Source organism: Symphalangus syndactylus, chromosome X (assembly GCF_028878055.3).
Source record: "Symphalangus syndactylus isolate Jambi chromosome X, NHGRI_mSymSyn1-v2.1_pri, whole genome shotgun sequence".
Lineage (NCBI taxonomy): Eukaryota > Metazoa > Chordata > Mammalia > Primates > Hylobatidae > Symphalangus > Symphalangus syndactylus.
The window spans coordinates 108,164,885-108,228,656 of record NC_072447.2 but is presented as its reverse complement, the minus strand read 5'-3'; the positions used below and the strand labels follow the sequence as shown (position 1 = coordinate 108,228,656).

Sequence of the window (63,772 nt, the reverse complement as noted above, 5' to 3'; positions counted from 1 at the left end):
GAACCTCTTCATTCTGTGACAATAAAAATACATTTCAATCATTACAATTTTTAGTGGCTTCATAGAATTCTAGTATATGGGTTGCCATAATTTATTAAACCAATACTTTATTGTTGGACATTTCACTCACCCCTAGCTATCTACATCATAATTAACACTGTGATTAACATCTTTGCATCAGATTAAACCATATATAATTGTCATTGTTGAAGGTGAAAAATGGTCAAATATCAGCAATTTCATATTATTCAACTTAATACATACATCTCTATGCCAAACTCTGATTACTGCATTAGAATAAATTTCTAGAAGTAGAATTGGCCAGGTATGGTGGCTCATGTCTGTAATCTTAGCACTTTGGGAGGCTGAGACAGAAGGATCATTTGAGCCCAGGAGTCCAAGACCTAACTGGGCAACATAGTGAGACCTGTCTCTACAAAAAATTTTAAAAAATAGAAGTAGAACTACTGGATAGGAAGGTATGCACATTTCAAAAGCTTGAAACATTTTACAAAATTCAGAATTGATCTCTATTACTTTTTATTTTATTTATTTATTTATTTATTTATTTATTTATTTATTTATTTATTTTTGAGACAGAGTCTTGCTCTATTGCCCAGGCTGGAGTGCAGTGGTGCAACCTCAGCTCACTGCAAACTCTGTCTCCCAGGATCAAGTGATCCTCCAGCCTCAGCCTCTCGAGTAGCTGGGACTACAAGCATGTGCCACCATGCCAGGCTAATTTTTATATTTTTAGTAGAGATGAGGTTTCACCATATCGGCCAGGCTAGTCTGGAACTTCTGATCTCAGGTGATCCACCCACCTTGGCCTCCCAAAGTGCTGGGATTACAGGCATAAGCCACCATACCTGGCCTATTAACTTTTATTTTTAAAGCACTTCTTCTGTATCACTGAGGTTCCTCACGATATTGTAGAGAGAAATATAGATTAGCAAGTATCAGAAGTATTCATCTAATGTTTGGGCAATTATGTTTACCTGTTTAAAAAAGCAATGTGGGAATACACCATAAAATCTGTATGTGTACCACCTAATCCTCTGTGAGTACTACAAGCTAGAAATAAGTTATTACTTTTTCCTACATGCTATCTTCACTGTGTTGTCCAGGCTGGTCTCAAACTCCTGGGCTCAAATGATCCTCCCGCCTCAGCCTCCCAAAGTGCTGGGATTACAGACATGAGCCATCACGCCTGGCCAATTCCACTTCTAGGAATTTATCCCAGTGCGATCTAATTAAACTAAAGAGGTTCTGCACAGCAAAATAAACTACCATCAGAGTGAACAGGCAACCTACAGAATGGGAGAAAATTTTTGCAACCTACTCATCTGACAAAGGGCTAATATCCAGAATCTACAATGAATGCAAACAAATTTAAAAGAAAAAAACAACCCCATCAAAAAGTGGGCAAAGGATATAAACAGACACTTCTCAAAAGAAGACATTTATGCAGCCAAAAGACACATGAAAAAATGCTCATCATCACTGGCCATCAGAGAAATGCAAATCAAAACCACAGTGAGATACCAACTCACACCAGTTAGAATGGTGATCATTAAAAAGTCAGGAAACAACAGGTGCTGGAGAGGATGTGGAGAAATAGGAACACTTTTACACTGTTGGTGGGACTGTAAACTAGTTCAACCATTGTGGAAGTCAGTGTGGCGATTCCTCAGGGATCTAGAACTAGGAATACCATTTGACCCAGCCATCCCATTACTGGGTATATATCCAAAGGATTATAAATCATGCTGCTATAAAGACACATGCACACGTATGTTTCTTGTGGCACTATTCACATTAGCAAAGACTTGGAACCAACCTAAATGTCCAACAACAATAGACTGGATTAAGAAAATGTGGCACATATACACAGTGGAATACTATGCAGCCATAAAAAATGATGAGTTCATGTCCTTTGTAGGGACATGGATGAATCTGGAAACCATCATTCGCAGCAAACTATCGCAAGGACAAAAAACCAAACACCGCATGTTCTCACTCATAGGTGGGAACTGAACAAGGAGAACACATGGACACAGGAAGGGGAACATCACACACCGGGGACTGTTGTGGGGTGGGGGGAGGGGGGAGGGATAGCATTAGGAGATATACCTAATGCTAAATGACGAGTTAATGGGTGCAGCACACCAACCTGGCACATGTATACATATGTAACAAACTCACACGTTGTGCACATGTACCCTAAAGTTTAAAGTATAATAATAATAAATATATATATATTAAAAAAAGAAATTTATCCCAGTGCAATAATCACAGTTTGGCATAGAGATGTATGTATTAAGTTGAATAATACGAATAATAAAATTTTTTTATGTTTTATATAGAAAAATAAATGCCCACAAAGAGTTTAAGTCTCATATACTTATTGAAATAAAAATAAAATCTCACTGCAATCAAAGAGTTTGGGTTTCCCTGGGATCTACTCTTACTGTCCAGCAAGGGTATTTACTTTTTTTTTATTTGAAGTGTCAGATGAAAGTCCCAGTTGAACTACTACAATGAACAGCACTGGAGTTAACCAAGTTGTTTTAAATATTTTGTAGCAGGGCTGGGCATGGTGACTCATGTCTGTAATCCCAGCTCTTTGGGAGGCTGAGGCAGGTGGATCACTTGAACCCAGGAGTTCAGGGCTGCAGTGAGCTATGATCATGTCACTGCACTCCAGCATGTGTAACAGAGAAAGACCTTCACTCACTCACTCACTTGCTCTATCTATCTATCAATATAGATTTTATATATATGAATTACCTCCTACACTCTATGTGTATATATATATATATATATAGAGAGAGAGAGAGTAGCAGGTAATTAGGTAACTATTTTATATATATATATATATATATATATATGTATATGTGTGTGTGTGTGTATATATATATAGAGAGAGAGAGTGTCTCTATGTATCTATATATATATACAGAGAGAGAGTGTGTCTCTGTGTCTATATATATATATATATATATATAGAGAGAGAGAGAGACAGACAGAAGCAGGTAATTAGGTAATTTCCACTTGTTTTTATTTCACGAAAGCTTGTATGGCCCTGGAGGATGTATCTTAAGAACATAATCCTAGCTGGGCACAGGGTACATAATCCTAGCTGGGCACAGGGTGCACCTGTAATCCCAGCACTTTGGGAGGCCAAGGTGAGTGGATGGCTTGAGCTCAGGAGTTTGAGATCATCCTGGACAACATGGTGAAACCCCGTCTTTGTCAAAAATACAAAAAATTAGTCGGGCATGGTGGCACGCACCTATAGTCCCAGCTACTCAGGAGGCTGAGGTGGGAGGACTGCAAGAGCCCAGGAGGTGGAGGTTGCAGTGAGCCGAGATCACTCCACTGCACTCTAGCCTGGGTGACAGAGACCCCATCTCAAAAAAAAAAAAAAAAAGAAAAGAACATGACCCTTTGTGAATATGAAAATTTTAGCCCATTTTAACCAGATGTTGCAGAGAAAATCCAAGTATGGGGAAAAAATTGTCCAAATAAAAAATTTTAAAGAAGCACAATTCTTGATGCAATCTTTATAAGGAAAGAAAAATAACTGTAGTTATTTAAGTGTTGTTTTTAGGTATCCATATTAAATATTTCAATACAGTAGCAGTAATGGCCAGCTGTTGTGTGGTCTTTGAATGAGGCCTAGAACATGAATAGGAAGAAAAAGGGAAAATATTAGTGTGGTGTGGTAGATTAAATTATTGACATCAATTCTTTGCCTCACCTTGTGTCCGTGTATTTTGCCATGTAACTTTGCTGTTCCTCTTAGTAAAGGCCAAATGCACTTCCCCACTTCTTGACTTTGGGCTCTGTCATGTGACTTACTTTGTTCATTGGAATACAAGTAGAAGTGACAGTGTGCTAATTTCAAGACCAGACTTTAAGAGGCAGTGCGTGTTTCTCTATGTACATATGTATGTATGTATATATATTTTATTGAGATATTCACATAACATATAATTCACCCATGCAAAGTATATAATTCAGTGGTTTTTAGTAGAGTCATATAATGATCACCACAATCAATTTTATTTTCAACATCCCAAAGAGAACCCCCTCATGCTTATTAGAAGCCACTTCCCACTCTCTCCAACTCCCCTCTCTGGCCTCTGGTAACCAGGAGTTTACTTTCTGTCTCTATGGATTTGCCTATTCTGGACATTTCATATAAAAAGAATCATACAATACATGATCCTTATGACTGGCCTCTTAATACCTGGCACAGTGTATTCAAGTTTCATCCATGTTGTAGCATGAATCAGTACTTAATTCCTTTTGTGGCTAAATAATATTCCATTATAATATGGATACTTCCCATTTTATTTATCCATTTGTCAGTTGATGAACATTTGGGTTGTTTCTATATCTCCATGGCTATCATGAATAATGCTACTTAAACATTTGTGTACAAGTTGTTGCGTGGATATATATTTTCAGATCTCTTGAGTATATATCTAGGAGTGGAGTTCTTGGGTTATATGGTAACTCTATGTTTAACCATTTGAAGAACTTGTCAAACAGTTTTCTAAAGTGGTTGTATTATTTTACATTCCTGCAGCAGTATATGATTTCTTCACATGCTCACCAACAATTGGTACTATCTAACTTCTTTATTATAGCCATCCTAGTGTGTGTGCAGTGGTATCTCATTGTGGTTTGGATTTGCATTTCTGTAATAACTAGTGATGTTGAACAATTTTTCATGTCCTTATTGATGATTTGTATATCGTCTTTTGACAAATGTCTAAAGAGATCCTTTGTTCACTTACCTCTGTGTCTCTGCCATGGCCAGAAGGGCTTTCCGTGGGTAGCCAGAGCACCTTCATCCTGAGCCCCAGAATGAACACACCTGGAGCAGATCAGAACTAACCAGCAGTGGTGAACCAACCCCACTCAGATCCATAGCTTGAAGCATGGCTGCCCAGCCAAGCTGCCTTGATCAGCCAACCCTTAATTAATATATAATAAATTAGGCCTGGCACGGTGGCTCACTTTTGTAATCCCAGCACTTTGCGTGGCTGAGGCGTAGGATGGCTTGGACCTAAGAGTTTAAGACAAGCCTGGGAAACATAGTGAGATCCTCATCTATAAAAACAATTATAAAAAATAGCCAGGGATGGTGGTGTACTCCCAGTTACTCAGGAGGCTGAGGTGGGAGGATCGTTTGAGCCCTGGGAGGTCAAGGCTGTAGTAAGCTGTGATTGCACCACTGTACTCCAGCCTGGGTGACAGAGTGAGACCCTGTCTTCCCCCTCCCTCCCCCCAAAAAAAGAGAAAGAAATAAGCATATCGCTGTGTCTCACTGAGATTTTTGTGCTTGGTTGTTACTCAGTAATATTTGACTGATAGTGAAGAAAAGAAAAATAGGTGACATACTAATTACACATGACAACATCTGTCTAGAAATCCTGATAGCAATTCTTTGCCTCTTAACTCCCCTCCAACTCTCTCCACCAAAATAAAACAAGTTCACATCCTCCACCTTTAGGACATCGCTGACAGTTCCTTGGGTACCTTTTGAATCATCTCATCCACATTATTAGTACCTTGCTAGCATTTCCTTTTAAGAATTTCCTGAAGAATAAAATTAACTCTATAACAGAGAATTTTAAGTCACCTGAATATACAATACCAGTGTTCTTTTTATTATCCTTTCACTATTAATACTTTATTATATTTTCTTTCTGCCCATCTACCCCACCAAAAAGAAAAGAAAAGTCTTAAATGGAAAAATGGAACTTCCTTCTTCCCTCTTTACTACTAAGTGTTCTGGGATGTTTCTACCAACCAAGAAAGATGCAAACAATTAAATAATTTGAAAGTGATTTTTTATAGTCAGATAATTCTGGGTATTTATAGCAATTCCTTGTCAAATATGCATTGAGTAAACAGGAGACCCAAGAAAAGAGATGGAAAAGAATACGTCAAGCAAGCCAGGAAATTAAAATATAAGTTCACGAACAGATTCTCTTTCAGCAGGAAGAGCTACTCTAAAATCCTCTCCACTGCTAGCTTTACTAATTAGCCTAAAATTAAGGCCCAAACAACCATGAAAAAAAAGAGACATTAAATAGAGTGAGTGAACAGACATCAACTACTGTACAGCAGGGCACTTCCTACATAATCAAAATAAACTTTCCAAGAGCATCTAGTTTGGTGTGTCTATCACTTAATCCCCTCTTTGGCTAAATAGATGGATGTCACCCACGAACCCAGGTTAACGTAAGAAATAAATTGCAATGTTATCTCCATAGATACTCAGATAGTAAATGGAAATGGTACTTAGAATTAAGTAAGGGAGTTAAAAGTAATTTACTGAAAAATAATAAAACTAACAGAAAATGGGGCATGATTTGTTAACTCTTTAGAGTTAACGAAATGGAAATACAATACACACTTATTATAAGATACAAGTATATAGTGAACAATTGCTTAAAGCTTTCATGTTTTTATATTGCCCCCAAAACATATTAGCTTTTCAGTCTCTATTAATACAAGGAATGTTACCTTTTAAAAAGAAATCAACAACAAAACGAGCAAAAAAAATCTAACTTTTGAGATGATCTCGACAAATAACGTAGAATCAAAGCTAGGCCATTATCTCTGGCTGAAAATAACTGGTGCAAACTTTTGGAATCTTCCATGAGTTGCTAAAGCACAAAGTTTAAGCACTCAGAAATCAATGTAATTACCAAATTAACAGAATGAAAAAGAAAAAACACTTAATCATCTGAAGAGACGCAGAAAAATATTTGACAAAATCCAACCTCCATTCCTGATTAAAATAAAAAAAACTCTTAGCAACTGATTAATTGGTGGGACTTTCCTTAATCTATTAAAGGATAACTCTGAAAAATCTGCAGTTAACATCATGATGGTAACAGGCTGAACATTCTTCCTGTAAGAACAGCCTCAGGCAAGGAGGAAGTTGAGGTAGTTGAAGCTACAGTCTCAATTTTCTCTTTGAAGGCAGTAACATTCTCTGCCTATGCCCAGTCTTCAGTCTATCACTCTGATATTGTTCATAGATATTGCAGATCTAAGAAGGAAAAGAAAGCTAAGCACTTCACTTTGAGCAAGTAATGTACAAACCAATCATTTATTAGAATTGCTTGAATTCACTAGGCAACACTGTGCCAAGCACTACAAATGACATGATGTACACCTCAAAGTCTTATATTGTGAAGCAGTAGTTCTCAAACTTTGATATGCGTTCAATCACCTGAGAGCTTATTAAAATGCATGTGCCTAGGCCCCACTCCCAAAGAATCTAATTCAATGTATCTGAAGCGGAACATGGGAATCAGAGAATCAATGTTTAAAAAAAGCTTCATTCAATCCCTGATACTGATGCAGGTGGTTCCTAGACCCTGTTTGGAGAAACACTGGAGTAAGGGCTCCATCACAACTATGACAATCACAACTATGGCAACCTAATTTATGACAAGCTGTTTCCTAGTGCTCAAGCTGCCAAATTATCTGTTGAAATCGTTACAGGCCACAGAGACACACTCTTCTTCACACTTTCTCTACCCTGCCTCCATGATACAATTTGATTCAAGGCTTCTACCCTTTTCTCTAACTGCCCATTGGGCAATTTTGACAAGGACTGGTTCTATATTGAGATATGTGCAATTGCCAGAGGAAGGGGCATTTTGTGGTCCACTCTGCTGAAATCATATTTGTTTAATCTTCTCCACCTTCTTAGCCTGTTCTTTCTCTGCTCAGCCTCTGAGGGAGTCTGACAGAGCTGTGCCTACTGTGGGGATCATTTCCCTTTTTCAGCAGAGCTGTATATGTAGTAAACCATGTGTCATGTGAACCTGAAAAACCCAATTCTTCAACATGGATCCCAAGTGGCTAATTAGGCCTAAATTTAAAATAGAGCCAAATGGCCATTTGCTGACTAGAAGTCACACATTTACTCTGAGTTCCTCCAAAAACTCACCTCTGTTTAACTTTGGGACTTACAGAGTTTACATGAACCAACCAATGAGAGCTCACCTGAACCAACCAATCAGAGCTCACCTGCCTCGACTAATCAGGGATCAGCTAATTGGAACTAAGAGAGTTTGAATCCTTTATTTGCATAAACGGGCGTGATTAGGAACCTGAGTGGGAGCTTATGCTATAAAACTTGAACCCTCCTTTTGTTCTCTGGCATGCATCTTCATTTTATACCAAAGGCTGCATCTCCCTGGCTTGCAAACTGTTCACTGCAAGAAAGTCTCTTTCCTCCAAATTCCTTTTCTTAGAACTTTTGTTCACACACAAATATATGTGTATTTAGAACCGTTTACATCAAAGCTGATTGTATGCAGTGAAAAGATACACTTGTAAACTGGCCAAAATTACAACGGCTTCTATCCATATTGATTTGCTTTGTACACTCAAAGTGCAGTTGAAAGAGCACCATGATGTCTGACAGGCTCTGAAAAGCAGCACTTGCTGTAAGTGATTTAAATGGAGCTCTATTATGGTTTATGGATTTTTTCTGTTTAGAATGAGTAAGAAGCAAAGGCCTGAAAGTTTTAAGCTGATGCTTATCACTTTTGGTTCCATAACTCCTTGTGGCTATGTATTTTTTTTCCTTTGTATCGTAGTCATTGAAGTTTCTTGGGCGGCAAAGTATCTTTAGTGATCTTTAAATATTTTACATGTTCTCCCAACCCACTCTCACTTCACCAAATTTTCACCTATAAATTTGTTGCAATAGAAAATTTTCTTTGGAGACTATTGATCACAGGCACAAGAAGGGAAATGTAGCTAATAAAGACACATCTTGAGAACAAAATAGGGTTGGTATGTAATTTCAGATGGTAAGTTTATTATGCCTTACCGACATCTACTCCTATCAACACAGGTTTTAGAATAGTGGCCTCATGGTGGGGTTGGGGAGACACTTATGGATCATCTACTGCTATCTCCCCTTTTCAAGACGGGCAAATTTAGGCCAGAGAGGGAAGTAATGTCCCCAGCTCCCAGAGAGTCAAGCTTTGCCTTCCTTCTTTCCTCCCTTCCTCCCTCCCTCTATCCTTCACATGCCTTGGGGCCAGCCTGGAGTCTAAGGTCAACCATGTTATGTCTAGAACCCAGGAGACTGGGCTGGGCGCAGTGGCTCATGCCTGTAATCCTAGCACTTTGGGAGGCTGAGGCGTGTGGATCACCTGAGGTCAGGAGTTCGAGACTAGCCTGCCCAACACGGTGAAACCCCCGTCTCGACTAAAAATACAAAAAATTAGCCGGACATGGTGCCGGACGTCTGTAATCCCAACTACTTGGGAGCCTGAGGCAGGAGAATCATTCGAACCCAGGAGGCGGAGGTTACAGTGAGCCAGGATTGTGCCACTGCCCTCCAGCCTGGGCAACAAGAGCAAAACTCCGTCCCCCACCCCCCCAAAAAAAAGAACTCAGGAGACCCTGACCCTTTTGACCTGCTTTGTCAGTCTCCAAATCTGTGGAAACACCACTGTTTGCATTTACTGAATCGTACCTGAGTTCCTCTCTGGGGCCTGCCCCAATCTACTGCCAAATCTAGTGATTCTCCTTTGGCAGAACTTTCCAAATCACTCCATGCCTTCCTAATTTCTACAGCCAACAATCAAATCCAGGCACTCATTTCCTCTCCTCTGACTTATTGGTACAGCTTTCTAACTGTTCCCTACCACCAGTTTCTTTGTCTCCAGTCCCATCTCCACTACCACCCACCATAGAGCTGGAAGACTAACATCCCTAAAGCCAAGTCATCTTATGACTCCCTTGCTTGAAACCTGTCAATGGCTCCCTATAATGGAAAACAAAAGGCCAAACTCCTTGATCTGGTATTCAAGGCCTGCTAGGAATTGGTCCTCACTTATTTATACAGCCTCATCTTCTACTGTTCTTGATGTATCATATGCCCCAAACTAGACTTCTAGCATATTTCCAAATGTACCCCATATATCCCCTTATCCTTACCTTCACGATTAATCTGATAATTCGCTTAAAGATTCCCCTGCCACATAACACACTAGAAATTCTCTCTTCTTCCTCCTTCCTAGCACTTAATTATAATATAATTTTGGAGATAAATATTTGATTCTTACATTCTTCCTACTCAAACCGTAAGCTTCTTGCCAGCATGAATAATCTGCTTAATCTCTGATTCAAGCAAAAGTCATGGTTACCATGCTGCCACTGGAGCAGTTGTGCAATGGAAAAATAATGTGAGTCAGATATGTAATTTTAAGTTTTCTAATAGCCTCATTTTAAAAATAAGAAGATTCATGGAAAATTAAATATAGTCCTATATTTTGACTTAAACTATCGTCTCAACATGTAATAATATTAAAATATTATTGAGATATTTTATATCCTTTTTTATATTCAATATTCTTTTTATATAGACTATTTTATGTTCTATTTTATATTCTCTGAAACCAGGTGTATTTTTTAAGTTGACAGCACATATTAACTTGGACTAGCCAAATTTGAAGTGCTCAATAACCCCATGTGGCTGGTGGCTACCACATTAGACAGTGAAGTTCGGGAGTCTTTCTGCCAGGGCTCAAATCCTAGCTCTGTAACTTACAGCTGTGTGATCTGGACTAATTGCTTAACCCCTCTGTGCCTTAGAGTGAATATCTTTAAAACGGCAACAATAGTACCCACTCATAGGGTTACAGTAAAGATTAAATGAGAAAATGTGGCCATGTGCAGTGGCTCACACCTGTAATCCCAACATTTTGGGAGGCCCGGACAAGATCGCTTGAGCCCAGGAGTTTGAGACCAGCCTGGGCAACATAGGGACAACCTGTCTCTACAAAAATTTTAAAAATTAGCTGGGTGTGATGGCACACACCTGTTGTCCCAGCTATTCGGGTAGCTGAGGTGGGAGGATCGCTTGAGCCTGGAGTTCAAGGCTGCAGTGAGCCATGATGCAGTCCATCACGACAGAGGGATGATACCTGCCCCCCCCAAAAAAAGGATGGAGGGGGAGAGGGGAGAGAGAGAAAATGGGAGCAGAGAGCTTTGCATGTGGTTAGCACACAAGAAATTGTAGCCACTATTTTTAATATCATTATTTTTGAAGATACCAAAAGGTCTAGAGAACACCTATGGTTGGCAACTACTGCATGTTTATTGCATTGAAATGAATTCTGCTGAGTTCCTCAAATTGCAGAGGGATTAAAGTGCTATTTATGAAAAATTAGCCTAAAAGTGTGAGGCTTATTACAGTACAAAATCACAATGAAATATACTTGTCTTTTCAATGTACTGAATTTCCTTTGCAGCCTCCCAGGTTCTCGTCATGTCTCTGTGGTCCCAGGGGAAAGGATTTGCTACCACTCAGATCACTGGTTCTCAACCTTGACTGCATATTGGAATCATCTGGGAAGTTTTTAAAGCTACTGCTGCCCAGATCTACTCCCTCACCATTTTGATTTAATTGGTGTTGATGAGGCTGGGACATTGTTAGCTGTTTTGTTTTGTTTTGTTTTCTGAGAGAGTCTCACTCTGTCGCCCAGGCTAGGGTGCAGTGGCACAATCTTGGCTGACTGCCTCCACCTCCTGGGTTTAAGCGATTCTCCTGCTTCAGTCTCCTGAGTAGCTGGGACTACAGGCATGCACCACCACACCCGGCTAATTTTTGTATTTTTTGGTAGAGACGGGGTTTCACAGTGTTGGCCAGGGTGGTCTCAAACTCCTGACCTCAAGTATCCACCCACCTCGGCCTCCCAAAGTGCTAGGATTACAGGTGTGAGCCACCACACCCAGCAGGACATTGTTAGTTTTAAAAGCTCCCCAGAGAATTTCTCTCTCTCTCTCTCTCTCTCTCTCTCTCTCTCTGTCTCTCTCTGTCTGTCTCTCCTGTGTCTCTCTGTATTTCTGTCTCTCTCTCTCTCTCTCTTTCTCCTCCCCCATTGGTATTTTTAGTTGACGTATAATACTTGTACATATTTATAGGGTGCAGTATATTTTCATACATGTATATAATGTATAATGATCAAATCAGACTAATTAGTATATCCATCACCTCAAACATTTATTATTTCTTTGTGTTGGGAGCATTCAAAGTCCACTCTGTAGCTATTTGAAAATATATGAAAATATATAAAATAAAATATGAGTTGTTTTAAATTATAGTTGAGCTACAGTGCTACAGGACACTAGAATATATTCCTCTTATCTAGCTGTAATTTTGTATCTGCCAACCAACCTCTCATCCCCCTTTCCCCACTATCCTTCCCATCATTCAGTGACCACTATTCTACTCTCTGCTTCTATGATATCAACTTCTTAAACTTCCATATATGAGTGATGACATGTGGTATTTATTTTTCAGTGCTTAGCTTATTTCACTTAACATAATGGCCTCCAGTTCCATCTATGTTGCTGCAAATGACATGATTTTATTCTATTTTATGGATGATTAGTATTCTATTGTGTATTTATACCATATTTTCTTCATCCATTCATCTTTTGATGGACATTTAGTCAAGATTACATTTCTTGGCTATTGTGAATAATGCTGCAATAAACATAGGGATGCAGATATCTCTTCGACATACTGATTTCTTCTCCTTTGGACACATACCCAGTAGTGGGATTGCTGGATCATACAGTATTTCTATTTTTAGTTTTCTGAGGAATATTCATACTGTTTTCTACAATGGTTGCACTAATTTCCATTCCCACCAACAGTGTATAAGAATTTCCCTTTCTCAGGCTGGGCATGGTGGCTCACACCTATAATCCTGGCACTTTGGGAGGCCGACATGGGGGGATCACTTGAGGCCAGGAGTTTGAGACCGCCCTGGCCAACATGACGAAACCCCGTCTCTACTGAAAATACAAAAATTTGCCAGGCGTGGTGGTGCGCACCTGTAGTCCCAGCTACTCGGGAGGCTGAGGCAGGAGAATCACTTGAACCAGGAGGTGGAGATTGCAGTGAGCTGAGATCTCACCATTGCACTCCAGCCTGGGCAACAGAGTGAGACTCCATCTCAAAAAACAAAAAAAAGGAATTTCCCTTTCTCTGTGTACATGCCAGCATTTGTTATTTTTGTCTTTTTAAAAATAATTTTATTTTAGATTCGGGGGTACATGTGCAGATTTGGTACCTGGGTATGTTACGTGATGCTGAGATTTGGGGTGTGAATAATCCCGAAACCCAGGTGGTGAACATAGTACCCAACAGTTAGTTTTTCAACCCTTGTATCCCTCTCTTCCCCTTCTAGTAGTCCCCAGTGTCTATTGTTGCCATCTTTTTGTCCGTGAGTACCCAATGTTTAGCTCCCACTTATACATGAGGACATTCAGTATTTGGTTTTCTATTCTTGCGTTAATTCACTTAGGTCATTCTAACTGGAATGAAATATCTCATTATGGTTTTGATTTACATTTCCCTGATGAATACGGATGTCGAGCATTTTTTCATGTATCTGTTGGCCATTTGTACGTCTTCTTTTGAGAGATGTCTGTTCAGCTCACTTGCCCATTTTAATTGAATTATTTGGTTTTTGCTACTGAGTTCATTGTATATTCTGAATATCAATCCCCTGTTGGCCACATAGCTTGCAAATATTTCCTCCTATTCTGCAGTTTGTCGCTGTTGCTTCACTCTGTTGATTGTTTCCTTTGCTGTGCAGAGCTTTTTAGTTTGGTATAGCTCCATTTGTCTCTGCTTTTGTTGCCTGTGCTTTTATTTATGTATTTATTTTTAGATGGAGTTTTGCTCTTGTTGCCCAGGCTGGAGTGCAATGGTGCGATCTCGGCTCACTGCAACCTCTGCCTCCCGGGCTCAAGCGATTCTCCTGCCTCAGCCTCCCGAGTAACTGAAATTACAGGCACACGCCACCACGCCTAGCTAATTTTTGTATTTTTAGTAGAGACGGGGTTTCACCATGTTGGCCAGGCTGGTCTCGAACTCCAGATCTCAAGTGATCTGCCCGCCTCAGCCTCCCAAAGTGCTGGGATTACAGGTGTGAGCTACCGTGCCTGGCCTAGGACCATCTTGTTTCTGGGAAGTGGGTGCCCCTGTAAAGTGCTCTGTGGATATGACTGTGCTTCCATGAATCCAGCTGGACCTTGGCAAGGCCACAAGGTTTAGTTAGCCAATCCAATGGAAGTGGCTGGTGGCTGGCCAGATCTATTTGGTGGCCTTAGAGGTTCTCCCTTCTCTTGTCTCTGTGGATATTAAGTAAATTTAGTGTGATCAATGACAGTGTTTGGATGAGAAATATATATATTTTCAAATCATGAATGGTTTTGCCTACAGGAAGAATAATTACATTGTAACCTGAAAAGCAAGGTAATAGGCAGCCATCCTTATGCGTTCAACAAGAATCTGCAAAGTGCCTGTTTTGTATGCAGTGCTGTGCTCTGTGCTATCTCTTTGCCCTAGCAGGTCCCTTTGCCAGGAATGGATGGCTGCTCCTAATCTTTCAAGTCAAAGCTTAAATTTCCCCTCTTCAGTATTCCCCAGTCTTAACTGACACATTCTCCATCACATTATCTGATTTTATCTTCTTCATAGTGCTTTTTAGTATCTGAAATTGTTGTATTTGTTTTCTTTTTGTCTCACTCTTTTCCTCCCTCCCTCGCCCTCTCTTCCCCACTCCCTAGAATGGAAGCTCCAGGAAAGAAAGCTGGTCTTTTCTGCCTTGCTCATTTCTATATCCCCAATGAGTAGCGACTCAATAAATATTCATTGAATAAATTAATGAGACACTTGGAAGATAGGAATCTCCAGCCAGGTCTTAAACGACATAGCCATAGGTTAGAAGAGAAATCAGCTTTCCAGATAAGGAGAGTAGGGTAGAAGACTTAATGACCTCAGTTTTCTGAGGGCCTGAGGGGAGCAGCCAGTGCATAGCCCAGGGGCTAGGTTAGGGAGCAATAAGTGCTGTCATCTGAGGCACAGGGAACTGTGCCCCTCCGTGGAGGGGACTGTAAAGCATGGAAAGCCACAGATGCTAAGATGAGGATGTACATGATCCAAAAAGCAGTTAAAAACAATAGGGCCTGGTGCGGTGGCTCACGCCTGTAATCCCAGTACTTTGGGAGGCCGAGGTGGTTGGGTCACTTGACATCAGGAGTTCAAGACCAGCCTGGCCAACATGATGAATCCCCATCTCTACTAAAAATACAAAAAAATAAGTGGTGTGGTGGTGGGTGCCTGTGGTCCCAGCTATTAGGGAGGCTGAGGCAGGAGAATCGCTTGAACCTGGGAGGCGGAGGTTGCAGTGAGTCGAGATTGTACCACTGCACTCCAGCCTGGGAGACAGAGCCAGACTTTGTCTCAAAAACAAAAACAAACAAACGAAAAAAAAAAAAACAGAGAGAGAAACAATGGGTTATTGAGTAGGAAAATAATAAGAAAAACTGTATTCAGAGTTTATCCTAAAAGAACAAGAAGAGTAAAATCCATTCATGTTCCTGAAGCACACTTGTTCCTCAAGTAAAACCTTGGAGAACACAACATAAAACAGCTAAGTGCCTTACCCCTCTCATTCTTCTCTTTCCCCTTCTCTAAAGCAGGAACAGAAGCATCATTAACAATAATGATATGCTAACAGTTCTATTGTGAAGCACTAATTCATACAACATCGTTATGAGGTAGGTGGTGTTATTAGCTCTATTTTGCAGATCAAGCAACAGAGCCTCAGGGAGGAGGTTACATAAATCAAACCCAAATCTAGTCCAGAGTTTTATTAACCACCATCTATAACATGGAAGTTTCAAAGATAAAATCCCACTTGTAAATTTATTGGGAGAAGACGCCACCTTAAAAGAGGCAAAGTACATAATGTTAGAATAGGAGATTTCTGGACACTAAAACCTGAGATGAAAACACTGTAGTTGCACTCTGCTCTGACAGAAGGCAATCTAAGTATATATGCAGCCCTGTGATGTGGTGTTAAGAGCAAAGGCTTTGAAAATGAGATCAACCTGAATTTGAATCACGGCTCAACTAGTTTCTCGGGGTGTGATCTCGAACCTCTCTGAGCCTCAGCTGCCTCATCTATAAAATAGAGATGATACTAATACTGAGGTCATGAAGATATAGTGAAGATTAAATAAGCTAACATATGTAATCTGCCACTGTAGAGAACAGAATCAACAGCTTTAGAATCAGACAAATCTAGATAAAATCCTAGCTCAACAGTTCAGTAGCTGCGTGACCTTGGGCAGGATACTTTACCTTTCTGAGTACTGATTTCTTTATATGTAAAATGAGAAAAATAATACTTACAACTCATTCTTCCAACAAACATATATATATATAAAATATATGTAAAAAGTATATAATGTACATGTAAAATATATTTATATATGTATATAAATATATATATATATAAAATTTAGAGACAGGGTCTCTCTCTGTCACTCAGGCTGGGATGCAGCTTGATCATAGGTTACTGCAGCCTTGAACTCTTGGACTCAAGCGATCCTGCCACCTCAGCCACCCAAAGTGCTGGGATTATAGGCATCAGCCACTGCACCTGGCCCAACAAATATTTTTTAAATGCCTGTGATCCTAGGCACAAATACCTTCTGAATGCCTCTGTTGCTTTTCTAGGTTTTTGTTCACAACATTTTGTATTTCTCTTGTACATGGTTAATTTTGAGTGAGCGATGAACACTACATATGAACAATGCAAAAGATCATTTGAGACCTAGAATGAAGTTGCCCTGCTCAGAGTCCCTAGCAATCTGGAATTATCTTGATCCATTTCAATGACTGAGATTATCATAAACTGGTCTTTAAATCCTGCAAGGGTCAATCTATTTCTGGTTTCCCATTATTCCTAGAGTTACAGCATTTTGAAGTCCCAACCAAGAGTTGGTGGGGGGCGGAGGGGTGGAGTTGCCAGGCCCTACTGTCCTTGCTGAGCTCTGGACTGCAGATTTTGTACCCCCTTTCCACTTGAAGCTATCATAGCACTGCTTGGATTCTCAGTCATTTAGATGTTTCTTCTGGAATCAAGAGAGGCCTTAGAGGAAAAGTTGTCCAAATGCCAGACTCTCTTCTGCGAGTTTCTGCCTTTTCTTAGACTTTTGAATCTCGATCCCCACAATTCTTCATTGCTTTGATACACGTACACACACACACACACACACACACACACACACACATACTTTTCATAATTGTCTTCAATGAGAGGGTTGCCCAAATCCCTAGTCCACCAATACGAGTGGAAATGTTGCTAGAAACGTTTTTAAAACATTACCTCCCGTAATACTCACAAATGTGCTCAGCATCACACAGGAGAAAAGTGGAAGAGACAGCTATGGTAGCCCATTCTCTCTGATTCCAAAGTCTAAGTAACAAAACAAACAAGGGCAATGTAGCAGCCTGCATGGTGTGCGGCTAGAGCTGGCGAATTAGTTTTCATTAGTTTCATTCCATCTCTAACATTTAATGCTAATTTAAGTGTTAGAGGAAAAGGAAAAAAACTCTATAAGTGAGTTATGTGTTTGAGAAAGAAACACCTCAGAGAAGGGTGACTAACATATATAAATCTCAGCAAAAATAAGTTGTGGTAACTGGCTTCTATACAGTGAAGAATGCATCTGTTCCCCCCTTGCCATCCTCATTGCCATTGCCATAGTTGAGACCCTAATTCCCTCTCTTCTGGATCTGTCTCTGTAAGTTCTTCTCTGCAAAAGAAGGTATGGATGCTCAGTCTTCTTCAAATGATAATGGGGTCACCACTCTACTTAAAAGCCTTCGAAAAGACTCTAGGATTCCCCTTGACTTCACAGCCTCCTCCAGCTACCACCTTATTTCTTTGCTCCCTGTCACAGTAAAGTTTCTCAACAGAGTTGTCTCTATACTGGCTGTCTTCACTTCCTTGCTTCTCATTCTCTCTTAAATCCACCACATTCTGGCCTTTGTCCATCAGCATTCCACAAAAACTTCTTTTTTTTTTAATTTTGAGGTCACCACAATCTTCATATTGTCAAATGCAGTGGACCCTTTTCTTCCTCATGTTACTCTCAGCAGCATTCCACACTCCCTCTCTCTAGAAACACTAGCCTGGACTTTTTCTGACTTCTCCTCCTCTCTCCAACATCTGAAATTTGGTGTCACAAGTCTTGGTTGTGAGAAACACTGCAGAATCCATCTGCATTCTCTCCTTATATGATCACATCCAGTCCTACCTTGAAATACTACCTATGTGCTGTTTCCCAAATTTACATCTTCAACCAGATCATTTCTCAGCTTCAGTCTCCTATATCTAATGATCTATTTGATATTTCCACTTGCATATCTCAAATTCAACATGTTAAAAATGAATCTTTGATTCCCATAATACCCAATTTCTCTTACAGTTTTCCTCATAAGATGTCATCTTTCCATTTCTACCATCATCCTAGTCCAAACTATCATCATTTCTTGCTTAGACTATACCAATGGCTTCCTAGCGGGTATCCCTGCTTTTATCTTTGCCTTCCTATGATACTTTCTCCATAGAGCAGTCACAATAAACCTGAAAGCCTAAATCGGAACATAGAACTACCCTTCTTAAATACTTCCTTCTATACACACAGAGGGCTTACATGTAGTAGAAGGAATAAAAATTGTAAGATAGCGCTAGCATTGTTAAGGATTTGTGCATATGTCTTACTCTTTCTAACAAATGTATAGCTTCATAGATTCAATAGTGCCTTACACATTAGGAATCTGCAACCTTTTTCTGTAAAGGGTTATATTTTAGGCTTGGGGGCCATATGGTCTCTGTCACAACTACTTAACTTTGTCATTGTAGCACAAAAACAGCCATGGACAATAAATGAAGAGGCATGGATGTGTTCCCACAAAACTTTATTTACAAAAAACATGCAGCAGGCTGGATTTGGCTCACAGGTCATAACTTGTCAAGCCCTGTTCTAAGTGTCCCAAGTCTTGTGTGATTATATCAAAGAAAAATGGCTACTATGGCAGACATGAAGATGCACCATTCAGATCTCCCTTCAAGAGAGAAACTAGTCAAGGAGTGCAATTATCTGACAGCCTCCAGTTGCAGGTTGCTTTAGGGTCTGTTCAGTTTTAGAGCCAAGGCCATGTGCTTCCCAGGTAGTTCTCAGCCTATGACTGAGCATAGTGGTGGTACAATGGCTCACCATTTATGGCCAGCACAGGACAATCTTTACACATGGGTGAGCTTTGCACCAGAGCTCCCTACTTGCCTGGCTGAGATTTTTTTCAGAGCTATGCTGCAATGTGAGGCTGTTCCTCCCCAATTCTCCTTTCTTCCCACTTTCCTTTGTCACAGGTCAAACCTGCATCACAGTCTAAAGGCAAGTAATGTGTTGGTGGCCTGGACTTCAGTGGTAACAAGAGTAGTGGTAAGAAATAGTCAGATTCTGGAAAACTCTATAGGTAGAGCCAACAGGATTTGCTGACAGAATGGGTTTTGGGTGTGAGTTAAAGAAAGGAGTTAGGGGCCAGGCGTGGTGGCACGCGCCTGTATTCCCAGCTGAGGCGGGAGGATGACTTGAGCCTTGGAGGCAGAGGTTGCAGTGAGCTGATGAGCTGAGATCGCACCACTGCCCTCTAGCCTGGGCAACAGAACAAGACTCTCTCTCTCTCTCTCTCTCAAAAAAAAAAAAAAAAAAAAAAAAATGGGAGTTGCCAAAAATGACTCTATTTAGTGTTTTCTGGTTCACTCATTTCTGCTCCTATTTTTCTTGTTACCTGCCTTATATTTTCTTTAGTTTTATTCTGTTGTTCTGTCTCTGAATTCTTCATTTATACAGTTAATGAATCAATTTTGAAGCCTTTTCTCGTTTTATAAGCATTTAAGACTATACATTTCCCATGAGATAATTTAGCTGCATACCACTTTGTTGGATAGTACTTTCATTTTTATTCAGCTGTATTTTTAAATTCGTTACTTCTTCATTGACCCATGAGTTATTTAGAAGTACATTTTCAAACTTTCAAAGATGTGTTTTTCTCTAATTATTATTTTCTATTGGTTCCAGTTTATCTGCACTGTGGTCAGAAAATGTGCTCTGATGATATTTAAAAAAAAATGTTCAGACATGTTTTAAGGCCTGGTCTGCAGTCAAATTTTGTAAAAATGCTGTGTGGGCTTTTTGAGACTTCTGTAATAATTGGGATTGTGTTCTATATATTCCATTAAATTAGGCTTAGTAATTGTGTTGTTTAAATCTATATCCTTATCGAATTTTTATCTGTTCAATCTAAAAATAGAGAAAAGTGCTTAAAACTCCCACCATAATGTAGATTTGTCAGTTTCTCCTGGTAGTTCTGTAAGTTTTGCTCTCTATATTTTTGAAACTATGTTGTTAGGCAAATTCAAGTTTAGAACTGCTATATTCTTCTAGTGACTCGAACCTTTTATCATTACACAGTGACAACCTTCTTTATTTTTAGTAATGCTTTTTGCCTTCAGGTCTATTTTGCTTGTCGTGAATGCAGTTTCACCACCTTTCTTTTGGTTATTATTTGCCTGATATACCTTTCCCCGTTCTTTTTCACCTTTTATGGGTCCTCATGTTTTAGATGTGTCTATTACAAAGAGATTATAAAGAGCATTTGCTTTTCTTCTCCCTTAACTTAATCATATAATCTTTTAACATTAGTTGTTTCACATTTATTATTTTAAAAAATATATTTGATTTTCTTTCAGCCATTTTGTGCATTCTATTCATCCCACTTTGTGGGTTTTTTTTTTTCTTTTCTTGCCTTTTTTAGATTTTAAAGATTCTTTTTTCTTGCTCCATTTTTTCCCTTTACAGATTTGGAAGTTAATTACTCTTTTATTTTCAGTAAACAATCATTGAAATTCAAATTTAAAATAAAAATTTTAAATATTCATTGAAATAAAATTAAAATTTAATGTAATTAAGGACCTTGTATAAGCCCTTAGAATATTTTGACTGCAATCGTTGCCTTCTGGCTTAAATGCTCATTTTGAAGCATTTTATTGAAATATACATACAGAATATTGCACATTAGTGTACAGCTCAATGACTTTCTACAAGTAGACTACATTATTTAACTAACCAACAGCCATCTCAAGAAGTAGAAAATTACCAGTTTCCCAGAAGGACCCCTCAAATACCCTTGTCGTCATTACAGGCGCCCCAGATCCATAAAGGTAACCACTATCCTAGTCCTAGCAACATAGTTTTAATTTTCTTTTAATACCATGTACTATGTACTCCTTTGTATTTGGTTTATTTTGCTCAACATCATGTTGGTGAGACAGATTTATATTTTTGGGTATAGTTGTAGATAATTTATGATCAAGATCGTATAGTATTCCATTGTGTGAATATACCCTGATTAATCTATCCATGCTCCTGTTGGTCATTTGATTAGTTTTCAGTTTGGGGATATTATAGTATTGCTATAAATATTCTAGCATATGTCTTTTGGCAAACATACACCTTTCTCAGGTAGGAGACTGTCAGCCCTTATTTTCCGGTCCTGACAGGATGAAATGAAAAAACCATTAGAAACCAGCAGATGGTAACTAAAGTGATCCTGAGCTGCCCTCATTGCTCATTAGCACCATGACAGTTTACAAACACCATGGCAACAACCCAGAAGTTACCATCTCTTTTTAGAAAGTTCTTAATAAGACACCCCTCAATTTGCATTAACCCACCCCTTAATTTGCATGTAATTGAAAGTGGGAATAAGTGAGGATAAATACAGTCGCCAAGAGCCCATACATTGCTGACTGTGGGTGCACTGTCTACAATTTAGCCCTGCTCTATGAGGAGCTGTGCTGTTTAATAAAAGACTGTTGTCTAATAAACTGGGTTATCTTAAGGTATTAATTTGCTGAGTTATGGGAAATTTTGCTTTTAATGGTATAACAAGTGTCTTTTGGAGCTTCTTGGATTCATGTCTCAGAGAGTCAACTGTTGTCTCACTATTCTCTGCTCTCTTCCTTTAAAAATGCTGGAGATGATGGCTCTCTGTTTTAGCTTTTTTGTCAACTTCTGTGACTTTTTCTCCTCTTGTTCTGACTTTTGTTGTGGCCTGATACTAAAGTGTTTTGTCTTAAAGGTCTGTGAGAGCAGTGGTTTCCCTCAGTATTGCTTGATTCTATGCTTTTAATTTTTCCTAATATATAATCTTATTTTTGACTTTTAAGTATTGACTCTTATATTGCTTAAAAGTGGTTTAAGGGCTAATAAGTGTCTGCCCACCTTCATTCCCGTTCGGCCCAAAACATACATTTATTTATTTATTTATTTATGAGACAGAGTCTCACTCTGTCACCCAGGTTGGAATGCAGTGGCACCATCTCGGCTCACTGCGACCTCCGCCTCCTGGGTTCAAGTGATTCTCCTGCCTCAGCCTCCCAAGTAGCTGGGATTACAGGTGCACACCACCATGCCTGGCTAATTTTTGTATTTTTAGTAGAGGTGGGGTTTTGCCATGTTGGCCAGACTGGTCTCGAACTCCTGACCTCAGGTGATCTGCCCTCCTCAGCCTCCCAAAGTGCTGGGATTACAGGTATGAGCCACCGCACCCAGCCCTCAGGACGTTTTAAAATGGCCATACTCCCAGTGGAAATAAATCTTTATTTATTTTTATTTTGATTGATTTATTTATTTTTTGAGATGGAGTCTCGCTCTGTCACCCAGGCTGGAGTGCAATGGCGTGATCTCAGCTCACTGCAACTTCTGCCTCCCAGGTTCAAGCAATTCTCCTGCCTCAGGCTCCCAAGTGGCGGTGCCCGCCACCACACCCGGCTAATTTTTTTTTGTATTTTCAGTACAGACGGGGTTTCGCCATGTTGGCCAGGTTGTTCTTGAACTCCTGACCTCAAGTGATCCTCCCGCCTCATCCTCCTAAAGTGCTGGGATTACAGGCATGAGCCACCATGCCCAGCCGGAAATAAATCTTTTAATAACTATCTTATTTAGACATATTCATACTATACTGATGACAAGGCAGTTTTCTAAATGCGCACGAGGTAAATGGAGTTAACACTGCTAAGTGAATGTGACATTTTTGTTGTACTGTGATCATAGATGAATCAACTAAGTAAAACGATTAATCACAAATCAGTGTTACCAGGCTCACTGAGAGACTATTTCTCCCTTGCAAGGCAGTTAAAAGCTCTAAATTTATAAGCTAATCAGTTTATTCTAGCTATAAGCAGACATAAGTATCCGAGTATGCAGAAAATTTGTGGGCAATTAAGCTCAAATGATGATCCCCTTATATATATTTTGGCACATTTTTATCATACGGGTGTTGTGCAGATATATAAAATGGCATACATTACAGATAAAATTTGGATAATATAATACTAAGTTAACTAGTCCAGAATTTTAATACATGTCAATAAGATACTTAAGAATCACAAATTATCTTCATTTCATCAGCCTTTAAATAGCTTTGCTTTGTTTTGCAATGACTGGAACTTGTAACCTTAATAAGTATCATTATCATGACCAAAATCATTTGGAAAGGAACAGGGATTTACAAAGCTTTCAGTAAGTACTCCCCGATGGTGTTAGGGTTTTTAAAGTAACCTACTTGAATTGAAATCTCCATTAATCTCAGATTGACAAAGCTATTAATAATATCAAATTAACAAAGTTCTTTACACAGGCACAAGGAACCACAAGGATGTAAAAATGAAAACGTGGACTAGTGGGAAGACAAATAAACCTTTTTAATTGTAAGGCAGAATGACATACAAGCTGAATAAAGGTACATAAACATTTGAATAGTGCCTAGAAGCAGCAGCCTACATGTGGCCTGTGCCGGTCTATAGTGAACTTTTCACTGGTCTGCAGCAAAATCATCAATATAACAATGTAGAAAAGTTTCCATACAGCTTCTTTAGATTATGTCCTTCCTACTTTCTTGGCATTAAAATTAGCTTTCTTTCAATGAAATGCATATTGGTTCCCTCTTCTGGGAAACTGAAAACCTATGCAAAATAACGTAAGCTGTGTAGACTGGGTGTGGTGGCTCACACCGGTAATCCCAGCACTTTGGGAGGCCAAGCCGGGTGGATCACCTGAGGTCAGGAGTTTGAGACCAGCCTGGCCAACATGGCAAAACCCTGTCTCTACTAAAAATACAAAAAGTAGCCAGGCCTGGTGGCAAGTGCCTGTAATCCCAGCTACTTGGGAGGCTGAAGCAGGAGAATCGCTTGAACCTGGGAGGTGGAGGTTGCAGTGAGCCGAGATTGTGCCATTGCACTCCAGCCTGGGCGACAAGAGCGAAACTCTGTCTCCAAAAAGAAAAAAAAAAAAAAGAGAGAAAAGAAAAGAAAAGAATGTAAGTTGTGTGAAGGCAGAAACTGTGTCCGTTTTTGTTTACCACTCATCTCATGGTGCTTAACATAGTGCCTAGTAGACATTCAACAAATATTGCTGAATAAATGAACGAGGAAGCAGCATATGAGTTTTCCTTTGCACGATGAAAAGGATGCAAGAGGAAGTCATTTCATTGTATAGTTTTAGTAAATGATGTACTAGTTACCTAGCACTGCATAACACATTACCCCAAAATTTAGCAGTTTAAAATAACACACATTATCTTGCAGTTTCTGTGGGTCAGGAATCGGACATTAGATTGGATGTTTAGCTCAGGTCTCACAAGGCTGCACTCTTCTCAAGAATCCACTGGGAAGGATCCACTTCCTAGCTCACTCACATGACTGTTGGCAGGATTCAATTCCTCACAAGCTGTTGGCCAGGGGCCTCCTCTGTGATTCTTTGCCATGTGGCCCTCTCCACAGAGCATCTCATAGCATGGCAGCCTGCTTTATCAGAGCCAGCGACCGAGAGGACAGAAGAGAATGCCAGCAAATGATTGCATGAGCAAGACAACGATTTTCCACACTGCCTCACTTGTGCTGTATTTTATTGATCAGAAGCAAGTCACTGGGTCCAGCCCACACCCAAGGGAAGGGAATTATACAGGGCATGAATTGCCACAATCATTAGAAGCCACATGAGAAGCTGCAGACCACAAACGCTGAGTAGACTGGTTGGTTTGAGTGTAGAGTAAATGAACAAATGCACTAAGTAAACTGAGGCCAGGCAAACAGCAGAGGCTCTTGAAATGTCCTAAGTTGTCTGAACTTTGTTCTGACCCTTGCTGCCACTCAAAGTGTGGGTCATGGATCACCAGCATTCATATCACCTGGATACTTGCTGGAAACACAGAATCTTGGGGTCCTACCACAGACTTACTGAATCAGAATTTGCATTTTAACAAGTACCTATGTGTATTAAGGTTTAAGGAGTATTGCTCTAGATCCTGAGGAGAAAACAGCTCTGGTGGTAAGATTGAACGTGAAGGTAAAGGAGGGGGAGGAATGAATCAAAGATGACTAAATTTTTTGAGGATACAAGATAAGAATTTGGTCTGATCAGGGCATTAGGAGGTCTACGGAAGAATATGACTCACCCTCAATCAGTGGCTCCCACACTTATTCTGCATTAAAAATCTCCTAAAGTCTTTTTAAAAATGGTGCTCAGGGCCAAGCATGGTGGCTCATGTCTGTAATCCCAGCATTTTGGGAAGCCGAGGCAGGAGGATCATTTGAGCCCAGGCATTTGAGGCTAGGCTGGCCAATACAGCGAGGCACTGTCTCTAAATAAGATGGAAAAATTAGCCAGGTGTGGTGGCTTGCGCCTATAGTCCCAGCTACTCAGGGAGGCTGAAGTGGGAGAATTGCTTGCCCAGCAGATTGAGGCTGCAATGAGACATGATCACACCACTGCACTCCTGTCTGGGTGACAGAGTATGACCCTATGTCAAAATAAAAGAATCAAATGGTGCTCAGCTCCTTAGAGAAATGGCTAACTCTAGGACTGGGGCATCGTGTAGTGCCAGAAAGTAAAGAACTGCTCAAAACACAAAAGGATGAGTGCAGGTCAAAGGGACACTGGAGCCAAGCTTTAAGAATTTCTAACGTCCAAAGTTGGAAAAATTTGAGTAACAAAATAACAGTACTTGGTTACAACCCAAAGTATAAAATAAACATCCATTAATCTGTCCTGACATGAATGATTGAATAAATAAATAAAGGCCGGGCGCGGTGGCTCATGCCTGCAATCCCTGCACTTTAGGAGGCCGACGTGGGCGGGTCACCTCAGGTCGGGAGTTCGAGGCCAGCTTGGCCAACATGGTGAAACCCCCTCTCTACTAAAAATACAAAAATTAGCCTGGCATAGTGGTGCATGCCTGTAATCCCAGCTACTTCGGAGGCTGAGGCAGGAGAATCACTTGAACCTGGGAGGCAGAGGTTGCAGTGAGCCGAGAGCACGCCACTGCATTCCATCTCGGGAGGGCAACAGAGCAAGACTCCATCTCAAAAATAAAATAAAAATAAAAATAAATAAATAAGTAGGCAGAAGAAACAAATCTTTCATATGGAAGAATTCCAAATAATATATGTAGATATTCCATTCTTCAGGAGGTGGAGCCTCCTCTCCCCTTTGAGTGTGGGCTGCACTGAATGACTTGCTTCTGGAGAACAGAGTACAGAAAGGGAAAAATAGTACATTACAATGAAGAAGTGTGGCAAACACTATCTTAGCCAGGTGATAAAAGTTAGCATAACTAGTGTTAAGCCATATTGATAGTATATATCTTTGAGGTGAAGAGAATGGCACTTCATTTTTATAGTAATCTTCCTTAAGTCCCCAAATCCCAGTCTAACCACGAGAAGAACATCAGACAAACCCAAAATGAGGGGTGATATTCCACAAAATACCTGATCAATTCTCCTATTGGTCAAGATCATGAAAAGCAAGGAAAGGGCCAGGCATGGTGGCTCACACTTGTAATCCTAGCACTTTGGCAGGCTGAGGCAAGCGGATCACTTGAGGTCAGGAGTTTGAAACCAGCTTGGCCAACATGGTGAAACCCTGTCTCTACTGAAAATACAAAAAAGTTAGCCGGGCGTGGTGGTGGGCGCCTGTAATCCCAGCTACTTGGGAGGCTGAAGCAAGAGAATCACTTGAACCCGGGAAGTGGAGGTTGCAGTGAGCCGAGATCCTGCCATTGCACTCCAGCCTGGGCGACAGAGCAAGACTCCATCTCAAAAAAAAAAAAAAAACAAAAAACAAAAAAAACAAAGCAAAGCAAGGGAAGACTAAGAAACATCAGACACCAGAGGAGGATAAAGAGACATAACAATTAAATGCAAAGGGGATCCTGAATTGGATTCTGGGATATAAAGAGGAGATTAGTGGAAAAACTAGTGAAATCTTAAGTCTCTAGTTAACGGTAATGTACTAACATTAGTTTCAAAGTTTTGGCAAATGTATTATAATTACATTATTAACATTAAAGAAAACTGGGTGAGAGGTATGCAGGACATCTCAGTACTATCTGTAACAACTTTTGTGTAAATCTAAAATTATTCCAAAATAGAATGTTTATTATAAAACAATAAATACCCAGGCCTCACCTTTGAGATTCTAATTTAGTTTGCCTGGGTGAGGGACAGGGAACATCAGGCACCAGTATTTTCTCTTTTTGTTTTTTTGGGACAGGGTCTTGCTCTTGTAGCCCAGGCTGGAGTGCAATGGCATGATCTTGGCCCACTGCAACCTCTGCCCCCCCGGGTTCAAGCGATTCTGCTGCCTCACCCTCCCAAGTAGCTGGGAATACAGGTGCCCACCACCACGTCCGGCTAATTTTTTGTATTTTTAGTAAAGACGGGGTTTCACCATGTTGGCCAGGCTGGTCTCGAACTCCTGACCTCAGGTGATCTGCCCGCCTCGGCCTCCCAAAGTGCTGGGATTACAGGCATGAGCCACCATGCCTGGCCTGGCACCAGTATTTTCTAAAAGTTCCTGGATGATTCTGATGTTCAGCCAAAGATACACTATATCAGTGTTTCTCAAATCTGAATGTCCATCAGAATACTCTTGGCAGGCTTGTTGAAAACATGAATTGCTGGCCAGGTGCGGTGGCTCATGCCTGTAGTCCCAGGACTTTGGGAGGATGAGGAGGGCAGATTGCTTGAGCTCAGGAGTTCCAGACAAGCCTGGGCAGCATGGGGAAACCCTGTCTCTATGAAAATACAAAAATCAGCTGGGCATGGTGGCACATGCCTGTAGTCCTAGCTAGTTGGGAGGCTGAGCGGGGAGGACTGTTCGAGCCCAGGAGGTTGAGGCTGCAGTAAGTGGTGGCCGCCCCACTGCACTCCAGCCTGGGTGACAAAGTGAGACCCTGTCTCAAAAAACAAAAAAACACAGATTGCTGAGCCCCTCCCCCAGAACGTCTTACTCAGTAGGTCTAGGGTGGGGCCTGAGTGTTTGTACCTCCTACAAATTGCCAGGTGATGCTGATTTTGATGGTCCACACACTGGGACCACTGTTCTATACCAAAATCTTAAGGTGGTTTCTCCCAGTTTCTTGGTATGAGTTGTACAAGTGTGCAAACCACTGTGAAAAGTAACAGCATGACATATGCAGTGTGATACACCTCCAGAGACTTGGATTTTAGCCCTTAATCGGTCATCAACCAGCCATGTGATCTGGATGAAGCACTTTACCTCTCTGGGCCTCAAGTTTCTCATCTGCAAAATAAAGAGACTGATTTAATGACCATTAAATCAAAAAGCCTATATCTCATTCAAGTTTTCAGATTATCAACTAGCTCTGTTATCTCAGATTTGATAAGTGATTATGGGAAATCTAACCCAATATTTCTAAAACATTAGTGAAAGATTTCTCTAGAGTACATTTTATGATTATAAAGCTATAAAAACTTTTAGATCAATAAGCCAGAGCTAATACATCCAAATTAGTATCACCCCATTCTATGTTACCCTGATACACCTAGTCCAATAATACTGTCTTGCCCAAGATATTTCTGGAACTCTAGTATGTATCAACACCAGTTTTAAGGCCACACACACACACACACAAGAAAAAACAGCATAATTACTTTAAAAATTATACCTCACTGGCCAAATCCAGAAATTTCCAGATTTCTCACTCACATCGACCACCAGACAGCTTCCAAATGACCCTTGGCTATTTTCAAAAACCAAAACTGCCCTAAAAACACGGTGTTAGTCATTAGGGGGAAGGAAATTCACTTGAGAACTTGATAAAAGATACAAAACCCTCCCTAGAAAAACATATCAGCAAACAAATTTTGCCAATAAGTTTGATCGCCAGACTCCAGGGTAGTAACTTCTGCCCTAGAAAGACAAAAGATGTACTACTACCAGGAAAATCCACATATGCAGAGGAGACTCGAAAGAAAGCTTCTGGAGCCAACTACTCTGAAGGGAAAAAACATAGAATAGTAAAAGCACTGGATTTGGGGTAAGTCGCCTCAAGATTTAGATTTAGATTTGGCTGTGTCACTAACCAGTTTTGGGCAAAGAAGTAACTTTCCTCCTCGTGTAAATTTTCTCATTTGCAGGCAGGGAAAAAAAGGGACTGAACTGCATCAATAGTTCTGTGTGTTCACTAGATGAGCAGCATCACATAGGACCTGTTTTAAAAATGCAATTTCCCAAGCCCCACTCCAGACCTACTCAATCAGAATCTCTGGGGGTGGAGTTGACTATCAGTGTTTTAACAAGCCCTCCTGGGGATTGTGATCCACTGCTCAAGTTTGAAAACCAAGACAGATGATCTCCAAAGTCCTTTCAAGTTCTCAAATTTTATAATTTATTTGAAAAATATACTCTGGTAAGTTAAAATGCAAAACAAAAACCAATAGTCTCTGTTATATCTGTTAAAAATATTTAATTTCTAACAAATAAAAGGTTAGAAATGTCTGTTTTTCCTTGTATTCCCCATGGCATCCTTACTTTTTTTTTTTTTTTTTAATAAATACTAGGTATTTGAATCTGTGACATGTGGGCCGATTTCAGCTAAAAAAAGAAAATTCTTAAGCCCAGAGGTAAGGTGGGACAGAAAATACCTGGCTCAGCTTATCTTGAACAGTTACTTTCCTGCCTGCTACTCAAATTATCCTGTGGCTTTAACAACAAAGTAGTGAGGAAAACAACTGGAATTTGTTTTTATCTAAGAATAATAGACATCTCACTTTCAATTAAAATGTGCTCAAGACAACATCAGGACCTATCAAGTAATAGTAAAAATAACTATTCTACCTTGGTGCTAGCAAAATGCAGAATGATTTTGAAATTAACACAAATGGTTATAATTTTGATGATTTTGCAATGAACACAATGGTTATGATTTTGATTTCAAATAAGTAGACCAGATATTTGATATTACAGAACTATTTTTATTTATAAATAAACAAGGTATATTTAAATAAACAATAAATAAGGAGGTATGATGATGGTATCATAATTATATATAAAACGGGAGGGCCGGGTGTGATGGTTCATGCTTGTAATCCCGGCACTTTGGGAGGCCAAGGTAAGAGGATCACTTGAGCCCAGGAGTTCAAGATCAGCCTGGGCAACATAGGGACTCCATCTCTAAAAAAAAATAAAACAATTAGCCAGGCATGGTTGTGCACACCAGTGGTCCCAATACTTTGGGTGACTGAGGAAGGATTGCTTGGGCCTGGGCCGAGGCTGCAGTGAACTGTGATTGTGCCACTGTACTCCAGCCTGGGTGACAGAGTGAGACTCTGTCTCCAAGAAAATAAAAGTGTCCTTACCTTTTAAAAATCATATACTGACATGTTAAAAAATGAAATATGTCACCTGGGGTTTGCTTTAGTATCACTGGGAGTTGAGGTAAGGTGAGTGGGTAGGTGGGAGTAAAAGACACAAGATTGTCTGTAAGAAGAATTGAAGTAGATACGGGTATGTGTGGATTCATCTTACTGTTCTCTCTACTTGAAATTCTTTGTGTGTTTGTTTTTGGAGACAGGGTCTCACCCTGTCGCCCAGGTTGGAGTGCAGTGGCTTTAATTTCTCCATTAAACCACCAATTTCTCAAATTTGGTAGTGGCTTTAGTGAAGCAGAAAATGAAATACAGGCTGGGTACAGTGGCTCACACCTATAATCCCAGAACTTTGGGGGGCCAAAGCAGGAGGACTGCTTGAGCCCAGGAGTTCGAGACCAGCCTAGGCAAAAAACATTTTTTGTAGAGACCTCATCTCTACAAAAAATAAAAAAAATTAGCTGAGTGTGGTGACATGTGCCCGTGGTCCTAGCTACTCGGGAGGCTGAGGTGGGAGGATCGCTTGAGCCTGGGAGGTTAAAGCTGTTGTGGGTTATGATCGCACCACTGCATACCAGCCTGAGTGACAGAGCGAGGCCCTGTCTCAAAAAAAAAAAAAAGAAAACAGTTTAATCTCCCTTTCACACCAATCACCTACAACAGTTAACTGTGGGCAGCAGTTTTTTAGCCACTAATTACTGTTCACTGATAAAATGATAATGGTCACTACATAAACCAGCAAATCTCTAGAGCAGCACTGTCCAACAGAACTTTCTGTGATGACGGAAATGTTCTACATCTCATGCTTTTCAATATAGTAAATAGCCTGTAGCCACATGGTAGCTACTGGATACTTGAAGAATTGCTAAGGAGACTGAAGAACTACATTTTAAATTTTACTTAACTTTAATTCATTTAAATAGACATATGTGGCTAGTGACTACCATAATGGATAGCACGTTATGTACTGCCCATTATGGTAGTCACTAGCCACATATGGAGCTCTAGAGTACCTAAGAAAAGAAACACACACACGCACATTTCACTTAATATCTAACTCACATTTATTAAAAATTGAAGATTACAGAAAAGCATAAGATTGGCTTCGTTAAACAAGCTTAATTAACTTACCTTTGACTAATAAATGAAAGTATTTAATAACACTAAAGGAATTTTGAGAATAAGTTCTATTCCAACCTTAGAAATTAAAAACAAAAGCAAAGCAGCTATTCTCCAAAGGAGAAAGCAAACCACAGATCTCCCTCTAGTGGCAAAAGATAAAGTTGCTGCTGAAAAGCTGAATTGCTCCTCCATACATAGAACTGCTCAGACATTTCTTCTATAAAATTCTAACTTAAGATTCTAAATCAATATATAAGGAAAATAGATCTATTTTTTGTCAAAAAATTAGACCTACTGCCCAGTAATAGCATGGATTAAAAAAATTAGACAATTTTCACTTACTATGAATGCTAATCTCTCTAGAAATCTGATCTCTCTAGAAATCTGATCTCTCCAGAAAAAAATAAGTTTTGCCAATGACATTTGGGTATCGGGCTTTCACCAAATAAAAGTGTATAAAGCCATAACCAAACTGTGAGCAACAGAAAAGGGAGCAGTTCTCCTCTGTTGGTAAATATTCTGGGATAGAGCATGAAAGGAGCTGACTCAGAAGTATAAAGTAGTAAGCAGCAGTGTGTGGGTTTTGTAACAACTCAGGGTGCATCAAAAGAAATAATATAAGAGTTCTTAACCAAAACAACACTTTTCATTCTGGTATTCAGTTTCAAAAGACAGCTCTGCCACATTGCCAGTTTTAATTACAACCATACACACTGATTTAGATTTCACTATTGAACTACTTTCAAGTAAAAGAAGGAACTCAAAATAGAAATGACTTATGATACAACTATTGTTATTCCCTCACAGCTTCAGGGAAAACAGGCTTTATATACACTGTAGTAAGTACAGAATGTACAGAAGACAGTTATATATACAAAAGTGCACTAATATAGTAATACATTTAGCAGTAATACAGGAAAAAAAATCCTGGTTAACAATCTGATACATTACAGTATTTAAAACTACTTGAAGATTCTCCAAACCAGTCAACTTCCTACTTGCTTTGGTTATGATATTGCTGCTACATAACTAATCTTTGAAACTAAAAAGCAAAAACAAAAACCCACAATTTGAAATTTTTACCCATATGTGAATTGTTTTGCATATACTTGTTTCTCATTAATAGCCTTTGACAATAGTCCTTAAATTCCCAACACAAAGATTCAGAATAGATAATACCTCTTAAGTGAGAGTACTCAAATAGGAAATTAAATGGATCCACTACAGGAACAGACATTATCTGCTCCATTGCTAAAAGCCTCAGCTAGATAACCTAACCACAAATCTCAATTTCAGTCTCAGTTTACATCCAATAAGTCAGCTACTGTTAAAAGAGCCAGCAGCTCCACACAACAAGTCATGGCTTCAGGCCACTGTTCCTTAGAACAATTCAGAATATTAAGTGTTAACTTGTTATTTATACATATAGTCTACAACTACCTTTACAGAGTCAAATGTATATGCATAATTAGAGCAAGTCTCCCCTTTCTCACCCCCATCCCTCACCACAAAAATGAACACAGATTTCCACAGGTTTTGTTGGACACAAAGATGTAACAAAGAAATGTGACAATTAAAAAAAGTACTACATATAGAATTTAGAGAAGATCAAACAAGTTTTTCTGAGTTCGGTATGAGTGTCAAATTAAAATTTAATTTGCCGTTATATGCTCTAGGTTAAAACAGTAATTACCTTAATTTAAAAAATAACTAGAGGGAGAGCCAAAAAGAAATAATTTTAATGTTAAAAAGATAAGAAAATAAAATTTCAGTGAGTCAACTCAGATCTTCAGCAGTATCATGCAACTTCCTTACTCTTAATGGCCAGTTAGAAGAATTTTCAGAATTCCTTCTAAGGCTTTTGGAATAAGTAACTTATTTTCCAAAGAAATAAGACCTAAGCATTATAAGTAGTTATGTTCTGGATACTATGCTAACAAAGATGCCTAGCTTAAAATATCTCAGATAGTTTTTATTCACTTAGCATAATTTTATTTTTAAGACAAAGTTTATCTTACTTTATCAGACTTAAAATGAATCCAAAGTTACCACAGTACATATGTATACAAATACTTATTTCCTAACTAATAGTCCTTTCAGAATTAAATTTACTTCTAGTTCAGACATGTTGAATGAGTCAGTGCCCTCAACATCAACACTTATTTGAATGCAACTGGGGATTTTCCTATTAATTGTCCCAAACTATAAATGGACTGCGAGTACCCTCCACCAATTCCAAACAAATGTTTTTCTTGAAGACAGAAGTGTAAAAGTTCATTTGTTAAAGGAAAGGAATGTGTTCCAGCTATTACACAAATGAATTCAAAGAATTCCTAGAGAATCAACTTGCTACATAATCTCTGTCCTTGAAGTGCTTTTGCCTGTACCTTGAAAATTATCTTTCTAGATATTAAAAGTGATCTGGTTTGAAGAAGTATCCTGGCATATGATCTTTTTCAGAGGAAAAAAAATACATTAAGCCATACTTTAGATAACTTTCAAGGCTCTTCAATGATCTAGCTAGGCCGAAAATAAAGTTACGCAAATGAAACTTAAGATTTGAAGGTTTTTGTTTTTATACTCTATTAGCATTGATTGGTTCAATTTAATGGCTTTGCTTACTGATATCCAATTCCATGGGCATTATGCAAAACAAATTACAACATTTGGGTTGTTTCTGAGTTTTGAAAAGCCTGATACTGACAAAAACTACAGAGTTCACCACCTTTAAGGCACATGAGGCTATACAGACTAAGCCGCAAACAAAAAGTCTCTGCTGGAGAACCCAGAAACAAACAAGACTTCTATATTGGCTGTGTACTAACATTTCTGGCTAAAATATGAAGACATTTGCTATATTTTATAATTTTTAAAGCTCATCAGAATCTGGATACCGCTATAGTTTCCTGTAATTTTTCCTTTATGAGAGGATTTAGCACTTTTAAAAGCTAAATAAAATGAGAAGTTCACCCAATCTATAATGAGTCATTATTTTATAAGTCAGTTTCTGAGATTAATTCAGCAATATCTAATTCACTCAAGGGACAGAGGAACTGGACAAAACTGCCATAGCCTAACAAAAATGAGGTTAAGTCTCATGAAAAAAAGCGTTATTTTATTCTAAGTTCTTGTTGGGAGAGAATGAACTAGCCCTTTATACCTCACTACACATTATAATACATCACCTTCAATTCAGTTGCAAAACTATAGAAAAATATTATATATGTCATTTTGTTAAATGCAAGTCTCATCCTTTAGAAAGCTGTGGTAGGAACTGAGATACTACTATAAGATCTCTAATAAAATGTTTCTGGATAAATCTGTGGGAAATTTATTACGCCCTCAGTTAACAAGGCTTATTTTCAAAGAGGAGACTTAAAATGTGCTCCAATGTCAGTTCTCTACAGATGAGAACCAATACTACAGCAAGTAAGTCTTGCCTTTTTATTAATTAATTGGTTAGTTAGGATTTGTATCTAAAAATAAATACTACTGAGTTGGATTGTTTTAAATTGAACTCAGAGATATACTATATTGAATAAATTATTACTTATTCCAAGAAAGAAATAGTCCAAACTTTGAATTATCTACACAAGACATTAAAACGGAAAAAACGTACAGCACATGAACAGAGACCAAAGAGCTTTTTATGTCTTTTTCTGCTAGTTTCTTTTTTGGGGGGACAGAGGACTATTTAATCTCCCTCTTCAATCACAAGCAAGCCCAAGTTAGTTAATTATTTTCTTTTAATCAAAGGAAATATTTTCAATCTCCTTCAACCCAACTTTATGGACTATCTCTAATTTATAGTACTATAATGACAGTTCATCTGGATTTACACAAAATTTCATGATGCACTTCTATAAACATTTAAACCCTTACAAACTTTAAAAATCAACTTTGTGGCACTTTGGTAAACTTAATAGTGACTCAAGTTAAATTGAAAGTAATAAGACTATATGATTATTGGGAGAGTAGGGGAATTGGTCTTAAATTACATCATGACCCTGTTTAGGGTTTTCTTTTACTGATGACCGTTAAGTAAATAGTTTCCAAGTATTTGACAGATAAATGGTGCTCTATGGTCTCCAAAAGTGGCCTGTTTTCCTTGAAGAATAGGTAAAGACGGCAGGTAATCATTCTTGGGATTTTGCTTTTGCTAAGAGCAGGTAGAGAATTTAGATACAGTTACTATGCTCTATTTGCTCTCCCTATACTTGGAAGGGAAAACAGTGAGGTTAAGTTGTTCCACCTCCACAGAGTATTCTGGTGTCTATCCCCAAGCTCTCTTTGGGTCCTCTAAGCTGGTTAGGAGAACCAAAGAGGGGGAGGGGGAAAGTAAGAAAGACTACTCCAACTGAAAACCATAGACACATATGTTTTATTTTAGTAAAAATTTCAAATTATGACTTTAGTAGTCTTTAAAAGGTTACAACCATATCACAGACCTTGGCAAAGCTGCAATGTATTAATTTTTATCCCCAGTTTCCATTCTTTAACCTTCAAGGAACGAAAATGAAATCAAAATTTTAAAACACATGATTATAAGCCTTTGTATCAACTGAGAATTAAGAATTTAAGTCATGAATCTTTTTCTTAATAAGCTACTTGATATAACAAAAAGTAAAAAAAAAAAAAAGGTAGAAATCTTACTAACCTCTGTACACTTAGAGTTTGAAAAATATTGATTACAGCTCTTCCTACAGAATCACGGTCACCTTCAAAATGCTATCCACAATATAAAGAAAATTATGAAAGTCAGAAAGCAGCTTGATTGTCAGTAGTATCAGTTTCCATCTTCTTTAACCCATGTGAATGTTCAAGACGTGGTAGAAGAAAAGGAATAACGCTATTTCTAATGTTCATGATAACACTCTAGGAAAACATTTAAAGAAACTCCATGATTTCACAGTTAAAATTAGAGCTCTATTAATAACCAACAAGCTAAGGTTTTTCTATATCTCATTGCTCTGTATATTTCTAGCAATTTATAGAGAAATTTAGCAGATCTATAAGGGTTTTCATCAGTTAATTTTCAACAGTAACTAGGTCACATGCCAGAAGCTGTTACACCAAATATTTAAAAATTAGAGCTGTGCTGAAAAAAAAATGACCTACAATAAGAACTTGAGAGAGATATAGACTGACTTCCTGCCTGAGACAATTTTACAGCCTAAAAATTCTGAAAGCAACAGAAAAGCAGAATTGCTTATTTTGCCTAATTACTTTCACCATTTAAATATTAATCAACATAGCATCAAGTCTAAAATTCAGCTACTAGTAACATTATTTCATCAGTAGTCATCACTTAAAAAAGGATTCTGAACTTACATAAAGTAAAAAACAAAAATAAATCTAATAGGAAAAAGATGAGGGCCTGTTCTAATACCTTTGAGTCAATAATGAATGAAAACAGAACTAAAACTAATGAAGGCACTATCGTAAACAGCGATCCACACCTTGCCCACCCCCACACCTCAGAAAAGATTTCCACCAGGAATCAAGAATTATGCTATGGCCCTTTAGGAAAAGTAAACTAAGAAATTGTAACATTAAGAAGGGAACTAAATTACGATCTCTACACATGTATGTATACTGACATAATAAACTACTGTCAGCAGTACCTTGAAATCTTCTAAACTGTGTAAGTACTAGTCTTTGAAGAAGCCCATACACTTTTTCACCACCATAAACTTTAAACAGTCAAAATGTTTACCCAAAGTAGTGGTTCTTAAACTAGACTGTGCATCAGAATAACCCAGCACTTGTTAAAAAAACAATGCTAGGCACTTCCCTGTTGGTTTCTGATTCACTACGTCTGGGGGCAGGCCCCAGTAGTATGCATTCCTAACAACTTCTCAAGCGATGCTGAAACTGCAGGTCTTGGGACCAACTGCCAAGAACCACTGGCTTAAATTATTAATGGTACATCAGCACAGCCCTAACCAAAATTTTGGTCAAGATGCATGTAAACCAATAAGGATGGAGTATTTTAATGCTCACAAAGAATGTTGATAAATTCACCCTTATTACATCAAAACATCAACATCTGCTTCATGGTCTTCCTCAGTCACTTTCAAGGACAGCACCTCTTCATTAAGGAAGAGCCCACTGAGCCTCTCCTTCCGGGCCTGCCTCTGCTCCTTCAGCTGCCTCTTGCGGAAGGCCTTCTGCTGTAACTTCCGCTGCTTGGATCGCTTCTGTCAAAATAAAAATTTCTAAATCAGTTTGGTTTAGTTTTTGGCATATCCACCCCAAAATGTTTTGTGGATCAAATTCTCTATTTTCTAACTTTAAGAGCTGTTCAAATCCTTCTGTAGTATGATCCTTGTTCCAATAAGTGAGCCACTGGCTTAGGCTTAAAAATGATTAAGATTCCAATTTTGTGGTATTTGACCAGTGACTCTTCAGATTAGCAAGGGTTGAGACAATCATTTTGGCTAGTGATAGATAATAAGTCACTTCAAAGACTTCTTTTTTAAATTCCATTAAGGTACATTGGTACAAATGCATAGTGAACACACAGTTAATACTAGGGGACAATACTGAATACAAATGTGGAGAACATTGCCCAAATCTCTAATACTTATGATTCTCAGGTGCCTTTCATCCAAAAACACTAGCAATCTTACAATGGCAGGTAAAAAAAATCATGCCTTTTTTGTAGTAGGCGAATACCATCTTAAAAATCCATCAGAAACTCAATGGGTACTCCCATCCTTGTCACTGGTGAACTGATACTAAAAAGGAATGACCACACATCTAGAGAAATTCCTTAGCAACTAACAAAGCTGGCTATGTTTCTGCTACTTCCCTAAGAACAAGGGAAAGAATCATTGTGTATCTTCAAGTCACCACTGGGTCACTAAAGAGTTAGAGAGATTCTCTTATCATCTTTAAACTGGCTCCAGATTCTTGCCATTGCAAGGAATCAAACTCCCCTGCTAAGCCACAGGACCATTCTAAATATACTTATACCTTCTTTTTTTTTTTAAGAGCCCGACAATATTATACAGAACTTTCTCAACTGTGAAAAGAGTAGACAGAAATTATAGAAAGTATTAGATTTTTAAATTAGCTAAGAAGAAACATTTAAGATTAAAACATTAAGAAAACATTTAACACACACAAAAGACATACACAACATTCTTAGGAGCTAATAGACAGCAACATCAGCAACGTAGTGAGATTCGCTCAGTAGTGAGTTGCAGTCAATATTGCAATCTTGAGAATAACTTATTATTTCCACCAATTTATCTTACTTAAAACATACACAAAAATCAGGTAAGATTGAATGCAATATGGTTGTGGGTCAAAACAGCATTTCAAAGCACTCAGCCTAGAGTGCTTTGTTCAACAGCAGAGCATCCTGCTTGTTTAATTAAGACCAAAACCCACAGGCATCTAGACAGCAGGATCATTTTAACTCTTCAAGAAATTTATATGAAGGAGTACTAATGTTAATATTGAAAGGTAAAGTTTTGTACTGATTAGACGTTTTACTTTTGAATCCCGAATCCGCTCTGCTGCACTTGCAGACAGGTTGCTGTCACTGTGTGCTCGACTCATGTTGGCACTGGAGTTTGAAGCAGAGTTTCCAACACTGGACCCACTGCTGCTTGCAGAACTGACCATGCTGGCACTGCTGCTGCTGGCGCTGGCACTGGCACCGCTCACTCCACTGGTGCTTGCACAACTAAAGTTGCTTCTCTTCCAGGCCTCTCTTGCAGGCCGTTGGCGAGGGCTATGTTCCTTGATATAGTTTCTGACCTTGGGATGCACAAACACAAACTGGTTAGTGTTGCTCCTTGATATATTTTCTGACCTTGGGATGCACAAACACAAACTGGTTAGTGTTGCACCTTGATGTTCTACCTTCAAAATGACGGGGGAAAAATAATATTGTACTTAATCTAAAAGATTGTCAAAAGTGCTGCAGATGCATACGTAAGGTAGAATAGAAAGGCTAAATTTAGAAATAAGTACTAGAAAATAGACAATGTTCAAAATTCTAGAAAACATGTTATAGAGCTGGATTTTAAAAGCACATAAAATAAAATCAGTAAATGGAAGGCTACTAGCCTTCAGAAATTTAGGACTGTAAAAAAATAGCACTCAAAATACAAACTAACAATGAAATAAAATAGATGAGATTAGGCATTTGTTAAAGGTCTCCACTTAAGACAATTTAAGCTGCTGATTTTATCTAAGATTAGGGTGTTTCCTAAATCTTAGCTAGGGGCCAATGATACCTGTCTTCAAATGCAAGACATCAATTTATCATACTAATGAAAAATTTGTTGGAATGTAGAAAATTATAGTATGTCTGCTGGGAGAAATACTGAAATGAGAGAAATTTTTCATAAATAATGATAAATGCAAAACAAAGAAACAAATCAAAAGTAGAACATAAGAACGTACGTATTCATTCAGCTACGTACCAGAGAAAAAGAACAGCAAAAATTGTATTTAGAAGATACCAGAGGCCAGGCGCAGTGGCTCATGCCTGTAATCCCAGCACTTTGGGAGGCCAAGGCAGGTGGATCACGAGGTCAGGAGTTCAAGACCAGCCTGGTCAAGATGGTGAAACCCCATCTCTACTAAAAATACAAAAATTAGCTGGGTGCGTTGGCAGGTGCCTGTAAACCCAGCTACTTGGGAGGCTGAGGCAGGAGAATCGCTTGAACCCAGGCAGTGGAGGTTGCAGTGAGCCGAGATCGTGCCACTGCACTCCAGAGTAAGACTCTGTCTCAAAAAAAAAAAAAAGAAGAAGATACCAGAGTACCAGAGATGCGTATTTCAGAAGAGCTGAGAGAAAATTCACTAGGTTTCACCCTAGCCTGGCTCAATTATTACTGCATAGAACTACTCAAATCCCTCAGCTCAGATGTTTATCAAAGAATGGCTCTCATTAATTAGTATTTTGATTGTCAATTAGTCTCCTGTAAACTGAGTTAGAATAAATCTATACCTTAACCTAACCACTCCATAAGTGGTGACATTAAATTTCAAATCCTATACAATTGAAAAGCAGGTTCTAGATTCACATTGATCCCAGAAAGATACTGGCAGGTGAGATGTACATAAAACCTCTTAAATCAATGTGCCATCATTTTTTCTAATACTGCCTTTCGCAGCAGTGATTTTGGCCTTAATTATCTATGTATTTACATATGATTATTTTAGTCTACATTTTATAAGATGGTGGTTTTTTAATAGTTAAATAATCTGTATTTTCTTTACATACCTGCTTCAGTTTTTCATCTGTGAGACAGTTAAGTTCAATAATAAACTCACTGTCTGTAGGGGAGATTTGAGCAGAAGGATCAATGATCTTAATAATATCAAGTTGCTCCCGAAGACCCATCTCAGTACTCACTTTCCGACTCAGATACTCAATATATTCCACCTATGTGATGAAAAAATTACAACAAATAAGATCATTGCTAAAACTTCTGATCCTTTATTACGTCAATTATAATGCGTTTACAAAGCAGAAGCACTTAAGGTTATATTTGCTCCCTGAAAAACAGTTAAAGCTCAAATTCAGATTTACTAAGCAATCCACATTTCCCCAGTAGCTTTAAACAGGCAATAAACTGAGCTTTACCTAGTCTCCACATAAAAGCTTTTAATTAAGAATGTCAAGATCTTTACCTGCTCATCATTTGTCATTGCACTCCAAGGGAGTTCATCTAAATTCCGGTGCTTGTTTTTCTTTTTAGGAAGCAGGCAAGGTGAACTTGGAATACTGGGTATGACATCAGAAAGTACATCACTCCCACTGGCAATGTCACTGCCTGGTAACTTTATAAAAATAAGGAGGGTGTGGGGAAGGAAAGCAAAATTTTTTCAGACTACATTTTAAATACTACAATATATTTTCCACATTGATCAAAAGTTACTTTATGAGACTGACGTGCTGCTGGCTGTGCTAAGAGGGCTTCCTTTAATATAAGACTAATGGCAGCCGGGCGTGGTGGCTCATGCCTGTAATCCCAGCACTTTGGGAGGCCGAGGCAGGTGAATCCCCTGAGGTCAGGAGTTCGAGACCAGCCTGGCCAACATGGTGAAACCCTGTCTCTACTAAAAATACAAAAATTAGCCAGGTGTGGTGGCGTGTGCCTGTAGCTACTCGGGACGCTGAGGCAGGAGAATCGCTTGAACCTGGGAGGTAGAGGTTGCAGTGAGCCGAGATCGTGCCACTGCACTACTCCAGCCTGGGAGACAGTCAGACTCCATCTCAAAAGAAAAAAAAAAAAAAAGACTAATGGCAAATATAGAATCAGAGGACATTAATTCTGATCCATGCCTATTTTATACAAAGCAGCAACATAAGTATATAAATATATATTCTTTGCATATAGTTATTCAATGAAAGATGTTTTTGAAAAGCTTAGACTCCTAATCAAGACTTATTAAAATGGTAACCGAAGAGTCAATCATCATTAAAGTTTTTAATGTATAATGAGAATATGACTAGGGCCTCCACACTGTAATGAATAAGAAGCACTGGTCTCCATCTGGGGAGACCTGAGTGATGTGCCACTAACTGGCTTTTTGCCAGAGACTGTGCTAAACATACTGTCAATATAAAGACAAATACATCTTGGTCTTTGTCCTCAAGTCTGTATTAGTGACCTCAAGACAATGAAAATAAATTAAGGCCGGGCAGAGTAGCTCACGCCTGTAATCTCAGCACTTTGTGAGGCAGAGGCAGGAGGACTGCTTGAGCCCAGGAGTCCAAGACCAGCCTAGGCAATGTGGCGAGACCCCGTCTAAAAAAAAAAAAATTATCATGTCTGTAATTCCAGCACTTTGCAAGACTGAGGCGGGAGGATCGCTTGGGCCCAGGAGTTCGAGAGCAGCCTGTCCAACATAGCGAGACCTCATCTCTATTTAAAAAAAAAAAAAAAAAAAAAGAAAGGAAAAATAATTAGTTGGGTGTGGTGGCACATGCCTGTGGTCTGAGGTGGGAGGATCGCTTGAACCTGGGAGGTTGAGGCTGCATTGAGACATGTTTGTGCCACTGCATACCAGCCTGGACGACAGAGTAAGACTTGGTCTCAAAAAATAAATAAAATAATTTTAAATATGCTGTTAAAATAAAGCAAAACATTTTAAGAACCAGAAGTATTACAAGAGAAAAATTAGAAAAAAATCATAGAAGACAAAGTGTAGACAAAGGAGAAATAAAAGCAAGCCTAACGCACAGAAAATCAATTTAACACAAACAGCAAAAATACATGCTATAATTTATATATATTTATGTATATTTTTGCACATATGCATATACTCATGTATATGCATGGTCACCGCCATGACCAAGGTTATAAATATATCCGTTACCTCCAAAAGTTAGAATGGATTTAATTTTAAATAAATATATTTAAGTCATTCATCAAAAAGGTAAAGTCTTTTCTTCTACAAGGAGCACATGACAATTTTCAAATATACTGACTTCATTTTTACAAGGTATTTTGCTGTGTTTTGGTTCTATAGAGCTTGCAACTGTATCTGAACTCTGATTTCTAGGCTTCTGCGGTTACCAAAAAAGCGAAGAGCTACTTTAGTCATGAAGTCATGAAGACTATTGTGATCACATGTATTTCAACTCCTACTTTGTACATAGCAGTATAATAGGTACAGGGGATTCAAAGCAGTGTTAAGTCCCTACACAAAAACTTTACTTGGGAAAGTAATACAATAACACAGACATACAATTACACAACACAGTACATGATGAATGCTAGGTTTCAGACGACAGGTCATCAATGGAAATATCTAGCAGTGGGTTGAAGCTGCAGGATTAAAGTTTGGGAGAATTGCAATGGACTGCAGGCAGGCACTGGGGAATCAATCACAAAGAAATAAATGAAACCACAAAGATAGGCGTCAATCACTATGCAAAAGATGACTACGATGTTTAAAATGAAATTGTCTAAGAGAGAGGCCATTCTTTCTACATCCCCATAAGTAGCTACTACTGTTAAAAACCACATTTTCACTATGACAGTTATTGACAAGTCCAAGTACATAAGTGACTACCAACAATCTGTATAACTTCTTTTAAAATCTCATTAACGGCTGGGCGCAGTGGCTTATGCCCGTAATCCCAGCATTTTGAGAGGCGGAGGTGGGTGGATCATCTGAGGTCAGGAGTTCGAGACCAGCCTGGCCAACATGGCAAAACTCTGTCTCTACTAAAAATACAAAAATTAGCTGGGTGTGGTGGTGCGCACCTGTAATCCCAGCTACTCAGGAGGCTGAAGTAGGAGTATCGTTTGAACCCGGGAGGCGGAGGTTGCAGTGAGCCGAGATCGTGCCACTGCACTCCAGCATGGGAGACAGAGTGACCATCTCAAAAAAAAAACAAAAGAAAACAAAACATAAAATCTCATTAACTAACACTGCTTGAACTGTTCACTCTTGACCCTAATTGTTATCTAGGTGGTGTTATGAAAGGATGACTGCTGAATGCACATATTAATACCATCTCTTTTTCAGCCTTTAATTGCAAAAAAGAAAATGCTTTGCTATTTTCTCTTTGACTTCAAATCACATCAGAAGTCTCCCTGTGGCCCCTAAAGAAAAAAAGAGATACTTCTTATCAGACAAAAGGCCTCCCCTACATCAAGTTCCTTTGATAAATGAGGTAAACGGAAGAACTCTTGAAATACCTACACTTTCAAAATATAAGAAAAAAATTCACCTAAATCTTGGAGAATATCTGCTAGGCACTTAAATTTGTACCTTTTCTTCTCTTTATGCATTTGTTGGGGAGGGAGGGGTGTAAAAAAGGTAATTAATGGTACCTTGGCCATTTTTTTTCAGGGATAAGTAAAAAGATCCCAGAGTTCAAATCCCAGCTCCACTGCTCACTAGCAGTGTGACCTTGTGTAGGTTAGTTTGTTTCTTTGAGCCTCAGAGTTAGCAGTAAAATGTGGTCAATATCATCAGTCTCAAAGGATTGTTGAGTGGTTTAAATGTGGTAACATGCCTGGCACACAGGCAACACTCAATAAGGAGATGTACTTTTCTTTTCCCATCCCTTGCCATGGTTTTGGACCCTTAAAAAAGCAGCACAATCCCTCAGAGAATGTCACATGTTGCTAAAGTGCGTGGGTTAATTTCACAAGGTAGTGTTTCAGAATGATAGGGGAAAAAGGAAAAGACATTCAGGTAAGGAGAATAATTTAGTAAAGTCATAGATGGAAAAAAACATAGTATGAGGTGACATATATTCTAGATATCATATCATTTAATCATATGTCAATATGATTAACACAGAAAGTCAGTGCTAGGGATTTGAAAGCTCAACAGAAGAACCAGAAACTGTCATATGATATGTAGAAGTAGGCCGATAACATTTTCTAAGAAGTAATTTGATGAAACTGGTCTTCAGGGAAGATCAGCTAAAAAGCACTATGGGGACAAAATAGAGTGAGGAAAGATTGGAATTAGATAGGAAGCTCTTGTAATCTAGGCGTGGATGAAAATAAGCAAAAATGGAAAGAAAAATGGGGATAGGAAAAATGTAACATGAAAATTTACAAAGCCGAGCGCAGTGGCTCACACCTGTAATCCCAGCACTCTGGAAGGCTGAGGTGGACAGATCACGAGGTCAGGAGTTCGAGACCAGTCTGGCCAATATGGTGAAACTCCGTCTCTATTAAAAATACAAAAATTAGCCAAGTGTGGTGGCGTGAGCCTGTAGTTCAAGCTACTTGGGAGGCTGAGGCAGAAGCATCGCTTGAACCCAGGAGGCAGAGGTTGCAGTGAGCCAAGATTGTACCACTGCACTCCAGCGTGGATGACAGAGTAAGATTACATCTCAAAAAAAAAAAAAAAGAAAAAAGAAAAAAATTACAAAGCTGTTTGATAACTGAATGGATAAGGTAAGAAAGAGTCTCATGTTGAGACCAGAAAAAAACTGGTGACATTTCAGGTCATACAACCCACCCAGAGTGATACACTTAAAGACCTCAATTTTCATAGCAAGGTAACTGAAAGGATGTTAAAGATCTTCTAGTCCAACATCCTCATTTTACATATAAGAAAAAAATGATGTCTGGGGAGGGTCATACAACTAGTGGCAGAATCCAAAGTAGGACACCAATCTAATGCTTTCAACTATGCCAAACAGTTTTGCCTGTCTGGTAAGTTTGCAATGAGAGGAATGCAATTTGGGATATAAAGAGTTTGTAGTGATTATGGTAGCACAAGTGTCCTTTGGACGGACAATAGTAATTTTTCACTAAGTTGTAAGACATGTCACTAAGCAGAGTCTATTTTTTCCCATGGAAACATTGTAATTGGAAGTTGCAACACTGCATCAAGGACTCAGCATCAAATAATGGGTTAGTATTAAATATTAAGGTCATCTAAGTGGAAATGTCAGGTAGTCAATTGGAGATACAGGATTAGACTAGCGGTTGTACAGGAGAATTGTATGGGCTTCTGTATATTTATTAGACCAGCAATTTTCCATTTTATAACTGATACTATATTTCAGAATAAATAATAACTCCCAGCCCATATTTTTCATGGGCAATATTTGGCATATTTATATTATGATCAGTAATTGTGAAACATAGGGAGACTTAAATCTCTGCCATATTTTCTGCAGAATGCAGCAGAATTTTATGAGTAAGCTCGTTTCTGTAACAGCTGATATGTAATTTCAGATTGTACCTCTAGGTTTCAAGTGTGACAGCTGATTACTCACTGTTTAAATTTTCTAAGCTTTCCTGCTCAACAATAGAAATAATTTCTCAGTCTCTAAGACTAGTTAAATATATCCTTAATAACAAAAGGACTGAAAGCAAAGAAAATTATCAGCAAAGCAAAATGCAAAGATGCTAATCATTCTAAGGTTAAAATCTCATTTTATTAAGTAGTGAGCATTTTTCTTCCCAGAGAATCCATAAATCATTTATATTTACTTTAGTAGTAACTGAAACATCTGTTAAAAAGAAAGATTTAAACAAATATAGTTTTTAATCATAACAGAATACACATTTTTTAACTACAGTAAATGATTTTTAATCCATATTAATCCTAACATATAATTTGTAATTATATTCTTGGATAATTTACTGCTCAGGATTACAAAATCCCACAAATACAAGACAGCACTTCAAATCTTTCAGCATATTTAAATAGCAGATATCCATGGTAATAGAGTATCCATACTCCAATTTCACAAGTGGGAAAACACATTACTAAGGCAGGTCTGATTTTTGTTCTGACATCATAGTCACTCATGTACATTAACAGTGAATGGCTGGGGATGGTTTTCCACTCTAACTACTCATAACATGAGTGAAGAAGCCAGCAATTAAAACTTAAAAATGCCTGCCACCTTGCAACATTATGGATGATAACTCTAAATAAATCACATAAAATAAGCAGAAGAAATATTTCTTAGAATTATCAGGACTCCCATCTGATTTATGCTTTACTAAGAATCCTTGTAGTCTGATTTTAAATACAAAGTCTGCACTGAGAAAAAAAGAGAGAGACACTGGCTGGCTGAGCACAGTGGCTCACGCCCGTATTCCCACCACTTTGGGAGGCCAAAGTGGAAGGATCACTTGAGCCCAGGAATTCAAGACCAGCCTGGGCACCAAAGTGAGACCCCGTCTCTACAAAAAAATTTTAAAAAAAATAGCTAGTTGTTGTGGTGGCCACCTGTGGTCCCAGCTACTGAGGAGGCTGAGGCAGGAGGACTGCTTGAGCCCAGGAGACCAATTCTGCAGTGACCCATTTTTGCATCACTGCACTCCAGCCTGGATGACAGAGCGAGGCCTTGTCTCAAACAAAAAAAAAAATTAAAATTTCATTATGAATATCATGAAAAAAGTTTATATCTTAAATGAGAAAGTCTTATTAAAAAATTTTAACCAGAAGAGGAAACACTTCCTACCTCCTTATGAGACCAGTATTACCTGGACACCAAAGCTAGACAAAGACACAACTGAGAAAGAAAACTGCAGACCAATATCCCTTATGAATATAGATGCAAAATTCCTTAACAAAATACTAAAAAACCACATCGAGAAGCAGACTGAACCTCTCCCCTAAGATTAGGAAAAAGACAAGGATGCTCACTTTCACCACTTCTATTCAACACTGTACAGGAGATCTAGCTAGGGCAATTAAGCAAGAATTAAAAGGCATCCAGATTAGGAAAAAAGAAGGAAAACTATCTCTAGTCACAGATGACATGATCTTAAATATAGAAAACGATAAATAATCCACACATGGGAAAAAATTATTAAATCTAACAGATGATTTCAGCAAAGTTGGCAGGATACAAAATATACAAACACCAACTGTATTTCTATATATACACTAGCAATGAACAATCTGAAAATAAAATTAAGAAAACAATGCCATTTATAACAGCATCAAAAAGAATAAAATATTTAGGAATAAATTCAACCAAGAGAGTGTAAGACTTAGACATTGAAAACTATAGAACATCATTGAAATAAAGAAGCCCAAATAAGATATTCCATCTCATATTAATGAATTGGAATATTTAATATTGTTAAGATGGCAATACTCCCCAAAGCAATATACAGATTCAATGTGATCTCTACCAAAATTCCAACTACTCTTTTTTGAAAAATGGGCAACCTGATTCTAAAATTCATATGGAATTGCAAGGACCCCAAATAGCTCTGTTACCCAGACTAGAGTGCAATGGCACAATCTCAGCTCACTGTAACCTTCACCTTCAGGGCTCAAGCGATCTTCCAACCTCAGCCTCCTGAGTAGCTGAGACCACAGGTGCACGCCACCACGCCTGGTAAATTTTTGCATTTTTTTTAAAGACATGGGGTTTTGCCATGTTGCCCAGGCTTGTTTCGAACTCCTGGGCTCAAGCTATCTATCCACCTCGGCTTATCAAAGTGCTGGGATTACAGATGTGAGCCTAAACAATCCTTATAATGAACAACAAAGTGGGAGAACTAACACATCTCAATTTCAAAACTTACTGAAAAGCTATAATAACTAAAACAGTGTGGTACCAGCATAAAGACAGACACATACAGCAATGGAATAGAATTTAGAGTCCAAAAATAAACCCATACATCTATGATTAATTCATTTTCAAAAGGGTGCGAAGATGATTCAATGAGGAAAGAATAATATTTTCAACAAATTGTGCTGGGACAACTGGATACCTACATGCAAAATAATAAATTTGTGAGCCAGGTGCAGTGGTGCATGCCTGTAGTCCCAGATACTCAGGAGGATGAGGTAAGAGGATTGCTTGAGCCCAAAAATTTGAGACCAGCGTGGACAACATAGTGAGGCTCTGTTCTTAAAAAAAGAAAGAATGCACCTGTAATCCTAGCACTTTGGGAGGCCGAGGAAGGTGGATCACCTGAGGTCAGGATTTCAAGACCAGCCTGGCCAACATGGTGAAACCCCGTCTCTACTAACAATATAAAAATTAGCCAGGCTTGGTGGTGGGCGCCTGTAATCCCAGCTACTCAGGAGGCTGAGGCAGGAGAATGGCATGAGCCCAGGAGGCAGAGGGTGCAGTGAGCTGAGATTGCGTCACTGCACTCCAGCCTGGGCAACTGAGCTGAGTGGGACTCTGTCTCAAAAAAACAAACGAACAAAAAACAAAAAAAGAAAGAATGACTCTGGACTCCTATCTTACACATCATATACAAAAAGTAACTCAAAATGGTCAAAGATCTACATGTAAGAACTAAAACTCTAAAAGTCTGGGAAGGAAACAGGTGAAAATCTTCCTCATCTTGGATTACACAATGGTTTTTAAAATATGACATCATAAATACAGCAAAAAAAAAAAAAGGTAAATTAGACTTCATCAAACTTAAAAACTTTGGTGTCAAAGGACACTATCAAGTGAACAAATACTAACAAGCAAAAAGACAACCTGCAGAATAAAAACATTTTTGCAAATCATATATCTGATAAGGGTCTAGTAGCCAGAATATAGAAAGAACTCTTACAACGCAACCATGAAAAGTAAAATAACACAATTTTAAAAGCGGCAAGGTATTTGAATAGATATTTCCCCAAAGAGGACACACAAATGGCCAATAAGCACATGAAAAGATGCTCAAAACCATAATGAAATACCAATTTATACCCAGTAGGATGGCTACAAACAAAAAGACAACGCCAAGTGTGGACAAGGATGTGGTGAAATGGAAACTTTCATACACTGCTGGTGGAAAAGTAAAATGGTGTAGTCACTCTGGAAAACACGTTGGCAGTTCCTCAAAAAGTTAAATATCAAGTGATCATATGATCCAGCAATTCCACTCCTAGGGGTATATCCAAGAGAATTAAAAATATAAATCCACATAGAAACTTGAATCTGAATGTTCAGAGCAGTATTATTTATAACAGCCAAAAAGTAGAAACAACCCAAAAGTTCATCAGCTAATGAATGAACAAAATGTGGTACTGTACATCTACACAATGGAATATTAGCCACAGAAAGGAATGAGGTACTGTTACATGGTACAACATGGATGAACCTTGAAAACATTATTCCAAGTGAAAGAAGCCAGACACAAAAGGCCACATATTCATCCATTTATACGAAATATCCACAAAAGCAAATCCATAGAGAAATTAGATTAGTATCTGCCAGGTGATAAGGGGGAGGGGAGAATTGGGACTATGTGCTAATGGGTATAGGATTTCTTTTGGGGGTGACAGAAATTCCCTGGAATTAGACAGTGGTGATGGCTGAACAACTGTGAGTATATTAATAACTACTGAATTATACATTTCAAAATGATGAAAATGGTGAATGTCATCTCAAATTTTTAAAAAGTTTTAAAATTTTTTAATCCAAATAATATGAAAAACAAAAATGGAAGGGTTGTGAATTACTTTTTTTCTTAAAAAAAAAATCTCATCTTTTCAGTGTAGCATCGTTTATAACAACAAAAAACTGAAACCAACCGAAATAGCCATAATTAGGAAATGGATTAAGTAAATTATGATGCAGTTATGGAAAAGAATGAGATGTGTTAGCTGAAAAAAAAAAATAGGGCCAAACAGTGGATGAAGTATAATCCCATGTGTTTTTAACAGTATGCAAACATACTTCTATCTGCATAAGCTCCTAACAGTGGTAACCATAGTAGAATGGGACTTGCAGACTTTTTTTAATTTGATGCCATTCTGTATTATTTGAAAGCTGTTTGAAATTATAATATTCAATTCCTCTTTTGGAATAAAACTTCAAGTATTCAGATGGCTTTCAAACGTAGCAGACATTCGAATTTATCTAGCGAATAAAATCTTTGCTGTAGGCAGGGAAAACGTCTTTAAATGTTTTATTGTTTTTACAATCAGAATATGGATGTTGTAATAACACAATCTAAATTTTCTGACAAACTGCACTCATTATATGGCAGGATTTTCAAACAATTTACCACAAAGCCATTTTACATGGTATATATGCCACAAGAAAAAAGTGTCAGGTGAAAAACATGTCTACATACAAACAGAATACAAAATGAGAAATTATATATTTCTGATGACAGAACCAAAAATCACGTATTTATGGTAATAACAGTTTATGATATTAGATACATAATGTGACTTATATTTGTCCTATAAGGACACAAAAGCTATTTATTATAGGGTAGGAAGCGTAACTTTGCTTGGATTCATGCACAGAAAGGTACTGATAATATATAATAATGGTAATATTACGCAAGTATTAAATAACATAAAAATCTACAAAAGGATATCTATAGCATCAAAAAGGTACATTAGCAAAAATAAAGATATCCCATCCAATTCTTAACCTTAAAACATGTCAGAATATCTCCAGGACTGGATAAACATTAGAGAAATTTACTTTGAAGTAGAGATGAAAATATCAAAAGAAAAGTTTATACTTCTACTTCGGTAGTAATGATGTCAAGAAAAGGACAAAAAAACTTACCTGCCATTCAAACTCACTATCTGACCAATCCCAGTAAGTGCTAATAGAAGAAGAGACGTCACTGCAGACACTCCCCTCAGGAAATAAATCAAAAGAAGTGAAGTCCTGATCATCTAACAGGGAATAGCAATCATCTTGATCTCCAACAGACACAGATGAAAACAGCTCCTCACTGCCTTCTGAGCTGGCAACACTTGTTCCACAAGAAGTTAGGTTCCACCTTCAAAAACACAACACGAAAGAAATCAAGAGAACTACAGAATCCACACAATTTTAAGATATAATTAACAGGACATATTTATAACATTTATAAGGAATGTGAGGTTTTTTGTATTTTTAAAAGAGCCCTTACCTTTTAAGGAAATATACTAAAATATTTATGAATGATACATGTCTGGGATTTGCCTCAAAATAAGGCAGGGGTTGGGGAGTGGATAGAGGTACAGATGAAGCATGATGCCATATATGAATAAATGTTGAAGCTGGGTGACAGGAACATGGGGTCCATTACACTTTTCTCTCTACTTTTGTAGCTGTCTGAAAATTTTTGTAGTACACTATTTTACAAGAAAGTAGTATTTAAATTAGGACTAAAGTAAAATCTTCATCCATAAACAAAGCATACAGCATAGTGGTTATGAGTAAGCTCTGGAATCAGACAGTTCAAATTCTTGCTCTGTCACTTCCTACCTAATTGATTTTAAGCAAATAACACTCTCTCCAAGTCTGTGTCCCAATGGAGGTATTGTGATGATCACATGAGAATGCATACACAGCACTTGTAGCACACATAAAAAGTGCCCAATATATGACAGCTATTATTATTGTTAAAGGAAGAGTGGGGCCATTGCAGGGCAGAGAAAAGCACTAACAAGCATCTACACAGGTAGATGTTCAAGAAGTGTTTGTTATATTTAAGTAACTTTTTCATATTAATGCTGTACAGGCTCATTGCAAACATGTTGGAAAGAAAGGAATAAATAATAAAATGATCAATAATTCCATTATCCAGCAATAACTAATCTATAATATTTTGGTAGTTTATTTTTATGTGCATACATATTTTTTACAGAATCAGCAATCATTCTGTGTATATATATTTTAGTATATTGCTTTTTTCACTTAACATTAATATGCTAAACATTTTCCTAAGTATATTACTTGAAAACATTTTAATGCCTATATAATATTCTATTGACTAAATGTATAATTTATTTAACTTTATTCCCCCAATAATATATAAGCTGTTTCTAATTTTTTAATATTAGAAATAATACTGAGATGAGCCTTGTTTATAATTATTTATCAAAATATATTATCTCAGGATACAGTTGCTTGAAAGGTAAGTACTGAGTCAAAGAATATGAACATTTCTAAGGATCAATTTAGTCAACACCTTTCTGAAAGGCTGCATCAATTTATACTCCCCAAGGCAGTATATAAAAGTGCTCATTTTATCACAATCTTAACAGAACTAAAATTGCTAAAATTTTTTTTACCTATCTTATAGGACAGAAACTTCTTGTTTATTTGAGACAGGGACTCACTTTTGTCACTGAGGCTGGAGTGCAGTGGCACAAACACAGCTCACTGCAGCCTCAAACTCCCAGGCTCAAGCAATTCTCCCATGTCAGCCTCCCAAGTAGCTGGGACCACAGGTGCAACACGCCCATTTAATTTTTGTATTTTTTGTAGAGATGGGGTTTTGCCATGTTGCCCAGGCTCGTCTCAAACTCCTGAGCTCAAGCCATCCGTCCGCCCCAGCCTCCCAAAGTGCTGGAATTACAGGCGTGAGCCACTGCACCGGCACAGAAACATTTTTATATCAAGTTTTATTTATTTAATTACCAGCAAGATCAAATTTTTAAATACTTATTAGCTATTTCGCTATGGTGTTTTCCTATGTGTTAATATTTTCATTACTAATTTTGTAAGAGTTCTTTATGCATTAAGGATATTGGCATTTTGTCTACAGTATTTATTGCAGGGTTTTTTGGTTGGATCTTTTTTTGGTCTTGAAATCTATCAGTCTGTTTTGTTTTGTAAATTTCCACTAGTTTTATACTATTAATAAGATAATCTTCATTGCTTTGCCAGTAGCATAGAGAATTAAACCTTAAGATAATTATTTAGTATTTCCAGTACTAACAAGCTCCTGAAGTAATGACTTCCTTATGAAAAGTCTGTTATTTACCTATTATTAGGTCGTGTCTCATCCTTCATTAAATCTACTGTTTCTTAAATTATGCACTTCATTTTTTTAACTTCCTCCATTTTGTATGGCTAATCTTTTAGAAGTTCTTGCTTTACATACAAAATTTGGACAACCTGAAAAACTTTATGGTACCTTTTCTTTTGAAGGTAGACCATTTTAAAACACTGAAATACACACACACACAATTATAATTCAGTAAATAGAAAGTAGATGTAGGCCGGGCGCGGTGGCTCACGCTTGTAATCCCAGCACTTTGGCAGGCCGAGGCGGGCGGATCACGAGGTCAGGAGATCGAGACCACAGTGAAACCCCGTCTCTACTAAAAATACAAAAAATTAGCCAGGCGTGGTGGCGGGTGCCTGTAGTCCCAGCTACTCAGAGAGGCTGAGGCAGGAGAATGGCGTGAACCCGGGAAGCGGAGCTTGCAGTGAGCCGAGATTGCGCCACTGCACTCCACCCTGGGCGATAGAGCGAGACTCCGTCTCAAAAAAAAAAAAAAAAAAAAAAGAAGTAGATGTCAATAAATTTTTATAGATAGTAAAAAAAAATAAAATTTATCTAAGAATCGTAGACTATCTTGTAATATTACTTTCATCACATGCTTGCTAGGTGAACAGTACCCTCATTTTAGGAAAATTTTTAGTTAACCAAATTATCCCAGGTCTTGCAATAAAAGTTATGAAGAGGAATCATACCCTGGTTTGAGACCAGTCTGGGTAACAAAGCAAGACACTATCTCTACAAAAAATTAAAAAATGTGCTGAGCAAGGTGGTGCATGTCTGTATTCCCAGCTACTCTCGGGGGGCTGAAGCAGGAGGATCCCTAGAACCCAGGAGTCTGTGGTTATAGCAAGCTGATCCTGCCACTGTACTCCAATCTGTGCGACACAGCGAGGCCTTATCTCAAAACAAAACAAAAATACATTCTGGACACAGTAAGCCCTATCTACATTATGTCCTGAGCAAACTATTTTTCTCGTGTCTTCAAATCATATGTGATTTTTTTCCCTTTATTCATTCACTCATTCAACAAACATTTAGTCAGTATCTTCTATGTACCAAGTACTATGTTCAGTGCTAGGAAAAACTGTTAGATAATTGTTTTTAATTAGAATTTCTTTTTAGTCTGTAAAAATTCTGTAGAAATGTGTTTCTCTCCATGAGTAATAATGATATTCCTTTAAAAAACAAAAACGATGCCATATTTAGTAATCTAACCATTAGATCACTGCCAAAGGAGTCAGGAATTTGCTTCATTTTGTGCTCTTACCTTTGGGCAAAGTCAGTGTGTTTCTCAGTTTTTCAGATTTGTAATCATCACAAGGTTCTGAATGTTCTTAGAAGTCTTTGTCTTTTGTTTTTAATTATCAGCGGCAAGTAAACTGGGCTCATAATTGAACAAATCACTCATAAAATAGAATAATAGTATTTTTTACTAGTAAAGATTGCAACTTTTTTATATCTTCATTTCTTTCTTTCTTTTTTTTTTTTTTTTGAGTCAGGGTCTCACTCTGTCAACCAGGCTGGAGTGTAGTGGTGCGACCATGGCTCACTGCAGACTTGACCTCCTGGGCTTGATTCATCCTCTCACCTCAGCCTTCCCAGCAGCTGGGACTACAGGCATATACCACCACGCCTGGCTAATTTTTGCATTTTTTTTTTTTTTTTTTTTTTTTGTAGAGAAAGGGTTTCATCATGTTGTCCGGGCTGATTTCAAATGCCTGGGCTCAAGCAATCCTCCCACCTTGGTCTCCCAAAGTGTTGGGATTACAGGTGTGAACCAATGCACCTGGCAAAATTTTTATATCTTGTAATTTGCAAATTTTTAAAATCATAATTTTAAGGCAATATAGATAAAAACAAAGTAGGAAGTACTTTCATCCATTGCTAGTGGACAGTCCAAGTTGACATAATCTTTCTTAAAAGCAATTTGGCAGTACTATGTACATCTAGACGTTTAAAAAGGTTCATTCATTTGGAATCAACCCCTTCTAGGATTGTGTTCCCTTCCCCAAACAGAAATTTGGAAAAAAGATGTGTGTACAAATATGTCCAAACAATACTATTTGTAATAGTGCAAAAGGGAAAACAAATGCTCCTAAAATATGAGGATTAAATGATATAACTGAATGGTATTTTTATAATCACTAAAAATCGTATTTTCAGATTATTCAAAAGGAAAACACCCAACAATATAAGTGCAAATATGCAGGTCACAAACTGATCCTGATTTTTAAAAATTATATATGTACATAGAAACATTAAAAGAAACATCAAAATGTTGATAGTTGTTACCTTTGGAGAAAAGGATCATGAGTGGTCTATAGTTTTTTATATGCCCTCAGTTTTCTATAATAAGTTTTTAAATAAAAATTTAAGTGTGATTCTTTCAGACTGTTCTGTCAGTTTCAAACTTGTATGTCCATTGTGTGCTCAGCACTAAACTATTCAAATTTACAAGCCCTTACATTTTATTCCACTAAGAGAAAGTTACCTAACACTTCGATTCTAGCTATAACCATATCATCACTCTCAAAGGAGACTTTCTCCAAAATCTTGAAAGATGTTGAAAAGAATTCCGTGAAACACAGTGTTTAACTCAATAACTAGGCTTGCTGCCCAAATTTTAATTAAAAAAAAAATAAAGCCAGGAACATTTCTCTGCAAGGTGTTTCAGCAAGAATATACAGACTAAGGACTTTCAATGGTATTTTGATAAATAGCCATTTAAACGTTAAAATTAAGAAAAGCATGTGCACCATGTACACATCCTCTGCACCCCCTTTTCTCTCAGGTATACCTGACTGCCACTTCTGAAGATAAAAATCCAGCCAATGAGCACTGTTGAATAAAGTTCTGTCAAGCTGATGAAGGTCATTTGAAGTCTATTCTATATATTCATTCTTAGGGGACAGTGCCCCATCAGTATTTGTATTCACCACTGACTCTCTGCCAGAATCCCCATATAGCCAACCTGACTTCTGCTGCTATTCTGGAGTCCAACAGGCCACCAAGGTTCCAAGTTAGAGAATATACAACCCCTTCTTCTACCCACTTAAGTTCCCTACTTTTCTCCTAGCTACATCAATTGTGTTGGGTTCATTACCCATCTTTCCTGCCCTCTTTATTGCCTTGGAAGTAAAAAACACTCTATGTCATTTCTACGGCTGACGATCCCATTTGGACTTCTGAGTTCATCATATCTATCTCTCATCCCACCTTCTTTTATATTTTCAATTTCTCCCTTTTCTGTGGCCTGCTTCTAAGGAGCTAACATCTCTATTCTTGGAGAAGAAAAACTAAACGAAGTTAAAAAAAAAAAAGAAAAGAAAAGAAAAAAGAAACCTTTACTTCCCTTTCAAATTCTTACAACATCTCCATCTCCCCTTCTCCTTTCTTTCCCTGCTAAATTTATTGAAAAGCTTCCACTCTCTCAACCTTTGTAACCTGTAGTTCCTGTAGTTCCACTTCTATCACGTCACAGACTTCTACTGATTACTCCCAAATCTGTATTTCTAGCCCGGCTATTTCTCCAAATCCTAACCCCCCATTTTCAACTTGTCTCAGCAAGTCCCCAAACCAAATTCCTCCAACATGGTTCTCTCACCTGCAACCCACAGCTCTTCTGAACCTCTAATTCTGTATCTAGATAGGAAAACTATGGGTGTTACCAAAGGCGCACAATAGTCTTTAGGTTTTTCTGGTTAATGGTGATTGAAAACGGAGCTCTAAAATCACATAACTGAGTAAAAGATTTATGCAATAGTTTGGAAGTGCTAAGAGAAAACCCCCATTTACATCAGAAAATCACTGCCCCCAAAACCAAAGAAAATGTCTTAAAACACTACATATGTTCCATCCACACTGACATTTCACATTTTTAAAAAATTCATTCACTTTTTTGGCTTATTGAAATTTATTCTATTTTCCTAAAATTCTAGACCAATCCATGTAGGTCTTAAGGTATGAATGCTTAGGAAACTGGCTGTGTCCATGTAATGTATTTTCTACTGAACCTAGACCAGTGACATACCAACCTACGTCACAAATGACTTTAATTTGAATACTGGGCCGTGCGCGGTGGCTCACACCTGTAATCCCAGCACTTTGGGAGGCCAACGTGGGTGGACCACCTGAGGTCTGGAGTTCAAGATCAGCCTGGCCAACATGGTGAAATCCTGTCTCTACTAAAAATATAAAAATTAGCCTGGCATAGTGGCACTCGCCTATAGTCCCGGCTACTTGGAAGGCTGAGGCAGGAGAATCGCTTGAACTCAGGAGGCGGAGGTTGCCCTAAGCCAAGATTGTGCAACTGCACTCCAGCCTGGGTGACAGAGCAGGACTCTGTCTTTAAAGAAAAAAAAAAATCTGAATATTGCATCCATTCAACCTCAGGGACTGTTAGTGCTGTGACTGTCTTTGTTAATGAAAATTGCAAATATAGCCCAGAATCCAGTAAGTGAGTAGGCACAAAACTGTCATAATCATAAGGTCCTTATCAAGTGAATTATTTTTAAAATCTCCACATCTTTCTTATCAGGTACCAAGAAGGAAGCAAAATAAAGATTAAGTCAAATATCTACCAATTAACAAGTTTCCTACTTCCAATGAAAATTTGTTTTACAATGACTAAACCCAAGGCAGAATTTCAGCACTCAACTATTTGAAATCTGATTTTTGGGTTGTTGCCTGAATTGACAAATGATGTGATGTGAAGGATAAAAGTGACACATACAACTCCAAAATAAAAGAACTCCCTAAACTTTGCCCAATATATGATTTAGCTGTGTGCTTCTCCCTGAGAAGAAATGGCTGGAAGCCTATGGTCCTCTCAAGCACCATCTTGAGGAGGGGTAAGAAAGCAGAACATTCCAGAAGGATAATACATTTAAAAGGCAAGGTAGCCTACGACAGAAACACCATGTGCTGTGCATATTGCTAATTCTGCTTCCCCTAGTCTCTGCTGAAAAGGATACAGAGCATTAGAACCCCTGCCACCATGCCAAACCTTGTGAAAAGTAGGGTAGGAGAGGGAAGACGGAAAAAAAAAAAAACCGCAACCAAGTCAAGCAAATGCTTGACTTGGAAAAACTGGGGCTTGCAAAGAACCTCCTTCTCCCCTCCTCACTGCCCCATTGAAAAACAGTCCTGACCTCACCACAGTCTTTAAGGGGAAGAAAATACAGGGAAAAAATGGGGAGGAGGAGGAGGAGGAGGAGGAGGAACAGAACAAGTTGTAAGAAACATATTATTCTCATAACTTCACTCCCCATCACCTCCACCCAGTTTTGGCAGTACTTACCCACAGCCTCTGCCCTCACTCCCTTGCCCTCATCATCACAGCAGGATCATTCTGAAATCATTTAACTTTCCTGGGTATGTGACTTGCTCCAAGGCTGCAAAACTTAAATGCCAAATATATACAAAGGTATTCTTTTATATTATTTTTCAACATAAATAACCCTAAGCACACTTGATTTCATGAATATGTTACATTCACATTACAGTGACATCAGGGGTTAAATAGGCTTCTGTGAGTTGGTCTAGGAAACCGTAAGTTCTATTTGTAACACTGGATTGATTAGTTCTGTTCCAAGTTTAATCATTGGCTTCAAAGGAATAGTCTTGGATTTGCTTGACTAGGTTTTATGACCTTGAACTCAATCTTTTATTTCTGGGCCTGTTTCTTCATTTTTTGCAATGACAATTTAGAGTAGTCATAATAAATTTACTGCCACTTCCTTTTGAGATGTGTTATACTGATATTCTGATTATTTAACTATAACACCTTGTTCCCATAGACTGTAACTTTCATTTATGTAAGAAACATCTTTTACACATTCCTTGTATCTGGTAGAAGCTCATTCAATCTACAGACTGATTTAAGGGAAGGGAGGGGAGAAATAAGCTAAACACATTAAAATATGGAAGAATTTGATCAAACTCACATCATAAACTTGGATCAGAAGTCACAACTAGATTTCTTAATTTATCTCCAGTATTTTCCATAGCTGAACCCCTCTCCTAGAGCCTTATCCACACATCTCCAGCCCTTTGTATACGTATCTCAAATATCCACCTGTATTAAAAGTTGAGGCTGTATCTAGAACGTCTTCAACACCCCCCGAAGATTTGATCTAACACGTAAATGCTTGCATGAGAGAAGTCTCCAGAACACTACCTTCTACTGAAATCAGTTAGGAGGAGATACACCCTCTGAATAAATTTGTGTAAGTCAGTCCATCCTAAGCCTTACTCTGTCTCTTCAAAGGGGAAGCAAACCAAGAGATATGTCATATGAAGGAATCTTCCAGATTTAAGCTTACCCATTTTGGCAGAGCCTAAAGCGCTAAGGCAAACAGTTAATAAAGGAAGGGGAAAAAAAAAGAGAGAATTGACTAGTTTCCTAGCGCTCAACTAAAAAAAAAATGGGGTAGGGGTGGTGGCGGCGGGGGGAACAGGACTGTGAGACAGATTAAAAATAGGGAAAATGAAACTTCTAGCTTTAAACGTGCCACCTTTCAACGCCACTTTTCAAAAGATCTATGGATTGATCTTGAGCCATCCAAATTCCTCTACAGCGTACCGGAAATGGAAGGGGTTAAACTTTTGCAGATGGATGCAAACAGGGGCGTATCTAAAAATCAAGGGTGGGGGTTTGGGATTCGTAGGGTACAGATGGGGGGAGGGAAGGGAAGCAAGGGAGGGAGAAGGTAGGGAAGAGTCGCTATAGCCAGAATATGAATGAGAAAAAGAGAGTAAAACGCCGGTGGAAACGAAAATCGGAGGGCAGGGGTGAAAATAGGGAGGGGGGGCAGGGAAGGAGGCCAGGAATGAGCGCTGGTCGAAGGCAGGTGGGGGAGGGGGCGACTGGAAGCGCAGCCCGGGACGAAGGACCAGGAGCAAGGGAGCGACCAAAGGTGGAAAATCCACCCCTGCCCTCAGGTGCAGTTCGTACCTGTTGGTGTGGAAGCGGTGGAGCGGGTCGGTGCGATGGCAGGAGGACAGCTGGCAGCCGAAGTCGCTGATGTCCAGGCAGCCCGGCTCCTCGCTCGGGCAGGTGCCCACCCCGCGAGGAGGTCCCAGGAGTGGGAAGGGCTCCTCGGGGGTTAGAAACTTCTCGTAGGAAGTGATGGCCGAGGCCTCGTCGGACATGGTTGGAGATGGCCTGGCTCGGGCTCCCTCTCTGGCCCTGGGCTGCTCCCGCGCCCGCCCCTGCCCCCACTCTAACCTGTCCGCAGTCGCCGACGCTCCGGGGTGTGCCCGCCGCAGCTCACTGGCAGGCTGGGCGTCGCGGCCCGCTGCTGCTTGCGGGGTGCGGGGCCGCGCGAAGAGGCTGCTCGAGGCCACAGCGGCCCACCGGCCACCCAGTTAGCGCCTCGGTGGCCTCTGCAGCTGCCGCCGCCGCCAGACTCAGCCCGTCAGCGCAGCGCCGCCGCCCGGCCCCGCCAAGCCCGCCCCGCCCACTGCGCTCGCCGCTTGCGACTGCAGCAGTCTGCCCGGCGCCCGCCAGGAGGGGAAGGGCGGCGGGAAGCCACTCCCCGTGCCCCCTGCTGGACCGGAGGAGGAACTGAACCTCCGCCCGCCGCGGCCCCAAGCGGCCCGCCCCGCCCTCTACGCATGGAATCAGGGATTCAGGCCGCTAGAAAGGCTAGGCGCCTCTGGCCAACCCCCTCCTCCGCTTTCTCACGCGTACTGGATTACTAAGCAGGAACCGCAGTCCCAGAAAAGGGACTTGGCCAAGGTCACACTGCGGGTGCGTGAGAAAGCATCCAGATGCCCTGGTTCCCAGCGCACTCGATCATTCTGTCCCAATTCAACAAGTATTTATTGAGCTCCTGCAGTGTGTGCCCAGCACCGTGCAATGAGCTGTAGGAGAAATCATCCAAGCAGGAAAAAATAGTCCCTTCCTCACCCTTGATCACCTAACTCCAAGAACCCTACGCTGCAGCCACTGGCCTACTCAGAGCGGCTGGACACGTCGTACTCTTCTGTGCTTTGCGCCTTTCGCTCGTAGGCACTCTGCTTGGAATGCCCTGCCATTTCTCCCCTGCTAATCCTTCAAATTCCAGCTCAAACGTTATCTCCTCAGTGAAGCCTTCCCTGATTCCCAAAGGAGACTTAGGCACTCCTGCTAATTTGCCCCCTCCCTCCCGTAGAAAATATATTATGGAGCTTAACTTGTTCAACTTGAATCAACTTGTTAGGTGTTATATAGTGTACTTCGCTGTTTATCTCATCTCTCTTCTCTATATTCTGGGCAAGTGATTCCTGTTCTTGGATGCGTAAGATTAAAAAAATATATTCAGAGGAAACCCCAAGATTACTAATTTCTTACTTTGCCCAAAGAAGACAATTTTTAAAACTACCTAATACTATTTTATAAAAGGAAGCACATTTTCATATAAGAGCATAATTCTTCAATAAAAGCAATTCTTTGCATTAACTACATTTATGAAGAAACTACATTGATCCTTCAGGAAAGCATAGAACTAAAATAGGCGGAAAGGAGGGGAAAGATAAAGAAGGCAGGAGGAAGAAGAGAAAGAGGGCAGAAGTGGGGGTTTGTCACTAAAACAAGCCCCATTCAGTATTAAACTCTGTGCCTTGCCCTACCAATGCAACTTATAGTGAAAACAGCTCCTCCAACGTGCCTTTAAAATGTATACATTATCTTGCTTCAGTTACTTGGTTGTTTGACTGTTGAGCATACCTTCTTTCTTTCATTGAGATTGCAAGAAGGTGTGTTGCATTGTGTATTGGCTTTCAAAATGAATCATTCATTAATATCTAATGAAGCTGACCAATTTAAAACTTGTGGAAGTGAAGCTGATGACGGTTTGTTCTATGGTCCCTAATGCACCAATCCCCAGGGGTCTGAGGCCAGTGAGGCTGAATGGGCCATGGCTTAGTCCCCAAAAACAAGAGACTTGATTATCCAAATGAAACAAGAGTCAAGTGCTGCATGATAACGTAGGCACTCAGGTAATAGCACCAGGAACTGTTAATAAGCTAATGAAATAGTCTATTTTATTTTATTTTATATTTTTTTGAGACGGAGTCTTGCTCTGTCGCTCAAGCTGGAGTGCATTGGGGCGATCTTGGCTAACTGCAACCTCTACCTCCCGGGTTCAAGCTATTCTCCTGCCTCAGCCTCCTGAGTAGCTGGGATTACAGGCACGTGCCACGACACCTGGCTATTTTTTGTGTTTTTAGTAGAGACGGGTTTTGCCATGTTTACCAGGCTGGTCTCGAACTCCTGACCTCAAGTGATTGACCCGCCTCAGTCTCCTAAAGTGCTGGGATTACAGGTGGAGCCACTGCAACTGGCGGTCTAATTTAAATATACATACATTTTACACATACTATAAGAGGTGGGTGTTTTTTTAAACCAGAGTCTAATGATAGAGTCTGTGAGGTTTCTACAAGTATGTGTTTTACTTTTGTGTTTAAGCATATTCTGAAGTATCTGTATGACCACATGATAACTAACTGCTGCCACATGATTAGGACATGTATTTGAGTTTATTTTCACAATGAATCAGCATAAGGTAATACTACTTTAATTGTCATGATCCTGTGAGAAGACAAATGAGGTGAACCTCATACTTGGCATCTTCCTATACAAATGAAGGGTTGCAGTAGTCTGAAGAGAATAAAGTGATGGGAAAGTGGAGTCAACCCCATGATGTACTTACAAGCATGCTGAAGGCCAAGAGCATATGCTTGCCAGTCAGTAGTATGTTCACGTTTCTAGGGCAGTTTTGTTTCATCATATATACCACATTACACCGACTTTGTAAAAAA

At 38.9% G+C, this 63,772-nt stretch overlaps 1 protein-coding gene across 2 annotated transcripts; it reads right to left on the bottom strand.

Moving 5' to 3' along the window:
* Window positions 1-36,148: 36,148 nt before the first annotated feature.
* On the bottom strand, window positions 36,149-61,508 carry FAM199X (family with sequence similarity 199, X-linked). Of its 2 annotated transcripts, none has more exons than XM_055266935.2 (6): window positions 60,924-61,508; window positions 51,751-51,970; window positions 41,448-41,597; window positions 41,038-41,199; window positions 39,294-39,560; window positions 36,149-37,990 (listed from the first exon to the last, which is right to left on the bottom strand). In XM_055266935.2, exons 1-6 carry the CDS (start codon window positions 61,118-61,120, stop codon window positions 37,820-37,822), a joined length of 1,167 nt encoding a protein of 388 aa, XP_055122910.1. In that variant the 5' UTR covers window positions 61,121-61,508; the 3' UTR covers window positions 36,149-37,819. The 2 variants fall into 2 exon arrangements, with proteins under 2 accessions (XP_055122910.1, XP_055122911.1); XM_055266936.2 differs by having other exon boundaries at window positions 39,423-39,560; window positions 60,924-61,457.
* Between the last annotated feature and the right edge of the window lie 2,264 nt (window positions 61,509-63,772).

Bases quoted from the DNA above. Each gene is read 5' to 3' on its own strand.
- FAM199X (XM_055266935.2), bottom strand. From the start codon at position 61,120: ATGTCCGACGAGGCCTCGGCCATCACTTCCTACGAGAAGTTTCTAACC. The intron at 41,200-41,447 runs GTAAAGATCTTG...TTCATCACATAG, and splicing joins CAATGACAAATGATGAGCAG to GTGGAATATATTGAGTATCT. The intron at 37,991-39,293 runs GTAAAACGTCTA...TTATTTTGACAG, and splicing joins AGCGGATTCGGGATTCAAAA to AAGCGATCCAAGCAGCGGAA.